General features: G+C 32.1%; 7 protein-coding genes and 2 non-coding genes across 9 annotated transcripts in view; 5 read left to right on the plus strand and 4 right to left on the minus strand.

Annotated features, from left to right (window-relative positions):
- The window catches only part of LOC101212756 (probable serine/threonine-protein kinase PBL23), a 3015-nt gene extending 1733 nt beyond the window's left edge, over positions 1–1282 (plus strand). The window contains exons 4-5 of the mRNA XM_004152873.3: positions 199–590; positions 787–1282. Of these exons, the coding sequence (XP_004152921.1) occupies positions 199–590; positions 787–1119 (725 nt within the window). The 3' untranslated portion in view covers positions 1120–1282. The remainder of the gene's footprint in view (positions 1–198; positions 591–786) is intronic.
- Positions 1283–7890: 6608 nt separating this feature from the next.
- Positions 7891–18733, plus strand: LOC101212518 (DNA polymerase I B, chloroplastic/mitochondrial). The gene is made up of 12 exons (XM_004152872.3): positions 7891–8318; positions 9079–10069; positions 10252–10443; positions 11110–11789; positions 12071–12512; positions 13384–13479; positions 13823–13915; positions 14073–14267; positions 16744–16836; positions 16909–17121; positions 17205–17294; positions 18153–18733. Exons 1-12 carry the CDS (start codon positions 8185–8187, stop codon positions 18312–18314), a joined length of 3381 nt encoding a protein of 1126 aa, XP_004152920.2. The 5' UTR covers positions 7891–8184; the 3' UTR covers positions 18315–18733.
- Positions 18734–25648: 6915 nt separating this feature from the next.
- On the plus strand, positions 25649–27756 carry LOC101212274 (protein LHCP TRANSLOCATION DEFECT). Its single transcript, XM_004152871.3, has 2 exons — positions 25649–25976; positions 27251–27756. The coding sequence occupies exons 1-2, from the start codon at positions 25728–25730 to the stop codon at positions 27506–27508; spliced, it is 507 nt and encodes a 168-aa protein (XP_004152919.1). The 5' UTR covers positions 25649–25727; the 3' UTR covers positions 27509–27756.
- Positions 27757–29170: 1414 nt separating this feature from the next.
- Positions 29171–33352, minus strand: LOC101216838 (glucose-6-phosphate/phosphate translocator 1, chloroplastic). Its single transcript, XM_004152889.3, has 5 exons — positions 32220–33352; positions 31333–31558; positions 30246–30468; positions 29614–29827; positions 29171–29520 (listed from the first exon to the last, which is right to left on the minus strand). Exons 1-5 carry the CDS (start codon positions 32733–32735, stop codon positions 29509–29511), a joined length of 1191 nt encoding a protein of 396 aa, XP_004152937.1. The 5' UTR covers positions 32736–33352; the 3' UTR covers positions 29171–29508.
- A 1645-nt stretch (positions 33353–34997) lies between these two features.
- On the minus strand, positions 34998–35193 carry LOC116402995. Its single transcript, XR_004215727.1, has one exon. It is a non-coding gene; the product is annotated as a U2 spliceosomal RNA (small nuclear RNA).
- Positions 35194–37886: 2693 nt separating this feature from the next.
- On the minus strand, positions 37887–38082 carry LOC116402996. The gene has a single exon (XR_004215728.1). It is a non-coding gene; the product is annotated as a U2 spliceosomal RNA (small nuclear RNA).
- Positions 38083–46617: 8535 nt separating this feature from the next.
- Positions 46618–47997, plus strand: LOC105435073. The gene is made up of 3 exons (XM_011654435.2): positions 46618–46957; positions 47454–47519; positions 47642–47997. Exons 1-3 carry the CDS (start codon positions 46649–46651, stop codon positions 47795–47797), a joined length of 531 nt encoding a protein of 176 aa, XP_011652737.2. The 5' UTR covers positions 46618–46648; the 3' UTR covers positions 47798–47997.
- Positions 47998–51583: 3586 nt separating this feature from the next.
- Positions 51584–53796, minus strand: LOC101212032 (early nodulin-like protein 3). The gene is made up of 2 exons (XM_004152870.2): positions 53431–53796; positions 51584–52318 (listed from the first exon to the last, which is right to left on the minus strand). The coding sequence occupies exons 1-2, from the start codon at positions 53654–53656 to the stop codon at positions 51906–51908; spliced, it is 639 nt and encodes a 212-aa protein (XP_004152918.1). The 5' UTR covers positions 53657–53796; the 3' UTR covers positions 51584–51905.
- Positions 53797–59791: 5995 nt separating this feature from the next.
- Positions 59792–65170, plus strand: LOC101211793 (GTPase-activating protein gyp7). The gene is made up of 11 exons (XM_004152869.3): positions 59792–60200; positions 61059–61154; positions 61461–61564; positions 61998–62275; positions 62529–62651; positions 62852–62940; positions 63283–63388; positions 63716–63813; positions 64102–64356; positions 64605–64688; positions 64803–65170. Exons 1-11 carry the CDS (start codon positions 60114–60116, stop codon positions 64815–64817), a joined length of 1335 nt encoding a protein of 444 aa, XP_004152917.1. The 5' UTR covers positions 59792–60113; the 3' UTR covers positions 64818–65170.
- Positions 65171–71482: the final 6312 nt, after the last annotated feature.

A 71482-nucleotide genomic window follows, 5' to 3' on the forward strand; every position in this document is an offset into this window, starting at 1 on the left:
ATTTAATGTTACATTATAGACATAACAGGTTTACATTTGTTTTTCTTATTTTATTTTTTTTTTTCATTTTTGATAACTGAATTCCAATTAAAAGCCTGAGCTTTCTTATTCAATCCTTGATCGAAGGTGCTTGCTCTTAAGCTTGCAATGACAGAACATTTTATACCAAGTTCTGAAGTTGGAGCCTCTTGTTTTCAGATATAGCATCAGATAAGCCACCTCTGGACTGGAAGACAAGGATGAAAATTGCCGAAGGAGCGGCAAAAGGACTTGAATACTTACACGAAACCGCTAACCCTCCCGTAATATATCGTGATTTCAAAGCTTCAAACATATTGCTAGATGAGGAATTCAACCCAAAGCTCTCTGATTTTGGTCTTGCAAAGTTAGGTCCTACTGGGGACAAATCTCATGTTTCCACTAGGGTGATGGGAACCTATGGTTACTGTGCTCCTGAATACGCGCTGACTGGACAACTGACGACGAAATCAGATGTCTACAGTTTTGGTGTTGTGTTCTTGGAGATTATAACTGGAAGAAGGGTTATAGACAATGCAAGACCAACAGCAGAACAAAATTTAATTACTTGGGTATGCATTTTATGTTGCATTAGACTTCTGTCACTTGCATATATATTTGATATTGGTATAAATGAAGATTTACATTTGGTATAGTGATGTGATGTAGATGTTGTTATCTTGTGTTCCAAACTATCTAAGCTTGAACACTGAATAATTTGTTGAGACCAAAACTTATTAATTGTCAACCATGTTTACCGTATTGTAGGCACAACCACTTTTCAAAGACAGAAGGAAATTTACCCTAATGGCAGATCCAAAGCTAGAAGGGGATTATCCAGTGAAGGCTCTATATCAAGCTTTGGCAGTGGCAGCCATGTGTTTACAAGAGGAAGCAAATACTCGACCATTGATCAGCGACGTGGTTACAGCTCTTGAATATTTAGCCGCAAACAAGGATGTTGATGCAGATGGAGATGTAGATGATGAATCAGATTCAGGTTCGGTATCAGGATCAGGATCAGGATCAGGTTCAGCTTCTCCTGATAGAAGTAGTAACAAAGGAGATAAAAATATTGATGTTGAGGGTGATGGAAGGTGATTTAAAATTGGACTAAACAATAAGAAAAAGAAAAGCCATTACGGGATCTCTGCCAATTGTGTGACTTGGGCAGTTTGTTCCCCCATTCCCTTCATTCTTTGTAATATTTTTCAATATGACAGAGCCATTTTAAGGATATATTGGATTGGAGTAATGTGCAAAACGTAATTATGATAAGGGCAGAAAACTAAAGAAAAAATAGATCAAAAAAGATAAAAAAATTTTTTGAGACATTTGCATTTAAAACAAAGAAACAAGATAATTAAAATTTGAAGTATATAACCTTCGGTTTATTATGGATCAATTTTAAAATAATTTTGAATTAAACATTTAATTGATTGATTTTTTAATTATGTTTATATTAGTTATGTCCTTTATAATACCACATATTTAATTCCTTTACTTTCTTATACGTTCATATGAATGGAAAGTTTTAACCTTCAATCATCACAATTTTGATAGTTAACCTTCAATCTTTGACATGCACTGTCCAATTACGAATATTACAAAAGCATCAACAAAATATAGCATCTGATACAAAATGGTCCAACAAAAGTTCGAGAATAGTTACGATCGGGATCGTCTTCCTCAAGATATGTATGCAATATTTTGTACTTCTTAGTCCATAAAAAAGATGATGAATTAGTGTAAGAGCATGAGAATAGGTAATGAAGACTTAACTACAAGTAAATAATCATCCATTTTCGTTCTAAGGATAGATTGTAGACTTGTAGTTCAACATGCAATAGTTTGCGAAAGTATGATTTGATCTTCATCTTTCCCTTAGGCTGGTCATGTAACGATCTCCCCAATTTTCATGGAAGTGTGTCGTCTTTGAGTGAAATATGTCGATGAGGTTCCTTGAAAAGTGTCAGTCTCTTTTGCTCAGTTTAGAGGATTCGACGTTGTGTGCCTTGCTCATTAAGCGTGGATGATATATTCGCAAAATGTGTAGCCTCAAGTGCACGTGGATTGGTTATGTCAAAATTTTGAGACTTATGTCTACCTCATCCTCCAACTCTTTTTGTTATCTCTAGGACTATGTTAGTCTATGTCTATAAAAATAATTGTTAGGTCATCCAATTAAAGAAATGATTTTTCTAGTAAACCTCAAACATTGAAGTGTTCCTACTAAGTAGGGATAATAATTAAGGGTGAGCATGATAGATCGAAAAATTGAGTCGACCGATCAAACTGAAGTTGGACAATTGGAGAATGAGAGGGGTTGGTCGTTGTTGTCGGTTTGAAAAAGTTCCAAATTGAAAATTTTCAAAAATTATTTTTAGTGTTAAACCAACCAACCAATATTTACTTATTGATAGTTGAGGTCGGTTTGAACATTTACTAAACTAACCATAATCGGTCTGATGGCGGTTTGGTTAAAAAATCAACTTTGACAGACCAATTATCACCCCTAGTAATAATTACTAAGTGTCATATCGACATATTTTCTACCTTTAATTTATGGTTAATTTCGGTAAAAAATGGGTATAACTTATGTCATTAGAACCCAAAAAGTTATGATTTAGTCGAAAGAAGTTATTAAAAGTTTAAAAGGTAGGGGTTTATACCCTAAATTTAGTGCTTAGACTTCTAAAAGAAATTGTGAAAACTAAAAAGAACTTGTGAAAACTAATAAAAGTGATTCTTGGTCCATTGTTGGTTGATGTTGAGTTGATGTGGTCGATTAGGTCATGTATATGGAAATTTGACCTCTAATCTTAATTGTTTAATTAAATATTTAAAAACAACACAAACTCACTTATTTTCAATAGTTACTTGCAATTTCCTTTTAGATAAGTAATTTGTTAAGAGGAGTTGAGTTTAGTATTAGCCTCATCCACGTCCAGTATGATACTTGGAATTCTAGCTAGTAACAACGTATTTATCACAATATCACTAATGAACATTTTGGCCATCAATGACCACTCCTAACAACCAACTTCGACGGTCATCTTAGTCAACCGACTCCAACTACCATCTCCATTAGCTAACTCTAATTCTAGTAAAAGATTTTATGAAAACCACTTCCAACCATCAGCTTTTGCGAGGATCATTTCTAGTGGCCAAATTTAACAATTGCCTTAGGTGACTAACTCCATCAATCATCTCTATATGCATCAATTTCTTTTCTCTTTTATTTCTAAGTATATATTAAATAGTCATAGGTCGAAGTTATTGACGGCAATATCACGTCAATACAAATAACTATCTCAATTTTACAAATATATTGTAAAAACATGAAAATTTGTTGAAATTTAGTAAATTTCTTAATAAAATTATAACCGAACATTATTGTCATACGCTAAGGGTTCGTTTGGATTGAATTAGCAACAAAATGTTTATCAATAATACGTTTACTTTTAAACACTTTTTTGAAAATAAGTTTAAAATTTAAACACTTAATGTTTGACTGTATTTTTCTATAAGTGTTTATATGTGAATTTGGTTTTTAAATATTTTTTCAAAATAGATTATTTTATAAATGATTTTTTAAAAAAATATATTATTTTAATTTGTCAAACACTACCATTTTTTTAAAATAGTTTTTTTTTTTACAAAATTAAACACTTTATAATCTCAACCAAATATACCATAACATTTTAAGCATACATCCGCTAAAAAGAAAGTGGAGTGGACATTATTGGAGTAAAAGATAAAACTCAAATGACTTTAAAAGACCAAAAAAAATCAAAATCAATTGAAACAACATGTTAAATATTTAATGTTAAAGGTCAATTAACTTTCATTATTATATTTATGACGAATGAATTTATTAAGGTTTGGGGGCAAATTATCTATTTTTGTATTTTAATATTAATTTTGAAATATCACTATATATTAAATTTAGTTTATTCTAACAAAATTTTGGTTTTGGCATAGTGGTTCTGTCGTCACTATAGAACCCATAGACTTTGAGTTTAATTTTTTTGAAGATAATTTGATTTTTCTTCCTACATTTGAATGAATTCTTAAAAGGAAGATAATTTTTAAAAAAGAAAAAAAAAATCATCTAACATGAAACTTTCAACTTATTTTCTAGCTCTTATTTGTTATTTTAACAAATATTTAGAAAAAATGCAACAAAGTTGATAAACCCTAAAATTTGATTTCCTAAAAAGAATAGTTTTTTAAAAAATAGCAAAAAAAAATCTATCTAAGGTGAAACTCTAACTTATTTACTAGCCATCATTTGTTATCTAACATATATTTTAAAAAAATATAACAAAATCGGTGATCAAAACTTCTCCTCTCTCACCAATATTCCATAAAAGAATATCATTCTTTTTTTTTTTTTGGTGCAAATTTACAATTCACATATTATTATAAAAAAATCATATGAAAATTGTTGGTCTTTCTTTATTGTTACAAATGTAGTGAATATTATTGGAGCATCAATAAAACTCAAAATAATTTTTTAATATTTTTCAGTGTGTTTATTATACCGTACTTGATGTTTCTCTTAATAAAATTTATGAATCTGCACCATTTAAGACATACATACATATATGGAAGTGAAGTAAAGAGGTTCAAAATATGGACAAGGGTAACTAAAAAGCTTAAGGCTGACTGTAGGTAATTAATATTACTTAATTGACCATGACATATATTTAATACTCGACCTAAAATCAAGGAAATAAAAGGAAATTTTAATTATTAGTTATAAAGTTAGGAAATATATTAATTGATAACTCAACCTAACTTTATACCCTAAAGGAAAATAATTATGAGTAAAACAAACAATTATTACTAAATTTAGTACTCAACTCTATAGGCCAAACATATCTTCATGCTTTCAAGGAACATTATGGCTACATTAATAGGAATCACAACATTGTTCAGTTTACTACTAGATGAAACTTAACATGTATAATGCTTGAAGTCACTATACAGTTTGAAAAAAATATTTGACAGATTAGAGGATGAAAAACCTGCCTATAAAAGTGATTTGTCACTACAATTTTGGAATGGGGCCCTTGCATATAGAATATAAATGTCATATTACACGCTTTAGCAACCACAAATAAAGCAATAATCAACAAAAAAAAAAAAAAAAAAAAGAAACAAAAGTAACTTGTTAGAGTTGATAACCTAGTTCGGTAATACATCACTAGCTTTTGGAGGCCAGTGTGCCTAGGAAAGATAATCCACTAATATAATCAAGTCCCGTTGTATTTATCAATATAAAATGAAGATTAGAGTGACATCCTTAAAGGCTAGATGTGATAGCTCTAACTTCTCTTGGACTTAGGTTTCTCCGAGTCTATGGACATTAGTGATGTAGAGTTTAAACCCCCTGAGTTTACGAGACTCCGCTCTCATTTGAAGTTATATTTTCTTCTTTTTGTGGACACATTTCACTTGAAAAAACACTTAAGACTCCTTTAAGTGTACGAGAACTCCCTTCTCAAATGATTGTATCTTAGAATCCTCTAAGATTGAGAAAATCCTTCTTGAATGAAATCGCCTATTATTGATAGATTGATATTTGCAAAATTTTAAAAATTAAGTATATAGCAAAATTAAAAAACATATATATAAATATAACAAAATCTATCTGTGATGAAGACAAACTCTTATGGTCTATAAATGATAGACCAATATTAACAACATGATGATAGACTTTGACAAATTTGACTATATTTGCAATTTTTTAAAAAATGTTGTCATGATGGAATACTTTTTATATTTTATGGATCAACTTTGAACTTTTAGGTTATACTTTAATAATACTATTATTAATTAAATAATAGCAGTATTTGTCAAAATAGCAAAAATATAAAATAAAAATTATGACATTAGAGTCCATGTCACTAATATTTTCTAAATTGTAAAAATAGTAAATTTAAAAACAGATAACCTTCAGATAGCTGTTTGATATATTTAATTACTTGTCATATTTGCATTAGGTAAAATATATGTGCTGTGAAATGACTTTTTTTTCTAAATTTGTTTGTCATGCGACGATGCAATTTTTCTATATGATAATTATATTATTATTATAAATATTAGGAAAATATAATAGAGGTCCATTACCCATCAAGCCAAGCCATGTATCTTCATTTTTTAAACACTTTAGTGTCCAACATGTGTCATCTCATTAAACATTCAATACTCATTCCACGGGACAAGCAAACATGGTCTCTTAGTCATGTAATGCTACATCCCTACTAGCCAAGCTGCCTATAAACAGTGACATTTGGTGGAGTTGTAAGATGCACTTGAATTTGATGATTTTCAAATGAGAGGGAGATAGGGAAGAAATTTGAGGTTTCTTCAATATTTTCTTATTTTCTAAAAATTTCTTATTTATTTATTTATTTATATATTGTATTATCTTAATATTATATTTCCTCAGTCTTCATATCGTGGTTGTGTCCCGTTTTCTCAACAATTATGAGTTATAATATTTTTCAACAGCATCTAGGATTCCTCGAACAATGTGATATCTCACACCGAGTAAATCCTTAACCCTTCCCCCTCTTACTAAGACTACATAATGTTCTTGTAAATTATGGCCAATACCATGTATATAAATATGTTGCTAACTATTTAACAAACTTAATTAAGAATTCACAAATGTTATGAAAAATTAATAGTGTGTGCACACACATATATATATTAAATTTAACCCACAAAAGAATCAATTTACACAAAGAAATTTAAATTTTACAAAAAAAGAAAGGTATTTTATATTAAATTGAACGCAAAAATTGAGGTAATGAAAAGTATATATATTACGTAAGAGAAGTTGATTGTACCAGTAAGTTTATGTCGATTGAAATGTGAATTACATATGTTATTTGAAGCGTTACAAATAAAAGACTAAGTTATCGCAAATGCAATAAATTCAAAATTCGAGTCTTCACAATATTAATATAGTGTCACGTAAAAATGTGCATTTGGTTCTTTATTTATATTTTTGTATGGAACATTTTTAAAAATAGCAAAATATTAAAACTATTGATGAAATATAATGAAATCTATCCAACTCCTTAATAGCTTATTGAATTTTTTTGCTGCATTTTGTAAATAATTTTAATATTTTACTATAACAAAGTTTCCATCTATTTATCCTTTAGAATAATTTCAAAATTGAGTTTATTTGAAAATTTTATTTTATTTTTGCAAAAAAAGAAAAAAAACAAACTACATACATTTTATTTAATTCCTTACCCTCAAACTATTTATATTTATAGCAAAATTTTAATTCAAATCTAAAATAGATAAATAAAATTTTAACAAACCTAAATATTAGCCTATGATGGAAAATGTAGACATGCCGAGCAGAATAAAAACCAAATTTTTACTCTAATTACAACTAAATAAGTTTAGTGATTAACATGCATAAAAAACTTCAAAATAACAAAGATAGATTTAAAAGAAAATGCCCACATTTGATGCTTTTTTTTATTGTAATCTTTTCACGAAATTGAAGTCGGGACTACGACTAGCGTTGACTCAATATTCTCTAGACTTAGAATCGGGTTGTGGAACTAAAAAATGAGAGATAGACATATATCCTTTCAACGAACCTATCCTTTAAATTTTTATTTATTTTTGAATAGGATGTAAATACTTTTTATATCTATGTAAATTCTCCTAGGTATCTTTTCTTTTTCTTTTCCCATTTTCCAAATTCGAAAGTATATAGGGAGAATTGAATTTTATTTCCTTGAAAGAAAGAAAAATAAAAAAACTAAGAAGAATCCATAAATTGGGTAAAATCTCATCCGATTTAAACCAAGACGGACGAAAAATCTTGAATTTCATTTTAATTTCTCTGGTGGCCGGCAAAATGAAACCACAAATATACGTTATTTTTGGGCTTTGCTCATAACTCTTCACCTCCAGGGTTTAACCTTCGTTTCAGTCTCTTCAAGCACCCCAACTATCTACCCTCTGCCATGGCCGTGCTCTCTACTGCTCCATTTTCAGACCCACTTGCCTCAATCAACATATAAAACAAACAAAGCCCTCTAAACTTTGGATTATCCCAGCACCCTTTCGAAACCTTTCAAAACGGCTCCTTCTTGCACCAAGTTGGGCAGAGTTGCAGAGAAGATGACTTTGGGAATCTCCACTTCCCAAGCCTCTTCGTTTAGAACTCATTGGCCTTCTTGTTTCTTTCTATGGCGGTCTACCTCTGTTCCTAACTCTTCTATTTCCATTTGTGCCTCTTCCAAGGCTCTCTGCAGGTCACTCTTCTTTTGGTTTTTTTTTTTTTTCTTAATGGGAGGTTTTTGTGTTATCATTTTGTTGTTATTGGGGGCGTGGAGAATATTTAGTCTTCTGTATGGGGTATTGGCTGGATTTTTGTTGTCTGTCGGTTTTTGGGGTTGTTCATTCCAGACATTTGTTGAACGGTTTCATGTTTCAAATTGCGAAGTGATTTTTCCCCTCATATGCGAGATGGAGCTTGTGATATGTGGAAGAATATGTTTGGTGGTGTGATTTCTAAGAATTCTTTAGTTATTATGATATGGTTTCTGAAAATATGAGCTCGTTGTTAACATCCTATTCTGTTCATTTGTTGTTATTGTTGATAGAAGTCACTGTTTGAATATGGATTTGAAACTAAATGGGATTGGTTCTGTAGTACGGGTTTTAAGGTATTTGAATTCACTCATGAAGATTATGGGTTGTCTTTCTAGCTGTATTTTATCTGGAAGAACTTTAGCTCTTTCTCCTATAATGTTATCTAGCCCACAAAATTATGTAATTATTTGGTTTCCTCTATGAGGAGATTTTCTCTTCAATATGAGTGTGAGTCTGTGATTGATGCTTAGGTAATAGAGCTCACATTTAGCAGAAATGACACTGGTAACTTTCTTGGGTCATCCACGTCCTTGTTTTAATTGTTTCTGCCTGTCATTGCACAGAAAATTGATCAATTATAGAGAGACTATGGTTGTGAAAAACTCTGATCTTAATGTTTTTGAATATATCCTTTTGCAGGACGGAATTTGCTTCCCTGAAGAGTGTGGGTGGCGCTTTGCCAAATATGAATGTTATTCACGCTTCCTTTCAGTTTAGACAATGCTCTTTCTCGACCACCACTTCATTTTATGAAACTAAACAATATGGCAAGGAGAGGCCATTACATGGTGCCGGTGATTGGGTAAATGAAACTTATCAGCTGATACAAAAGAAGACAACCTTTAAGTCTATGCGAACTGGGATCCTGACAGACAATGATGAAGTAAAGCTAAGAAAAAAGGAAAATCTCACCGACTATGGGACTTCACATTGTAGTAACAATCTCCGGCCTCCATATTCTAAGGTTTCATCAAATTTGAGAAGCAAACGCTCTAATGCCAGTAATGTTTCTGATTATGTAAACTCTTCAACTAATATTTTATCAGATGAATTCAGAAAACAAGAACCTATAAATTCTGAACGAACGAAGAATGTTGTAACTATAAATAGGATGGAAAATAAGGCACCTTTACTTAAGACAACTGAGTTTTCAAGTGGTCAATGTAACGGAGACAGTAATTCTTCTGCGGGGAGATTGTCCATGACAAAGCCTGAAAATAATGATTTGTATAATCAGGGTGTTCTTATGCAAAGTAAGAAAAAGTGTACCTCTTCTCAAATTGGAAAGGGATCAATTGTGCCTCTTGTACCAGATGTTTCACTTAATGGCAGAAACCAAAGTACCTCTTTGGGAAAGGTGAATAGTGTACCGAAAACTTTGAAATTTACAGAAGCTGCTAATGGGATGGAGGGGAGTGTAGCTGTGGAAAAAATGTCAAAACGGATCATCAATGGAAGTGGCACCAAGGTGATGGAAGCACCTGCAACTGCTTGCAAGCCAGATATAAAGGAGAGGCTTATTGGTGTATATGATAGTGTTCTTGTTGTTGATAGTGTATCTGCAGCAAAGGAAGTTGTTTCAATGCTTACTACTAAGTACAGGAATCTTGTGCATGCCTGCGATACTGAGGTGCTTAAATCTTACTCTATTTTCATTCTCTGCTTTATGTACCTTTATGGCCGTGGTTAGGCTTACCGGCCACTAATTCCAACTTAACTGTATAATATACACCCAAGTTCTGCCATGCCATGATGAGCACATGCCTGTGCAATTTTCTTCAATCTTTGTTCTGTTTTTCTATTTTCTTCAAGGTGGCCAAGATTGATGTGAAGCAAGAAACACCCATTGACCATGGTGAAGTAATATGCTTCAGTATTTATTCAGGACCAGGAGCAGATTTTGGGAATGGAAAATCTTGCATTTGGGTTGATGTTCTTGATGGTGGCGGGAAGGAAATTTTGCTTCAGTTTGCACCATTCTTTGAAGATCCTTTGATCAGAAAGGTATTTCCTTTTGTTCCTCGTGACCCTCTTTGGAGATCATTGTAGGCCTTTTTTTCCTTCTCTCTCTCTCTCTCTATATATATATATATATAATGGAGATTCCACTTTTTGGGACAAATTCACAGAGAACAAGAGTGCTTTTGCCTCTCTAAAATATGCAATATTTGTAGCAAATATAAATCATGATTTTATTTTATTATTATTTTTTTAAAAGAAAATACTTCAAAGTTCATTTTCTAAAAGGTGATTTTAAAATGTTTGTGTAGTAATTTAATATTTGTTGAATTAATTTTAGTTGCAGTAAAAATGATTTTAAAGAAGGTATGCCAAAACGTAGCCTAAATACATTATCCATGGACTCATAGTCAGCTAAATAGTCGTGAGACACAAGTAGATAGCCGAAGCTTAGTCTCCTAGATTTTGGCCTTTAAAAATATTGTTGATAGATTGTAAAACTGCTAATGCTCGGTATTCTCATGCATATATTGAACGCGTTATAGTTGTATTTCTTGATAAGATTGGTTAAATATTCTGGGTTCTAGGACAAACTTTGGTCCATTTGTTCACATGTATTGGTTAAATTATGAGAATACAACATGTGCATGTGTGTGGTATGTTATAACTCAGAAGATAGTTTGGTTTTGATCAAACCTGCCTTTCTTTTAGGTCTGGCACAACTACAGTTTTGACAATCACATTATTGAAAACTATGGTATTAAGCTTTCTGGCTTCCATGCTGACACTATGCACATGGCACGGTTATGGGATTCATCAAGACGAGTGAGTGGGGGATATTCACTTGAAGCTCTTTCTAGTGATAGAAAGGTCATGTCTGATGCTGAATTGGGAGAGGAAAAAGAGTTGATTGGTAAAGTATCCATGAAAACAATCTTTGGCCGGAAGAAGAAGAAAATGGATGGATCTGAAGGCAAACTTGTAGTCATTCCCCCTGTTGAAGAACTTCAACGAGAAGAACGGAAACCGTGGGTATCTTATTCTGCTTTAGATTCAATATGCACATTGAAGCTTTATGAGAGCTTGAAAAATAAACTGTCTCACATGCCTTGGGAGAGAAATGGAGAAGCGATTCCAGGTCAAACAATGATAAACTTTTATGAAGAATATTGGAAACCATTTGGTGAACTTCTTGTCAAAATGGAAACGGAGGGAATGCTGGTTGATAGGTCATATCTTGCTGAGATAGAAAAATTGGCCATAGTGGAACAAGAGGTTGCTGCTAACAAATTTCGTAACTGGGCTTCAAAGTACTGCTCTGATGCCAAGTACATGAATGTAGGAAGTGATGCACAAGTGCGGCAATTGCTCTTTGGTGGTGCCTGTAACAGGTAATTAGTCTATTTTAATAATTTTTTGGTCCTTTTTTTTCTTAATTGTAGATTCCATTTACTAGTCTACTCAGATATCACATATGAAATTATAAACACGAACGAAGCTCTGAGTCCACTGTTTGTGGACTTTGGCACTTGCAAGTTGTTAAGCTCTTTACTGCGTAATTTTATGCATTTTCCTCTTTTGATAACAGGCGCATTTCTGATGCTTTGGCTTCAAACTTGTTGATTCTTTTAAGTTTTAAAAAGTTATGCCTCCTTATTTTTTCATTTTACAGTAAGAACCCTGTGGAGTTTCTTCCAACTGAAAGGACATTTAAAGTTCCAAACAGTGAAAAAGTCATTCAAGAGGGGAAAAAAACTGCCAGCAAGTTTCGGAATATCACTTTGCATTGCATTAAGGATAAGGCTTTTTCGACAGAAATTTACACAGCATCTGGTTGGCCTTCAGTGGGGGTGGATGCTCTGAAGATCTTAGCAGGCAAGGTCTCTGCAGAATTTGATGACATCGCTAACGACTTGTGCTTTGACAATGAGGTTGACAAGGATTTTGAAATGATGCCTCATGAAGAAAGCAAAGGGCATCTGTCTGATAATGATACTGCTTTGAAAGAATTTAAATCATTGGAGGAGAGCAAGGAAGCTTGTCATGCTATTGCTGCTTTATGTGAAGTCTGCTCTATCGACACTTTGATTTCAAATTTTATCCTTCCCTTACAGGTGAAATTCTTTAACCAAGGCCCTTTTTATACCTGTTAATAATATCCTTTCAGAAGTCACTATAATTAATGGAACTTTACCTGATTTTGATCCTGTTGCTGTTGCTGCTGGTAGAGGCTTGAACCCAAGACCTCCTGAACCAATTTGTTGCTTTGATACCATATAAATATTAATTTAAGAAGAAGAAAGAATAACACTGGGTAAACGTGGAAAACCCTAGTTTAGGGACAAAAGACCATGATATGAGTCCTTGGTATATTTTTCTTACGATCAAAAGAATACAAGGGCCTTGACACAAAAGGAAATAAACAAGGGTATGAAGATTGTTGATTTTATGGAATAAATCTATATTTCATTCATTATTTAGTAGAGATACAAGCCTATATATAACCATAGAGAAATACACTTAAGGAAATAATATCAAATAATATCTCTAGAATTATATCTCCTAATAATAATCTAATTATATTAATAAAGATTACACAATTACCCCTGGTTCAATTATTTTCAACAAAACCCTCAGGTTATTTTACAGGATTGAAAGCCCTTTCATTTGTGGTCCTCTTTTTGTGGACTGTTTTATTTATGACTATTATTTCATACTTTTTTCTCAATGGTTGTTTCTTACGTATGAAAAAAAGTGCATGTAGGTTTAAGAAGGAGCTAATTCAGAGTATTGCATATTGCTGCTTCACTTGATTTAAGCACAATTATCTGCAGGCATGTTGATTTTGATCGATGAACGTGCAGCTTTGAATTTCAAAGCATGAAGCTTCTTTCTTCTCTGATTGACTCTTATGATTTTCATTTGTTGGACTTTAAATTCTTGACATGATTTTGACTTGTAGTGGATTGGTTGTTTCAATTACAGGGAAGCAATATATCTGGTAAGAATGGACGTGTGCATTGTTCTCTAAATATCAACACAGAAACTGGCCGCCTCTCAGCTCGGAGACCAAATTTGCAGGTTCATAGTTAACTTTTCTAATCATACTTGCACTTGGCACCGAAGAGCTTTGTGATGAATATCTGGAAAAGTTGGTTTGCTTCTTCACTTATATGGTATCATCTCATGGCTACTAGATGCTTAGAGCTTACTGGCTACCATTATCGCAGAGATCTAAATCCTACAACAGGGATGATGTAAATTATTAGGATTATTGCTAACTCTTCTTTGCATCGATTCTCATTTAGCCTTCTGTGTATGAGTGCGTTTGTCATTCAGGTCCTAGTGAACCTTATGTTCATATATTCCTTTTAAACTATGACTTTAATGGGGACTTCAGTTGGTTATATTTTTTGTGCACTAGAATCAACCGGCTCTGGAAAAGGACCGGTATAAGATTCGTCAGGCATTTATAGCTGCTCCTGGAAATTCCCTCATTGTTGCTGATTATGGCCAGGTAATTTTGTTAATGGTTAGAATGGATTTGTATGTGTAGTGTGTAATCTATATTTGCCCCATCTTCCGTTGCTTTCTTTTTGTGATCTATTGGCTTCAACTATATAATTGCATTTGAAAGAGAACATTATTGATGGAAATGTAAATCAATTTTGCAGTTGGAACTTAGGATTCTTGCTCATCTTGCCAATTGTAAGAGCATGCTGGAAGCCTTTAAAGCTGGGGGAGATTTCCATTCAAGGACAGCAATGAATATGTACCCTCATATTAAAAAAGCCGTTGAAGAAGGAAGCGTGCTTCTTGAGTGGGATCCTCAACCTGGGCAAGAAAAACCTCCAGTTCCATTGTTGAAGGTAAACTGGTGTTTTAGCTAATTCCGTTGAATCTCCCACTTCCAAATTCTTCACTAGAGGGGGTTTGCTCTTTTGTTTCTCTCTGTATCATTCGATGTTTCTTCTTTTCTTCTCTTAAAAATCATGTTTCTTCTTCAGCACCAAGAACCAGAAACCTTAATTCACGAATTTCTCGATACTAGAACCACATATATAGCGTTTTAAGAGCAAGCTAAACTACCCAACTATCAAACAAATGACAACCAGAACTAAAGAAGACCTACACCAGCCAGGTAAACATTATGAGTTAAAATACCCCTTGAAGATTACAAGAAAACCCCTTGGATATGACAACAGGGGACATCACCCACATATATTACCTAGGCATGCGTTCCTCTAACTTACCATAGCCTAAGAATTGACGTTTTTGGTCTTCTTTGAACAGATATTCACAATTAGGGATCTTACACATGCAACTAGCAAAATCATTACATTTAACAAGTTATCCCTTTAAAGAGGAGGAAAAGACTCTTTAGTTAAATTCTGTTCGGGCATTCTTTTAATTTAAACTTTGTGGTTGGAGTGGAAGGATCACTTATTGTTATATGACACATCAAAGTTATTGGGTCTACGTTTTTTAGGTTTATCTTGGATGCATTAACTCCTTTTTATAATTACAATTACTCACTTGAAATCACTCACTTTCTTGTAATTACTTGTTGATTGGATTTTTTTTATACATTTTGGTTTCTGTTTCCTAATAATAACAATAAAAATCTGAATGAACATGATTGGATTTGAAGAGCCACACTTAAGGAGGATAGAGAATAAGAACTTTAGAGAAAGTTGAAGAGGCACTTTTAATGAAGAAAGAGCCCGTGCTTTGTTTTACAGCTAGAAAGTCACCTCAACCAGATAGCAGCCCACTTTTTTTATCCTCTTCCCTCCTGAACAAGAAGTTTAAATTTGAAATTAATTCAACCGATATTTTCCTAAAGAAAGACAATGTGGTTCCCATTTCAACAGTTGCTCCTCCTTTCAACCCTTTATCTTCAGTCTCCATTTCCTCTTCTTCTCTTTATTCCTCAAGTTAGGCTCCAGAGAAAATTTGAAAAGAAAGAAATATGCTAAGATCTTCCCACATTACCTCAAGCCCTTTTCGAAGTACTTTATTCAAAAGAAAAAATCAAAGGAGATTATGGAAAAACGTTCCTTAAAAGTCCTAATTTTAGAAGATCAAGTACTCAATTTTGAACTGTGCCGAGGATTCACCAACTTCAAAACCAAATTTAGTATACCCTCGATCAATCTTGGAACCATGAATATGCAGCTGCTGTAAAGCCTGAAAAGGCAGCTGCGCTTGAGTAGATGACAGTCCGTAAACCGAGGGCAGTGGTGGTGTCGCGTGAAGGTGCGGATTGTTGGAAGGGTATGGCTGCTGGACTTGGGATGACGGAGGGAAGAAAACAGGTTGGTTTGTGGAGGTATTGGGCGGTGGCGCGTGGACAGATGTGCCTGGCAGCGACGGTGCATAGGCAACAGATTGCGGCGCGTAAAGGCTATTCTCGACGCTGGGCTCGTGGACTGCTCCGAGGGTGGCCCCAAAGTGACTGCTTACATCCTCTGAATCTGATGGAGTAGTTTCTCCATGGCGGCGGCAACTTCTGTCTCTGTCTGGGCTTTGCCTATACTGATGTCTAGGATAAACAAATGAAAACACTAAATTACGTGGAAACCCAAGTAGCGATAGAAAAACCACGATTTTACTGTTATTATTTTCTGATCATTGCAAAAGAGGAAATAAATAGAAGTATACAGTGAGTTAAACAAGGAAATTTAGGGCAAATCTTCTCATGGGCCAAGCCCACTAACTGTATCATTATTATTATTTTAGGATATATGTAAATTTTGCCCAAAATACTAAATGTACTGCACGAAATCAATGCATAAAACGTCTAGTTAAAACTTAAACGCTTATGTCCCCACTCGTCTGAAACTGTAAACAAAAAAATAAAAAAAGGAGAAGAAAAATTCGAATGTCGGACAATTTTCCAGAATGTGTTCATATGCATCCGTGTCCGACTCGAACACTCCGGAAATGGAGTGTCCAAGCTTCGTAAATTGCAATGACAGATTGATGTATTTGTATTTTAAGATGTAGCAGTGTCTTATCCTTTTCTTTATTACAGGAAGTGTTCCAGTCCATGTCTCCAGTTGTCTGAAACTAAAAATAAACAAACAAATAAATAAATATAAGAAACAAAATTTCAGATGTTGGACACGTGTCCGAATGCATCTGTGTCTGACATAAAACACTTCTCCTAAAATGAAGTGTCCTTGTTTCATAGATATGACTGATTGATGTATTTGCATTTTAAGATGTAGCAGTGTCTTATCCTTTTCTCTATTCTTGGTTCAGCAAGAACAAGGAACATTTAAATGATCTCTTACTGATTTTTTGATTTCTTTTATGTGAACATTCTCTGTTTTTCTGCAGGATGCCTTTGCTTCTGAAAGAAGGAAGGCTAAAATGCTTAATTTTTCCATTGCGTATGGCAAGACTCCTGTTGGCCTTTCCAGAGATTGGAAGGTATTTTCGAAAACCTACTTCCTGTCCCAGTATCGTTAAGTTGCTAATGGCCATGGTTACCTCACCATACAGGTTTCCTTGGAGGAAGCAAAGAAGACAGTTAAGTTGTGGTATAATGAAAGAAAAGAAGTTCGTGAGTGGCAAGATCTTCGAATGGCAGAGGCTGCAGAGAGTTCATGTGTTCGTACATTGCTTGGACGAGCTCGTCAGTTTCCTTCAATGAAGTATGCTACTCGTTTCCAGAAAGGACATATAGAAAGAGCTGCTATCAATACTCCCGTGCAGGTATGTTCATAAACTTCCTTTCTCAGCTTTTTGTTATCACACTCTCCAATATTAAATTTGGGTCACGAACGTCTCTGTTACAGGGTAGTGCTGCTGACGTTGCCATGTGTGCCATGTTGGAAATATCTAAAAATTCACGTTTGAGGGAACTTGGATGGAGGCTGCTTTTACAGGTTATTCGGTCACCATCTTTAATCTTCCACTTTGGTAGTTACGTTTCTTGATGCTAAAGGCTTGTTTCTGAGATTGTTTTCAAAATAATTTTCTGCTTTTGTTTCCAAAGCTGTTTTAAAGAATTAAAAAAAGATTAGGATTTGACATTCAACTCAATAATATTTACAAGCTGACACACTTTTAGGGCTATCATTAAGTGTAGCAACCGCTGTAAAATATCGCAAGTATACAAAATCTATCAATGATAGGCTTCTGTTAGTGATAATACTTGGGGCCTAATTGCTATATAATATTTATAACTGCTTCTTTTAATAAAATAACCAACTTCGGAAATAAAAGCAAGAGAAGACAACTTTTAAAAACATGTTTCTGCTGAATTTAATTTTGTTATCTGAAACTGCTTAAGGAATAGGTCCTAAATAAGTGCGTAGGTTCTGATTGAAACAATAAGGGCTATTGTAAATAGGTAAAAGACTTCAAAGAAATTACCTCTATCTAAGATTTAATATCTCAAAAGTTTTATTGATAATGCATATATTAAGCTAAAAATAGTTCTCATGAAAATAGTCTAAATTGTGTCCAAGTTGGAGGCCACTCAAAAATATTTAAAAGGACTAAGCAGCAGAGCTAACCTTTTGGTATGAGGAAAAACTGAAAACTGGCAAGTCAACCAACCAACAAAACAACTAAACCAAGATTAATATATTTTAAGTTTGAATATATATTTTTTAATGGATTGGCTGACATATGTTAGTTAAACTGTTTCAATTAGTTGTTTTCCAATTTTAACTTGCATCCGTTCCTACTACAACACCCAATTTTTCTGTTTTGCATGAATTAACACTTCTGAAAGTCAGGTTCATGATGAAGTAATATTGGAAGGACCAACCGAGTCTGCTGAGGTTGCTAAGGCCATTGTTGTCGAGTGCATGTCAAAACCCTTCAATGGAAAGAACATTCTTAAAGTGGACCTTGTGGTGGATGCCAAGTGTGAACAAAACTGGTATTCTGCCAAATAGATCTTTAACAAAGAATTTCTGACTAAACTGACAAATCCCCCATCAGTTCAACTCTTGGATGCCTTCTGAAGGTTGTTTATGCTAAGCAGCTGATGTGAAAATTTCACCACCCTCTCTTCCTTGATAGTGATAATGCTGTTGATAATTGTTCATTGAAATGGGGTGGCACGTGAGGAATGAATGAAGATTCCTATTTTCCTATCTGTGAGTGGCATTCTGTAATTTGTAATTGTCTAAAAGTAGGCTTGTGCTTCAGTTTATAACAAGGAATTTTTTTAGCTCTTTGGATGTAATTTTGTGGACAGATGTCTATGTAACTCATCTCCAAGTGTAATGTTATGTAGTGAAATCCTTGTTTGACGATAAAATGAAATATTATTCGATGTCTTGGTTAAAGACATGTCTTTAGAGATTGCTAAGGTGAGAAGAAAATATTTCATTTTTTTTGGGCTATTGTACGTAGAAATTTTTTTCAAATTATTTAAGTGAACCAAATTGATATTTTTGGATCTCTAATCACCTGCATCTTGATATGCCACTCGAAAGAGTAAAAAATATGAATGAAAACTTTGTACAAAGGTGAATTTCTTTATTTCTTGTATATATAATTACATGGACCAAACTTGATATATATAGATGCTTGGTGGTAACTGTCTTCTAATAAACTAATTAATAAATTGTGCAACATAAAAGTAGCTAACTAACAGCTCTATTGTTAATACTCTCCCTCAAGTTGAACGATGAATGTCTATGATTTGAGTCTGGTAAGGATAGATGAAGACAGTGATTTAGTAAACATATCAGCTAGTTGTAGGCTAGATTTGATAGGTAAATTTTTTAGAAACCCTTCAACTATCTTCTCTCGGACAAAATGACAATTGTCCTTTCATGATATATGTGTTTTAGATCTATGTGTTTTGTCCTTTCATGGAATGTTGAATTAGAAGCAATAGCAATTGATGCCTGATTGTCGCAAAATACAGTGGTTGACATTAAGGTCAGTGATGAGCTGTATGATCCATACTAATTCACTGGTGACTAATGTTAAGACCCTATACTCAGCTTCTGCAGAGGACCTTGAGACAATTGCTTGTTTCTTGGATTTCCAAGAGAGTATAGAATCTCCTAGGAATATACAGAACCCTGTGACTAATCTTCTAGTATCAAGGCACGATCCTCAATCAATATCAGCAAAGACTTTTAGGTAAAATGAATCGATGAGTTTTACTAAAACACCTTGTCCTGGGGAGCCCTTGAGGTACTTCAATAGATGATAAGCAGCATCTGGGTGATGTCAAGTAGGCTTTTGTAAAAATTGGCTCAAGCGATGAATAATAAAACAAATATATGGTCTAGATATTTGTAAGTATATGAGTCTGTCAATTAATCTTCTATAACAAGTGGTGTCTTTCTTAGTTAGTTGTTCTCCTTCATATTTAGATACCTTCAAATTAGGATCCATAGGTGCTACAACTGATTTAGAATTAAGAAAACCAGTGTCTTTTAGGATTTGAAGGCAATATTTTCTTTGGGAGAGCATGAGTCCTCATTGAGACCTTGATAACTCTAGACCCAAGAAATATTTTGCTTGCCCTAAGTCCTTTGATTTGAAATGTGCCTTTAGAGTATCTTTGACTGAGTTGATAACTGAAGGAGACGGTCCTGTTAGTAATATGTCATCAATATATACTAATAGGGCTACAAAAGTACTTCCATTCCCTCTAGTGAATCCGTAATCAGACTTGGACTGAAATCCATGTGAGGATATTGTTGCTGCAAATTTTAGGAACTATTGCCTTGATGCTTGCTTAAGATCGTATATGGACTTATTAAGTTTGCAAGTCAATTTCTCTCATTTTCTTGGTGCTTGGGAGGTTTGGTAGCCCAATGGTAAGGTCATGTGCACTTCTTCAAATAAGCCTCCATTGAGGAAGACATTATTTATATCAATTTGGCTAATGGTCCAATTGTAGGATGTAGCAAGAGCTAAGCTAATTTTTGCCACCAATGAAAAGGTATTTGAAAAAGCTATCCCTTCTTGTTGATTACAGCCTTTTGCTACAAGTCTTGTCTTGTATCTATCAATGGTGTCATCGAGTTTGCACTTTACTTTGTATACCCATTTACTACCATCAACAGATACAATGGTCCACATGTTCGTTCTTTCCATGACTTATATTTCTTCATCACTTTTCTCCAAGTCTGATGTTTTACAGCTTGAGGATAATTGGTGGGTTCATACATGGAGGTAACATTGAACAAATAGTTCTTATGGTGTTGGGAGTAGGCATTATATGGGAGGTATTTATTAAGGGGAAATGGAGTCGTGCTTTGGGAGGCGAGGTTACAATGGAAGTCTTTTAGGTAAGAAGGTGGATGGTGTGGTCGAGAGAATTTTCTGGTTATTATGGGGATAGGTGTTTGGTCAGTGTTATTAGTTTCTTCAGAGTTGCTAATACATGGATCTTGATCATCATCACCGTGGTTATCTTTGTATCTTCTAACATGAGTTTTGCAGCAACAGTTGAATTAATGATGATTTCTTTTTCTAGGCAATCAAATAGGGGGCATGATATGACGAATTGCTCAAGAAGTCATGTGAGATAAGAATATCTTTTTTTTTCTTTTTTTTTTTTATAGAATGAAAGGGGAACAATTCTTCAAAGAATAGGACATCCCTAGAAATAAAAAACTTTCTCTTGACTATGTCATATAATTTGTATCCTTTTACGCTTGATGGAAACCCCTAAATACACAAGGTTGTGCTCTAGGATCAAATTTAGACCTGTTTACTGAGGGAGTAAAGGCATAGGCAAGATACCCGAAGGTTCTAATGATACTATAATTTGCTTCTTTCTTGAACAGAGTAGCAAAATGAGTGCTATTTGAGAGTAGGATCATAGGTGTTCTGTTGATTAAGTATGCAACACTTAGAACAAATTCTCCCCATAAGGTAAGTGAAGCCTTTGATTGGAACATTAATGCTCTTTCCACGTTGAGAAGATGTTAATGCTTTCTTTCCACCACTGAGTTTTGCTGAGGAGTGTAGGCACATGAAAACTGGAGAGCTGTTCCAATTTTAGCAAAGAAATCCATGAAATTCAACTTCGGAGCCGTGTCAGATCGAAAGATCTTAATACTTACTTTTGAGAATTGAGTTTCAATTAGCTTGAAAAATCTAGGTATGACTTGCAGAATATCATTCTTATTTCTCAAATGATATATCCATGTGTATCTAGATTTATCATCTACAATAGTAGCAAAATATGAATGACCAACATGTGTTTGAGTTTTAAAAGGAACCCATATATCACAATGCACAATATCAAATGCATTTTCAACAATATTATTCAATGTTGGAAACGAGAGACGTCTTTGCTTAGCTAAGGGATAAATGTGACAAACTTCTTTATAGTTTGGAGAATCAGAGATTTTTATCATTTTAACTAACTATTTTATTCTGTTGATAGAGGGGTGTCCCATCCGTTTGTGCTACGTAGAGGTTGAGGCTTTACACATTAGTTCAGTGTGTTGAATGCAATTAACTCTTTCATTCTTCATTATGAGTAAGTAGAGCCCATTAGTTAATTCAACATTCTCAATCATTTTCAAAAGCAATTTGTCCTGAATAGGACAGTTAGAGTCATAAAATGATACAACAAACCTTTCATTCTTGAGGAGAGTACTTACTGACAGTAGGTTGTATTTGAAGTCAGAGATGTAAAGTACATCTTTCAAGATTAGTTCATTCGTTATGAAAATATCTCCTACATGCTCACCCTTTAGACGAGTCTTAGTGGACATGCTAACTGACATATTCTGAGTGCTATGGAGATTTTTAAACATAAACTTGTCATGAAAAATATATGAGGAAACACCAGAATCAATAATCTGTCTTAAGGAATCAGTGAGTGAGGTAGAGAGACAAGTACCTACTATATGGGTAGTCTCAATTTCGAAATTATCACTATTATGGGGTGTGTTGAGATGAGTTTGAAGCATGCTCATTGAAGTTGTGAATACTGATCACTGTTGAGACTAGCAAATAATAAAGATTGATTACTTTTAGAAGCCTCTGTCACTTTCTCATTTCCATCTTGGACTGTGTTGTTCTACCTTTGTTGATGAACAGAGTTATTGTTTGCAAGTCTATGGCCGGGGGATAACCATATAACTTGTAGCGTTTATCAGCAGTGTGTCCTCTGTAGCCATAATTGGGACACATAGGTCGTGTGTCTTTCTTCTTAGATTTATCAGAGGACAATCTTCTTTCAGAGTTAGCCATCAATGTGATGCTTTCAATAGAAAGTGAAGATCCAATGAATCTTTGTCTTTCTTCTTGGATGATGAGGAAAAATAGGAGGCAGAGGATCAATCAATAGAATTTGGACTCTAATTTGTGAATAAGATTCATTTAACCCTATGAGAAAGGTCATTACGAATTCAACATTCAAGAAATCAATCATTTTCTTTGATCCTTCACAAGTGCATTCATCCGTAGGGCGCTATTTCACAAGCTCTTGCCATATGGTGGTGATTTTCACATAGAATATCTCAATTGAGAGACTCCCTTGTGTAGTAGTTACCAAGCCCCTTTTGCAACTGGTATATGTAAGGTCCATTGGACTGTTTATATCTTTCCTTCAATTCATCCCACACTTCCTTTACATTTCCATTATAAACCAAGCTTGCCGCTATTTCTTTCGAAATGGAGTTGATAATTCAAGAAGCTATCACATAATTGTTGCATTTCCAAGCAGATAGTAGATTACCTTTTGAAGGCTTCTTGATTGCGCCGGTGATGAACCCAACTTTGTTCTTTTCAGATAAAGCAAACATCATTGCTATACTCCATGATGAGTAACTATTCGATCCTGCCAATGGTGTAGAAACAAGGTTGGTGGTCGGGGTGATGGAATAGTGCAACATGAAGGGATTTAGTTGGACGTCAAGATCAGAAGAGGTAATCAGGACTGAGTGTTGGAGCTGTTGAACGTCGAGCTCTTAGGTGTTGTCATTACTGTAGATTGCACAAGGGTAAAGGGACGTTCGGGTTTTGTTCTGCAACTCTTTTTTGCAGAAATTGCTCTGATACCATAACAGAGAGAGCAAACTTGAGAGAAAACTTCTCTGTACAAAGGTGAATTTCTTTATTTCTTGTATATGTATTTACATGGACCAAACTTGATATATATAGATGTTTGGTGGTAACTGTCTTCTAACAAACTAACTAATAAACTGTGTAACAGAAAAGTAACTATCTAGCAACTCTATTGTTAATAGTAGATAACGGAAGTACTTATCTAACTGACAAACTCCCTCTTTAGTGGTTTCGACCGTATAGCTTTTTCTTCAACGTTTCAACTTAGGTCGAAGGTTGAGGCTTAGACAATCCCTAAGCCCAAAACATTCAAGCGACAATACTTTTCTAATGTGGCGATTGACCTTAAAATGAATGAGGACACAATATAAATAGTGCTAGCTATAGAAATATATTTTTGGAGAGAATAAACATTATTTGCAGAAGAATAAAAGTCGAAGATATGCTGGAGAATTAATGCTTCACGAAATTTGCAAATCAATCTTTCATATATCAAAAGAATATTTTGTTGACACAGTGACCCTAATGTTTGTCATTGACATGTTGTTTAGCATGTTGCTCAAATTTTGCCTTAAATAAAATCAGCCAACCAATGCATTAACTATCTCCTCCTTTGGCTATTTTTTAAGGCAAAACAAACAAACTATTCAGAAACCAGATTAACACAAACCATACAACAAATCAATGGCTTTAACGTGGAAGCAAACCAAACCAAGCACACGCAACCACAAATCAGCTGATGACAAATCAACAACCACAAACCAAAGACCAATAGACACAACCACCTTCATCTTCATTCTTCCCATTTTGTTTAACTTACAAAAATAATCAAAATCAATAGCAATTAAGATCTCATCATACCAAACGATGGCAATCAGAAGCCAGAATCCTCCCATGTAGCACCAAGAAAGAATAATATTTAAAACAATCTTTTGAGATAGATCATCAATTACCTCTTTCTTAGCCGCACGTCTTTTTCTAACAAAATATTTAGCATCAACGAGACCTATAATAGGAATATTCCATAAATCCCTCATAACCTACATTTTTCATGCTCAAATCCAAAAATGCTTTTAATGTAACAAACTCAACATCATCATTTCCACAATTGATACATTGGCACAAACATTCAACACACAAATTTTTTCACACACATCACATCTTGATCATCATATCTCACAACATTTTTACCAACAAGAACACTATCAATAATCAACTTCACAAACACCAAAAAAGCAACACTATAGGAGACATGTCAGAATAAGCAATGTCATCCTTTAACCAAAAAAAAAAAAAGCTAATAAATAAGAAAAAAATGAATTTGGATTTATGTCTAGTGGATTACACGCATCAAGAAATTGTTTTTGTTCAACCTATAATCATATATGAACTAGTTGACAAATATATATTAAGTAACAACTTTTCCACGAGAAACCGTAGTTGTTCAAATTAGGATAAGATTAAACTTTTTTAGGGTATTTGGGTTAAGTAGTAAAATAGTAAGGAGTAACGAGTTATACATTCTTGGAAGTCATGAAACCTTGGACTCCATAGGATAAAAAGTTGATAAGATAAAATTGGATGTTCGTATCAGTGGAACCCACCAACATTTTAGACCAAACAAAAAGTGAAATTCACAACTTCTACTTCCAACATTTCCTACTCGAAGATCCAAACACACTCGTCATTTCTAAATGGATTAAAGGCTTATTTGAGTATTTGGCACTCGTGTCATCCATTGTTTATGGAGTTGGATACTCTTGAAGTCGTTTCATTGTTAATCAACGTGTCTATTGACCTTATGAAGATGTAGAACATGGTTGACGAAATCAAAAGGCTAACACAAACAAGAGTAGGGAGGCATCTCAATCTCCTTTTGTCCAGGGTTGAACAATCTTAACTCCCCCTATTACCTATGAAGGTGTGAGCTTTGTTAATCTGAATTATTCATGTCTCTCATTTAATAGCTTCATTCCTCATCTCTTCATCCATACTTCATTATACGTTCCTTTATCTTAAAAAAGCCTAAAAGGAAAAAACAAACTAATCAAAACTATAACCTTTAGAATTTTATAACCATGTTCTAGATCTTTAAAGTTAGAGGTTGATTCTGAAGGTTTATTTTTTTCTTCTCCACCCGTTCGATTCCATCTTTCATGACTGTCAAAATTCATCCAACGTCCAAGATCTCTTCTGCAAAGAGTTACCCACAATCCTCACATACTCATTGGCCCACCGGATACCGAGTGGATGGATAGAACCTCCAAGATTGCGAGAGCAAAAGCTCACCCAAAACTTGCACAAACTCACCCATGGCTTCCCTCTCTTGTACTTCCTCCATTAATCTCACCCCAAGATCCTTCAATTCTCGCCCCCCTTTCAAATTGGGTTCCCATTTTCTTGGCCTTCAGTCCAACCTTCGATGGCTCTCACCCGTCTCCATTGGACCCTCCAATGGGTCTAGAGCAACTTGCTGGTTCAATTTAAGGCAAAATGCCGAGGGTGCAGGCATTTATGGCAGCCAGTCCCGAGATGATTTCAACAGAGATGATGTTGAGCAGGTTCTTTTACTAAGTACTCTCTTCTTTCTCTGTGTTTTGTTTTGTGGGTTTCTTGTTTTTGTCTTTGGGAACTTTGATTGTTGAAGAGTGGTGTCTTTTCTTTCATTGCTGGTTTGGGCTGATTCTTATGAGTTTGGAAGTTGAAATTGTTCTTACCCTCTGGCTGTTTTCTTTTCTTTTAAGTATTGTCAATTTTTAATCGCTCCTTGGTTAAGATAGATGAAGAAATTTAAATTAGTAATTTTTTTGTACCCATGATTCTCTTCCAGTGGTGTTAATGTTAAACTAACCTTTTCTTTACGTCATAAAGCACTTAATCGCTTGGAACTCAGTAGACGCCCTAACCCAATGCCATGGAAATCGAAATTTATATCGTATCCCTATTGTGATTTTAAACATCGCGATAGGTGAGACATTCCTAACGTGATACTGACTTGTAGATGGTTAAGTGCTCTCACATTTCACATTAACGCCTCATCCGCAATGGTTAGTCAAAATAAGAAGGGAGTTTGTGTTATGAGATTGTGAGAAAGGGACCTCCTTAAACATAATAACTAACCTCATAACTTGTGCATTTGTTACAAACTCTGCTTTCACATAAAGAAGCTAAAACAAGGTATCACATTGCCATTATGGAAAGTGCACAGAACTTCCTGCTTCCCTCAAACAAACTTGCAAATATTACTGATTTGGCTTAGCCTTTGGGTAAGGGAAAGTATTCCTTCATCCTTCTACTCTGAAAATGTGCTAAATGACGTTGTCCATAGTTTAAAAACTTGAACAAATCGCATTTTTCTTACAGTCTCTCATCCCTTTTTAAGCACTTGGATAGATTCCTAGTTCCTAATATGTAACAAGAAGAGTGATATTCTGAATGAACAATGAAAACCCACAGCATAGTGACTTGAGAGTTAAGATTACTCCCAATCCCACTGTATCAAACTTTTCAAATAGAGGAATCATGACGAGATGAATAATAATATCCCAACATGATGCTATCCCATTAGATATTGAAGTCTACTTTTGGTGTTCTTAATCCAATAATTCATTATGAAATTCTTATATAATTTCTTAATAAGTATCTTAGAATTAATGTTACAACTTATCACTTATTCTATATGATAGAATCTTAACATAAGTATTCATATTAAAAGCAAGATTATGTCGATACTTCTTGAATCATACCAAAAACTCGGAACCATGACATTAACATCATTCGCGGAAACAAGTTGTGAAGGAAAAAGGACTGACAAATGAACGTTATGGTTGTGCAGTATTTTAACTATATGGGAATGCTGGCTGTAGAAGGAACATATGACAAAATGGAAGCTCTTTTGAGCCAAGACATTCACCCAGTGGACATTTTGTTGATGCTGGCTGCCTCTGAAGGAGACAAACCAAAACTTGAGGAGCTATTGAGAGCTGGAGCTAGTTATGATGTGAAAGATGTTGATGGTCGAACTGCCGTTGATAGAGCAGTTAACGAAGAAATTAAGGATTTTATTCTCAATTTTTCTGCTAAAAAGGCATGATTTTGGTTGGAAGTTGCTCTGTTTTGATAGGTTTTAGAAAGAGGCTTAAGATTTGTATTTTCACTGCCTTCTGATGTTGATCATATCGTGTTAAAAATTTATGCTTGTTTTTATCAATTAGGGAATGGCTTTGAGATGTAAAATCTTGTTTATAGTTGTTTACTGTTTTGATGTTTACGTTATCTTTAAAATTGTGTATTTAATCTTCTGAAAGTGATGGAAATTGAATTATTAAGGCTGTTTTGCAACTTTTTGTTTCTTGGTTTTTAAAAGTTAGGCTTTCATTTTTTCTCCATTTTTGCCAACTATTTGTATCTTTCTTATATACTAGAATTCAATTCTTAGTCAAAATTAAAAGATATATTTTTAGTGTTCAATTTTTTGCTTGATTTTTTGAAAACATTAGAAAAAAGAAATAGAAAACATATCAAGAAATTCAAAAGATGAAGGGATCTTTCTTATATTGTTTTTAGTTTTTGAAATTTTTATTTGTTTCTTCTCAATTATTCAACACCCACATATTCTATATTTTTAAATTGGAGCAAATATCAATTTAAACCTCAATTTTGGAATTTATCAATTTATAAGTTTAATTTAAAAGAATTAACTGTGAAACTTGTCATTTTATCAATTAAAATTTATCTGAAGATTGTCCATTCAAACTATAATTAACAATTTTATTAAATTAACTTTCGTAGAAGTCTATACATGTACAAGAATATATGCATGGATTATTTTCATATATATATAGTTTCTTGATTAATTCACTGTAAAAATTTATCATTAATTGAAAAGAATTAATTGTTTTGCATGATATTTTTCAAACTAAATCTAGTGGAAGGCGTAAACTATCACACTTATTAAAATTTAGAGTTTAAAGTGATACTATTATTATTTTGGAGTTTGAATGATACAACACCAAAATTTAGAGTTTAAATCTATTATAATTATTAGTCAAGAGTTTAAATATACGTTACTATCAAAATTCAGAATAAATTTGATATTTATCTTTTTAATTTTAAAAAAAAACTTGGTTTAGTTTTTGAAATTATACAAAATTATAGGTAGAAATAATATTGTATATTGTTAGTATGATAGAAATGAAGTTGGTGTCTTTTGAGTTGCCTGCTTGGTTTTCAAGTTCTACCTATGGGAAGGTTTGTATTTCAATTAAAAATTGCATTAGATCCAAAAAAAAATTAGAACAAAATAGTAACATTTTTTTTCAGTTTAAATTTGACAAATATGACTGTAATCTGTTTTTTAAATTTATTATTTTTGTAATTTTGAAAATGTAAGTGACATCAACTCAATTATCATAATTTTTTTTTGCTATTTTTACAAACTTCCCTATTTCAATATTAGTTGGATGTTAAAAAATGTTCATTTTCATTAGTTAATTAAGGTTTTTCACAAAGATGTGATATTGGTTATGAGCGACATATTCTTCTACGTGAATGCGAATGAAAAATCTATGATCTAGGCATGCATATTATAAATGTAGTCATAGTGATATGGATCTCTTGATAATGACATTTCTAGAGAATCCTGGAAGGATTTAAAATACCTTAAAACATTAAATCAAATTCTCGAAAATTATATTCAACAAAGTTACAAATATCACTATATGGATTGAGACAATGATGCCTACGCCGATATCCATTGAAAAAGAGATATCAAATAATCCAATATGCCTGTGTCCTTAGCTATAATAGAAGTTTTGGTAGATCTCGTAAGAACGCAAACATTGGTGAAATTCCAACTCATTTTATTCATGTATGACCATGTTCATGTCACAGCAAATCAAATCACTTATTCATCTCTCAACAATTACACATAGGAGCCACCTATTGGTCTATCAGATCAAAACCTGATATTTGTACTTGTAAACTAGAATCTATCTCGCTGCCATATAGAAAATCTCGATGCTTTGATCCGAACTCTTTCCAGTATAATTATTAATTACACGGTGAATCTAAGTTGCTCGAGTCTTCTTCTTCTTATTGTTTTGCCTGCATTCACAAGATTGAGTTATCAATTAATGAAACAGAGATGGAAGCAACTTAGGCCAAGCAGACAACTGAATGGTGAATGAGGTCAGTTACCTGTGAATATAAGAAGGTTCCAAGAACTGCGATTGCAGCTCCAAGAGCGTTGACGGGCTGGACAGGCGTGCGAAAGATGATTATTGCAGAAACTATGACCGATATACGTTTCATCGTGTTGCCAATGCTGAACGTCAACGGAGAAATTTCGTCCAGCGACATGTAAGATACTTGGTTGTAGAGATGATAGAAGACACTCTGTGCTGCTACCCACCTACCATGAAGAGAAAAACAATATACTTTCAAAACAAAAATGATATCGAAACCGAGTTGACAAGAAGATTACAAACCAACAATTTGAATCAAGATAACATTCAGACTATAGAATGCTATTGCACATAGTTTAAACCAGGTTATAAGACACCCTATTGAAGACCTTTTTGAGAAGAAAAAGAAAATGCAAGTCTCATCTATAATCTGAAAGACAAATTTACGAACCCTGTGATTTATACATTTTTAAGCTGAAAAGGAAAATGCAGGCCCTACTATCTCTGTCAACCTACCAACCCCATGATTCGTGAAGTTTGTTGATGTGTTCTTAGACAGTTGAGTTTATATAACTTTCAGAGGATAATTTTGGCAAATAGGAGCAAACTATAAACATCAAAGATACACAAGTCGAATCTGCTTACCACACAAAATTAGGTCCAATTTCAGAGAGAGCTGTTTTCCATCCTGCAGCCCACATCTGTGGTCCTTCGACAGCAATTGCGAACGGGGTAAGTAGCAACAGGGATAATATAGACAAACATGCATAGTAGTTCATTCCACTAACAGAATTCCCCTTCATGCCTTTCTTGGAAAATATGTTTCTGAAGACAAATGCCAAGTTTGATATCATGGCTCCCATGAAACCTGAAGAAAGTGAAGACATCCAAGAGCTTTCAGAAGAATATTATAGACTAAGCATTTTCATTATAACAATTCAAATCATTCCATTACAAATAGAAATATAGTTCCCCAGCTTATCCTTTCCTCAACTCCCATGTTAGGGAAGGCATGTGTAGGACAAATGAACCAACTTTCTCAATCGTATCAATAGATTCTCCGTCTAATGCTTTATTATAGATCTATTTGAATTAACTTTTTAAGTGTTTATAAATATATTTATTTGTACTAAAAACACTTTTTTAATACTTAGAAAGCCAATCCAATGGCTCATTTGGGGTGCACACCCATCGAATAGAAGAAATGATTCCCAGCAAGTCATTTTCGTTCACATCAAACAAGGAGCAAACTTTGAATTGATTGCTTAGCATACGTTTGATAACCATGTTTTCAAACTTAGTTACTCATTATTTCTTTGTTTTCTTACCTACTTTTTAATAAAAAATTTCAAATACAGGCAAATTCAGAAAAGCTAAGAAAAAACTGCATTTCAAATATGATTTATGGTTGTAATTAAAATAAAAGAAATCTTATAACTTTTATATTGGTCCTAAACTTTATACTTATTTCATTCAGAACCTACTTTCGTAAATATTCGAATCCATCCAAATCTTCATATCATTTAGTTCTTGATAGTATATTGAAATTTCCCATCCAACAAAAATGGCAGGTACGCACTTACAAATCAATCTCAATACATGTGATTCAGAGCACAAGTTCACTAATGCAAGATTACTGGTAGTAACCATAATAGGAAATCTAGTGACAAGAATCTAACAAAACAGATCAGGAAAAGTACCATACCAAGAATTTGAACGTTAATTTAATTACCTATCATATTGAAGTTGAGCTCAGTCACGGCAGCAAGAGCACAACCACCGATGATCGGGAGAAGAGAGAGGTAGACAGGAATAGGGAAAGTCTCACCCAACAGGAACCTTGAAACCAATACGCTAAATGCAGGCTCACCACTTTTGATAATATGGGTGAATGAGACAGCAACCTTTGACATGCTCACTGTTGCAGCTACATGACCAATTGTGTGGGCCACAGCAACCTAGTCAAAATCATCACCACATTTAAAGACAGAAAATTCCAAAACAACAATCAACTACAAACAATTTTGATGAGTTCTCCACGTTTAAGCTTATGTATACATAAATTGTCAGTTATCTCTAGAAAGGAACCAAGTTATGATAAACAGCAGTTAGCAAGTTGACTTGAATTTGTTTTTCTTCAAAAAGAAAGAAAAAAGGACTTGAATTAGTTCTCTTGCCCTTATCCTAACCAATCTCAGAAAGCAACCATAGGCGCTAATTCTTCCACAACTAGATCAACAAGATTGATTGCCGATGAAAATTGGACAAGAAATCCAGAAAAACTTCCAAAGCTTCTCAGCAATCGACAACAGCATAAACAGGGGTATTTCCTTTTTCCAAATACTTGATTTCTCATTGGGTCTTGTTGGGAAAAACCTCCCACCAATAATAGATAAATTTAAAGAAAGCATTTAACTAAATTTCACTTCTAATGTTTTGCCAAAACTCAACCGTCCTAAATTTTCTTGTTAGTCAAACAGAACCAGAAATTTCCTAACCTTTCTCAAAACCTAACCACGGGAGTATTTCTTCAAACACTAGAACAACAACGGATGAAAGAAACATGACTATTCATGATAATTTAAGGCAGTAGCCAATCAGAACCCAGAAAAAACTTACAGGGAACAAAGATTTCCAAAACTCGAAATCAGTCTTGGGAGCCTCAGCGACCCTCGTCATCCAAGAGACTAACATGATGAGAGAACCAACAGCAAGAGAAAGTGTGGAGGTTAGCCATGGATATGGATACGCATTCAAAACCTTCTTATTGTAAATGTTGAACACAACGTTCAAACTCCACCAAAGAGCAAAATACAGTCCGATCTTCACCTTCTTCGCCGCCTCAGACGGCTGGTCGGCCACAGTCAGTTCAATGTTCGACTCAATCGGCTGCGATCGGTCAGCCTCGTACGCTTTGCACGCATTGAAATCACTCTTCCGAGTTCCCAACGTCCCAAAATTGGAAACCGATGAGATATGAAGAGCATTTTTCACGCACACAACCGAGCTGTGGGGTTTTTGCGCCGGCAATGAAGGTGAACACGAAAACCGCCTAATTGGCACCGGAGAACTCCGCCGGAGAATCACGTCGGACCCATTAATGGATTTCGCAGATTGAGTTAAAGAAGAGATCATGATCGAAAAACAACAAAAACCCAGATATTAGACAACAAAAACAAGCACAATCAGAGAAGTGCAAGTCGTGAAAGAGACTAATTCCTTCACGGCTCTTATAAAATAAGAACACTAATCGCTCAAGACTCTTAAATGCGAATCCCGAAACGACCCAGAAAGCCAAATTTGTATGAAACTATAATAATCAAAGAAAAATGATCTTGAAACTCGGTAGGTGGGAGAAAAAAAACATGAACAGTTGCGAAAATGGTGTAATTTAGTAGAAAATAAGCAAAGGGGAAGTCTAAAAAGGAAGCCACCGATACTAAGGTGGTTGATGATCGTTGCTTTTCAATGAATCTGTACAGTTTTTGGGGTTGGTGAAAAATTTTTAATATAAGAAGATGGAAGACTGAATTCAAATGAAATTTTCAAAGGGTTTTTTTTTCTCTAAAAACTAAGGTGGGTGGCGGCTTTAATCGATTTGAAAATGTGAAGTTTTTTTCTCCGTGGAATTGGTGATTCGGTGAGGATCCGGAAAAAGAGAAACAAAAAAAACAAATCACATCAACTATCATGATTCTGTTTCTTCTTCCGTTTTCAAATATGGATATGTATTAGTAATTTTGAAATCGGAACTGTTTATTGAAAAAGAAAGGAAATCCAAACTCAAGCAAAATCTTGTTTCTATTAAACACAAATATTAAATTTTAGTTAGAGTGGTAACTATTTCCATCAAATATTTTAAACATATACATGGATTTAAATTGACGAAATGATTAAATATACCCAAGACTCTCGAACTTAGGAAAAAGGGTTTCTTTTTCTCAAGTTCAACGTCACATGTCAGATGGGAAATTTGTCCCATATAAAACTATACCTTTGTTAATTACTGTATTAGTCCTCAAACTTAATTTAATTTTCATGATTTTAGAAGTTAGGAATTGATGTCTAAAACTGGATCCATATTCATTCAAAGTAGTTATTTTATTTCTTTTCACCTCAACAACTCCGACTAACACTCGGAACCATTAATATTTAGAGGTGATTTTTTTTTTTTTTTTGCTAAAATCACTTTTACTATTCTTAGAATTACTTTTATATAAAATAACACATTCGTGAATAAAATAAAATTGATTTTTGAAAAATTAAAAATTACTTTAGATTGATTTTTGAAGTATCACTAGTCGAGTGAAGAGTATCACTAGTTGAGTGGTTCGAATGTTGAATCACTTCCAACACTTTTAAAGACGACTATCTTCTTCAATGACAAACTTTTAATGATAGTTTGTTATGATGATCGCCGGTCAACCTGTGATTGTTTTTTTTGTAACGGCTACCGGCCAACCTTAGATCAATGTCACCACGGATCAATTTTTGACGATCACATTTCAGCTATTTGTTAAAAATAAATTAATAAAACTAATATTTTAACAAATTAATAAAACTAATATTTATTAGAACTCCGTGACTGTTGGTCCATCGTTGACAACTTCTAATTATCATTTTTAAGTAAAGAAAAACACTGTAAAAATCACAGGTGTAATTATACAAACAATGGAAATTTGACCGAAATTTGAGGTCAAATGGCATAAAATATAACTCCAATTTTCATCATACATCTATCCAATCTTTGAAGAAGTTAGTAGTGGTTGATCAATTTTTTATAATTTAAAATTTGAAGTGTAAATGATACTTCTTATTTTACCTTAAAGAATAGTGTTTTTACAATTTGCACTTACCTTAAAGGATAGTCCCAAAAATGAAAGTGACTCCTAATCTTTTACCTAACACCGCCCTAAGAACTACCAACACTAACCAAATTATAGTGCATTATGTTTTCCAAACTAATTCCTCATGTTTATGAAGGAATCGTTTAGTCTTTTTTTTTTTTTTTTTTAGCTTTTGGGTGATCACATAATTAACGTAAATTTTAATATTCAAAACTATAATATTTTTCGTCAACACACACTGTAAAACGACTCACGAAACACAAGAGAGATTATTGTTTGTCCATTTACTTACTACAATTACGGTGCCTAATATAACAAATACCAAATACTCGCATCATCGTTATAACCTAATTAAAATACACAATTTAACCCAACATGTACACAATTAAAAGATACAAATAATTTCACTTTATACTTCCTAGGCAAGTTATTGATAAGCATGTCAGACGTAAGCGAAGCCAAAAGCTGTACTCAACTTAGCCACAAGAGTTTTAAAAGCCACAACTGGAATCATCATTCAACATGGACACAAGAATTAGAACTGGGCTTGGAGGGGTGCGCCAGGCCCAAGCAATAGTGCAACGCAAGGGCGACGCTCGAAGACCCCAATAGCAAGCTATTGTGTTGGGCCTTCCCCCTAGAAAAATAAATTTAATATCATGTGAGCCGATGGCCCACGTATCAGATATTAAACTGATAAGAACAGATACTACACTTGATCTTAGCCAAAAGGCCGAGAAAGGTATGAGATGCATGATTTCGCTCCACCACTTTTATTGTCATTCACTTTCCTTATCTTCCGATGACAACCGATGTGGGACATTTACTATTCTTCTGTTTATTTGTGTATTATTGTTATAAGCTTTATTGATGAATACTCCCATTCCCTCATATTTTCTCATATAAACTTTCTTTAGTCTCCATGGTTAGCTATTAACTTTTATTTTTATTTTTATTTTTATTTTTATTTTTATTTTGTTCTAACAAACAAGAACTATAGATACATTGTGACTTTTTTTCCTTCTCTAGTTACAAACTAAAACTATATTTTTCCTTGTTGCCTTCATGTAACTAATATCTAATTGATTGGAAGTTATCATGTAATTATATTTTCTACTTTTCTTGAAATTTGGCAGATAAAAGTCGGAACAATTTTAAATAAGAAATCAATATTTAAATTTTTTGCGACATGCATTCTGTCATATGTTGCGGAAAGTGAACGTATTAAATTTAATTTTAGACTTTCTGCGACGTTTCGTTAATGTACGTCGAGGAGCGACTCTTTCCGCAACATGATGTTTCGTGCGTCTGCAAAAATTGATCAACACCGATGTTGCTCTTAGAATCGCAATTGTTCCAATTTCTTGTAGTGGCTCCTCTGAGTTTAAGAATATCTATTGCATGATCACTTGAACTTTTTCTGAGTGTGAGACTCCCTCTCGATTTAAACTTCTATCTCACTCTTTAAATGAATATCACTTTACTTGAAATACTCAATCTCCTGTGTTGAAATACTCAAGCTCCCGTAAGTATGTGAATCTCTTCACAAGATGTAGTAGAAAAATTCAAGATGCCCCAGAAAAATCTCTCTAGGTTGGTTGTCAAACAAACTTTACAATCAAAAGATTGACATACAAGAAAGACCTCTCCTCTAACAACATGTCATGTGGCACCCAACAACTTCACACACAACAACACAAATTCTTCCAATGTGTAAACTCTAAAACGATAGCCATATTGATCTCTTAAAATATACACAACTAAAAAAATTGGAAAATAAATTAGGCGAAAACCAGTAAGAAGTAGGTGAAGGAGGAAAGAAATGTACAAAAATAAATAGGAAGAATTTTGCCAAAAAGAAAAACAAAACATTCTACAAACAATTCAAAAGCGTTCTAAAGAACAATGAAAGTAAAGATGTGAAATCTGCCACAACATTATTCTTAGAAACATATTATTGCCATACACCAAATCTCTTCCAATTATAAATATCAAAATATATGTTAAGAAGTTATAAAATTGTTAAAGATATATTTTTAAATTTTATGTCAATTTTTTTGGAATTTGGAATATGTAGGCTCAAGATAAGAGTCTTAATTAAAAGATTTAAAATATATGAAAATTTTAAAGTAAGAAATAAGAATTATATAGTTTTTAAGTGATTTCATATTTTTGTTTTTACCATGTCTATGTAGAAATTATAATGACGTTTTAAATATACTTTTAAAATTTGAAGTAATAAAAAGCAAAAGATTAAGTTGTTGGTGATTTCGAAATATGGACACCAACAACAGCCCTTTTCGAGCAAATCATAGAGTGCATATGTGCTCTGGGCTCTTGCACTTGGAAGAAATGCAGCAACCTGGCACTTTAACAACTTTATAAATATAAAGTTTTTACAAATTTAGGTATTTTACCAATTCCACACTTATTGTTCTTCAGTATTTCTCTTTCATCTTCTGTTATTGGTCGTCCTTGGACGTATCAAAATTAATCTTCACTAATTCGTATGTTCATTCTTGGCTAAGATAACTATTTCTAGCTTCCGTTTAAGGTAGCTTGCAAACTATATGTTATAACTAATCTCATATTAAATCAATTGGATATTTTTATTGGAATGTCTTAAATTCGTCATGCGGCACTCCAACATTCGGAGTCTTAGTTTTCGTAAACTCTCTAACTAATCTAAGGGTATATATAGCTATATTTACATTTTTTATCCTTAAATTTAGAGAAATGCATTATATAAACTCTCTAACCTAGTGACATCATATTAAACATTTTTTCTAATAATATAATATTTGTTTTTCTAATAATATAATATTTGTTCACTCTTTTGGTGATGTGGATACACACCTAACCACACATTTAGGTGTATGGATCTTTGAATTCTTTTTTGTTGATATTTGGATCTTTGAATTCTTTTTTTGTTGATATTTGCTTAATTGTTTTTGATAAAATATTTATTTAGTCATGGCTTTTCCTATTAAATATTCAGCCTAACGTTTCTTTTGATCTTAATGTGATTGCCACAATAATTGAACAAACCAGTTGCCTTTTTCCAATTGGATGAACAAAGTATGTTGAATAGAGAAAATGGTGTAACAACCGAAGCTAGGATTTCTTCATAGATTGTCTAAACAGTAAACTTTACTTGCTTGGTTATTGTTCTGCATTTATTTGATTGCAAAAATTTGACATCAAAACAACCTCCCATTGGTTACCCTTGGATTGAGAAATTCACCTACTCCCTTTATCAGTCTTCCATAAACTATTTAGATGGGATCTAGGCGACTAAATGAGTCAAATTAGATCGCCTCTCATTTCTCAAATCCTCCATCTATCTCCCCCCTCAGTTCTCCTTGCAATCTCTAATTATAGAATTTCAGAAGGGATAATACATAGGCAAGGAAACTTCAACTTTTAGAAACTCAAATTGGAGGGGTGCGCCAGGCCCAAGCAATAGTGCAACGCAAGGGCGACGCTCGAAGACCCCAATAGCAAGCTATTGTGTTGGGCCTTCCCCCTAGAAAAATAAATTTAATATCATGTGAGCCGATGGCCCACGTATCAGATATTAAACTGATAAGAACAGATACTACACTTGATCTTAGCCAAAAGGCCGAGAAAGGTATGATTAGCTCAGTATCACTCCACCGCTTTTATATCCATTGTGTTCTATAACCTTTTTGACCCAACCGATGTGGGACAATGACCTGTATCCCTCCCCCTAAATATTAAAATTAAAAATCTATCATTCTTTATTTTTCTTCTATTAATTTATTTGCTACGTTATTATTATTATTATCCTTTTTTGTTTGTTTGATGTATTCAGAATTGTGAGATTGGAGTTGGACTATACCCATCATAATTTCTCATAACATTTCTTTTTTAAGTTTAATCTCCATCATTCGCTACTTTATTTTAGTTTTTTATTATTTATGTTTCTTGGTTCGAAAACTATTAACTTCCGGGACGTTTGTGGCGCAGGTTTCAAATCATGTTTAGTGAAGACACTTATTGATCAATGGTGCAGACGAACAACGGTCATCGATTTTAAGACGATTGGTTAGTCATCGACCATCATAGCAATCAGTCGTCAAGGGTTATGGCTATTGATCATTGAGCATCAGTATAATCGTCTGTTAATAGGCATGAGATCGACAATTAACAATAACGATTGGTTGTCGTTGATCAAGATGTTCATCCCACGACAGTAACATCCAAAGTTGTAGGTCACAAGTAATCAAAATTGATCACCGATGATTAAGACAATTGATAATCAACGATCAAGATGATCCAGAGCCAATAGTTAAAACATCGATGATCAAGATGGCCAAACACCCCCTTATCGATTTTGGCATAGGAAAGAAAAGTATTATAAATTATAAAATTAGTAAAAACATTTATAAATATAGCAAAAACATTTACTCTATGATGATAAATATTATTTGTGTCTATTAATGGTAGTATCTATCATCGATTCTAAAATTTTATATATTTTGTACTTTGATTTATTGTGTTGCATTCGAAAACAATCCTTTTTCGTGACTTACTTTCTAATAAATTGTATATCAACTTAAAACGTTGAATGCTTGCAAGTATACTAATTAACACCTTGATTCAAACTTGGTTCAAAAAATATTATGCAAAACATATGATTGTTTCAAGGAAACTTCTAAATTGTTATAAGAAATAAATCTAGACTTTTAACTAACATCACATTTGAAAATTCTCTATCCATTCAATTGTTACATGTAGGACTTCCTAAAAATTTAATATAAGAACAACTTCAAAGGGAATCTAAATTGGAAGTCTAAATTATTAAAAAAAGCACTACAAAGGCTCTTGATCATTAGAATTATATGTCTCACGTAATGTTTATACAACCAAACCTAATGAAAAGTATAAATGGTAACACTTATAAAAGTACATTTGTACCATTTGAATTCCATATTAGTTATTCAGTTTTCTATTTTTGTTTTCTCTGTAAACACACATATATATAAAGATGTATCTCAAAAGAATTAGCTTACCTTTTACACCCACTTTTTTTACATTTTAGATACAGAAAAAGAAAAGAAAAGGAGAAACAAAAACTTTGTACTCATTTCAAATAATCAAGAAAATGGATCCTTTCCGTGGATGTAGGCATTCTTTGGCCGAATCATGTACGTAAATCTTGCATTCTTCTTCTTCTTCAACTATTGCTTGTGTAAATCTTGCATTCTTCTTCTTCTTCAACTATTGCTTGTGTGTTCTACTCCATTCAAAATTAAACCACCACAGACAAAAGCTTAGGGTTTGCAGAGAACAAGAGGAAGAAGAGAGGTATTCTTTTTTCTTTCGTAAAGTGTAGAAACAAGAAAAGAAGAGGAGTTCTTTTTACCTTCTTCCATGTGTACGACCACCTTCAAAAGAAGACGTAACTTCTCCTCCTCCTAGTTTTCTTAGCAAGCTGTCCTCCACTTGTTTTGGTCCTGCAAAAACCGGAAAAAGCCCAACAACATTGATACAATTTTTAAAGTTTAAAAATATAAGTTAATATTAGAAAATTGTACGATCATTTTAGAAATAATAACTAAGAATATAGTAACATTTTTAAAATGCAATTATAACAAAACTATTGTCGATAGACTTGTATTGCTGAGAGACTCGTATGATCTATCGGTAATAGATCAATATTTACAACATGGTCTATTAATGATAGATTTCTATCATCGATAGAATTTGACAAATTTTGCTATATTTGTAAATTTTTTAAAATGTTACAATATATTTTATTATTTTAAATTATCCCATTAATATTTTTATCTTACCCAGACTGCTCTAACTATTTAAAATATAACAAAAATGAATAGAAAAGTATAATTGTAGAGACTATAACATTAAAATAATTTATTGAAAACACCTCTACAAAAAAAATGATAAAATTTTGTTCCAACTGAAATAACAAGAAAGAAGAAAAAAAATTGTGATTAGAAGTAATTATATATAATGAACCGACCAGGTGCGGAATAAAGGCGCATTTGTAATGTTGTGTGCGCGCACGAGTGTGAGAGAGATAAAGTTTGGGCGGTTGAAAGACGTTCGTGTGGGCAACTTCCACATCTAATGTTAGCAAGCTAGCAAACATGTGCCAATTATTATTATTTTCATTTTTTTTGTAATTTAATTGTTAAATTATAATATAACTTTAGTTATTCAACACTAACATTTTAAATCAAGAACTTCATATTACCAATATATATACGCAATGAGTTATGGATAAGAGTGCTTTCAATTGATTTTCATAATTTAAAGTGTCAAATAAATTCTTAAATTCTTTAATAACTATTTGGATTTCAAAAATTAATCTTAGAAGATAGGATTAATGTTTAAAAACAAAAAATAAAACCATTGGTTTTGAAGTGAAGTTCTCACAATTAAGTTAATAATTAAGGTTTAACTAATTTGAAACCCTAGTTCCATATTCATAATCTTTTTGAAACTTCTCAATTAAATTAATTTAGAAGGGGACTAATAGAAATCAATCGTGTTAGCTTGGTCGCCACTAACTAATTAATGTGCTTTTGTTAAGGATATGCCTTCAACTCTCTCTTCTTCAAAATGAAACCCATTACTCTTCTTTAAATATAGCATTTATATCTTTAGTATTTTTTATGTGTTATTTCCTTTTTCTTTTCTTTAACTTCTATTATTATATTCATCTAAACTTTGTTCCATCTTAATAAAAACCTCTTACAGTACAAAAAACTCTCTTAGATTTAGGGTTTGTTTTATGTGCATTTGAATCTTTGTAGAACATGTCTTAAAAATTTAATAATTGTTTATGCATTTGAATCTTTGAAGAGAATGTTGCAACTTTTTTATTTATTAAAAAATAGTCAATTTTAGTTTTTTTTTTAAACTAATTTTATATATATAGTCAAATTGAGAAGTGGACTTTAAAAATCATATTTTAATAATACCTTCTTAAAGAGGGTATTGTAACGCTTCAAGTTTAGGAGCAAGATACATGAATGAACTACTACCACATTTGAATTAGAGAAATTTCGAAGACATAAAAATAAGATGAAAAAAGACTTAAAAGATTTGAAGTTACCAATAAGGTGTACATTTTTAATTTCTTTTCGATAACTCAGTTAAAGGAACTCCATAGTTAAGCATACTTATATGGACCAAATATATATTGGGTGATCTTTGGATTGATTTGTGAAGACAACTTTCACTCTTAGAAGCTCAATACAAATAAGAAGGGACCATCGATTGCTTAATCTAAAATTCAATTTCTAGTTTGAATCCTAATACCTAACATGACATTACAAATTTAAACGTTCAAACAAACTAACTGAGAGGTTGATTCTAATGGTTGCTACTTTAAAAGCAAGAGAGCAAAATTAAAGTAAATTTGGGTTGGTAAAATAAATGTAAAAGTAAAACTTGAGTACTCATTTGCAATTGAAATGCAACTCTCTCTTCATGCTCTTTTTTCACACAACTGATTATGACGTCTTAGTAAATAAAATTGACCTCTCAATCAACGTGGGTACACATCCATAATACATCATGCATGCATGAGTGATAATTTTAATTTTTAAAGACCACAAGTTTAGAGATTAATCCAATTTGCACCCTCACATGTTTTTCAACTTGTTCTTTGATATAATGCCATAAACTAAAGGAATATAAAAGAAATGATAAGAAATTAAAATTGAAAATGAGAAGTTCTAATAATAATAATAATAATAATATTTGAGATATAATAACTTTGATGAAATTTAATACGTTATGTATTGGTGTGATATATAATTATCTAAAAAGGAAATCGCGGGTTTAAAGGGAAGAAAATCCAATTTGTTATATGTTTATTTAAATAAATTACAACGTTTAATAATACCAATAGTACTACTGCTAATAACAAGAAGTGATGTCAAGTTATCCATACTTAGACATGATCTTTGTAGGTGAGATTTTTGATTCCCCATCCTTCAATTTGATGTATACTATCCATTATTAATTTCAAATGTTGCAACAATGTCATGCATAAAAAAGTTAAAAAGATTGTCCTAACAATTATAGTAATATTGAGTTGAATTAATGGTTATTATAAATGTAAATTAACATAAATAACGAAATAAAAAATAAGATGTGAATCGATAAAAATAACAAAAATAAATAATTGGGAAGTAATTATTACAAGGGTGGGTAATTGAGAATTTTTTTAAAACCCACCCATAGTCTAATGCTAAACGTTTCCTAAATAATTTTCTCCCATTTTTTAAACCAAGGATATTAAATTTAACTTTTTGAGTATATATCATGATTTTTTATTTGTATACTGATACTAATGACATTGTCAACTACTTTTAAAAGTTATTTAAAGATATAATTGCAATATTTAAGAGGGTGTTTGGGGCCAGAGTTGTATAAAATTATATAATAACTTTCTCTTTGCTATTTTTGATAGTTTGATAATTTAGGAGTATAGATTGTAATAAAGAAGTATTTTTTTCTGTTAACAAAAAGAAATATATAGAAATTTCTGAAAGAGAAAACTAAAAATGTAAAAGGGAAAATTATTTTAAATTAGGTGACAATAAATAAAGAAATGAATTTAAAGAAGAAACAAGTTTTAAAATGAAAGAAAATCGAACTAAAATCTTCAAACAAAGGAAAAAAAGAAAAGAAAAGAAGAAGTCAAAAAAGAGAGAATTACTATAAAAGTCAATACATTCATGAATTGAGGACTGCCACGTATTGGACACAACTTCTCTAATCGTGTGGATGTGCTACGAATGTTCTTTCATTAACTATTTCATTAAGCCATTTATTTTATTAATTAAAAAAATTAGCCTCATAATCATTACTTCATAGTCATAAAAGAATTGATTTTGATGTGGAATTAATTCTCTATTTGAAAAGAGAAGTATCATTTTCTAATATTGAAAATATTTTTTGATTTACTTGTATGATAATTTAATTATCATTTGACATTAAAAGCTCAAAGAAATTTGAATGATATGGGACATGGCATAGAATTATTTTTAGTGTATAATTAAGCACTTTTTTGCAACTCACCATTTTTCTAAGCATCAATAATCAAACCACATATTATTTCTGGTAATGGGGTTGGTCAAGGGTTAAGTTGCAAAATTCCATTCTTTGAATGACTTTGAATTAAATACAAAAATATAAATAAAGAAACAAGTAAGTAAATGCGTTTTGAGAAACATATATTATATATGTATTAAAAAACTATATGGTATAGGGAAAGAGATATAAAAAAGAAAGGTCAATGTAGTCAAGAAATTATAATGTTAGTCGTCCCCCAACGTCCAACCAAATAGATTATTAAAAATACTTATTTTTTGTTATTACTTTCACGTTCTTTCCACAATTTAGAAAAGTAAAAAAAGAAGAAAAAGAAAGTCTCCACTTTGAAATTAACAAGTTCATTTTTAAATTTCATATACTAAGGGTGCGACCAATGTTTCATTAGTACCATACAAATGTTAAGATTTTAGTTTAATTTATAGAAATATAGATAAATATATGAAAATAATATCGTTGTAAATCATACTTTATGTTGATGTTGCAATTGATCTAATAGAACGTGGAAATGTCGATCAAACTTTAATATAAAAGGTATGATCACGACGTACATATATGTATAGTGGTAGAATAGACACTAAATAAAATAACATTATGTATAGTTAAGTGAACAATATTATGCCTAATATAGAGATTGATAGACGTTATCTCTATTGCCCTTATCATACTAACTCGTGGTTCAATTGGTTGGATAAGAATAATATACTCTTGAAAATAAAAAAAAACTACGTCACGTCTTTGAAAAGATATCATCATCCATGCTGCATAAATATAAACTATTTTGTAGTTATGATGCTTCTTCTACAACTTTAAATTAAACGTCTTATGATCAAGCATGTATCGTTACTCAAATTCAGATCAAACAACTAATCGAACTATCCACAAGAATTAGTCTTAGTAGCAAAAGCGGATTGATCAAACTAGAAAAATAAGTTATAGTGACACTACTAATCAAGACATTGTGTTGTTGAAAATAACAATATGGATTATTTCTTAACACAATTCTATTGACACAATTTTTGCGTCAATAATTAACGATAATTTCTTGGTGTCGTTTAAAAAAATTTCAAATGAAAAAAACCCCAATTTTTTTTTTTTAAATTTTCCTCCATCGTGCAATTAAAACTAAATAAAAACCCCCAAATTTTATCTCAAGCAAAAATATTGCCGTCGAATGAAGCCTTAACGCAATTTCTTTTCTCTCTCTACCAAAAACATAAAAAAAATTTGTGAAACGAAGTGTACTGCGTGGTTGCGAAGAACCCTTGCCTTCCAATTTTGGCCACCTACCGCGGTCAATTCCACACTCCAGCCATTGCCTTCGTTGTCGCCACAATAAACCTTCGTCGTCGAACCCACCAATCTAGCCATTGTCATCGAATAAATTTATTTAGAAATATGAGTTTTAGTGACACTTGAAATCAAGAAAAAAAGGTGGGAGGGAATAAAATGTGTCGTTAAAAATAAAAATGTGAAATTTTTGGTGACACAATTTTCTTAACACAAATTGAGTTTTCTTGACACAATTTTTACGTCATTAATTAACGACATAAATTATGTGTCACTAAAAATTACCCTAATAAAAAGTCAACGTTTTCCTTCACTCGTACACTTTCTGATTTTAAAAAAAGTTGACGCTTTCATTCCTTTTGCGAACCACGACCGAAAAAAATCCTTACTTCATCCCACGTTGTCGCTGTCTTTCTCTCTCATAAACGCTCTTCACGACTTTCCCTCTCTCTCAAAAGCTCTTCGCCCACTGTTTGGAGGAGCTCACCAAAGTTGCAGGTAGTCGAAGAATCTGTGGACAATGAGATCGATTAAGTCCATTTATTAGTTAGTTTGATTAGATTAGATCATACATACATGTTTACAATTAATTTATCTTTTGGATTATTGTAAAACCTTTAACAACAATGTAATTACATTTTTTATTATCAATAAAAAAATCTTTATAAACATATAAGTGAGGTAAGTTGAATCATGAATCTAATTTATTTATATCCATCATTTATATGTAAAAAAAAAAGTGTTGTAATTTGAAAAATAACGATGCCAAACAAGTGTCGACATATAAACCTTTCTTAAACCGAAACAGTGTCTTAACCATTATAGGTTGGCTTAGCGATAGAAAGTTAAAAAATTAACATTTAAACATGACGTAGATATATCGTCATAACATTATGGATGAAGATAAATATAATATCATATATCATTCAACAAATATTGTTAGAGATTAAGAAAATAAATAACTACAAATTTAAATATAAATTAATTGTGTCATATTTTTTAAACATTTCACAAAATTCAAAGATTCTGATTTTTGTAACCATTTGATGTATGATTTTTGAAAATAAGTTTAATTAGACGCGTTCTTCACTCGTAACAAATCAAGTCAAACGTTGAAAATTAAAAAAAATTATAATTTTAAAAAAATTGGTTTTGTTTAATTTCTAAAAATAATTGGCCAAAAATTCAAGAATGTTTTCTCGAGAAATGTGTGAAAAATTATACTATATCATTTAGGGGAAAATAAGCATAAATTTGGACAAACAAAAAATTTAAAGACAAAATCAAACTTAAAATTACGACCTCTAATTCTTCTAATGTCACATCACAAATATAAAATAGAATTTTGAACCTACAATTAAGAAGAAAAAAAAACGTGCTTGTGAGTAGTTCAACAACGATATAAATGAAAAATCAAACGATCGACGTAGTTTTGAAATAGTAATTGATATTGTATGTGGTAAGTTTGAAATCTATGACATATTCTAATCAAATAACAACAAGACATCCCTTTTTCCTGTATCTATTGGAAAGCGTCATAATGGAAGTATAATAAAGAAATAAACTTCTCAGCCAACTTCTCCACCACCACCACCATGTTCCATGCCCCCACACAATTTTATTTTATTACTATTATTTTTAAAATCCAATATATTTGAAGAAAATCGCATTTAAATATAATCATAATCTTCCAATGTTCATATTATATATATACCATCAGAATGTCCCCCACTAGTCTCCAGGTTCTCACCAATATAATTCTCTCTTTCATTTTTGTGTTTTCTTCTGTTCATATTAATGGAAAACTCAGCCACCTCCAGAATCTGCAGCCACCGCGAGGAGGATACGTGCGAACCGATGTTTCACGAGGACCGTAGTTGGAGTACTTCTTCCTCCATGGACGATCTTCTCATGTTCGATGTTCGTACTACAACTCATTCTTCTTCTTATGAGTCTTTTCAAACCAGTCTTTGTTGTTCCTCCGCCGTGGACGGTGGAGCTCAGCCTTCTGCTTCCTCCTTCCGACTGAAACGGAGGAAGATGGCGGCCGATGATGATCTCGAAGATACTGCCACTTCTCCTCCTCATCCTTCCATTGTTTCCAAGGTACTTTCTTTTAGCAAATTAATATCACATTTGTGAATAATTTCAGAAGTAATTTAAATTTCTTTTTCACGAACATATTTTCTTTCGTTGTTATCACAAATAATTGAAAATTTTTTAGGTAAAATTTGAAAATCAGTAGCATTTTTCAAAACTAATTATTGTTTGCTTTTAGCTTCGAGAGAATTCAAATGTTTTCTTCAAAAAAGATATGGAAACAACAGTATGAAAGGGTGAGATAACAAAAATAGTTTTTTTAATAACTATTTCATATTTTTTTTTTAAAAAAAACTAAATTTATTTTAAGTAAAAAAAAAGTTCACTTCTTAGCCAAATTTCAAAACAAAGTAAGCTTTTTTAGTTTTCAAATTTGAAGTACTTTTTCAAGCTTGTCTGATCACATCAACCCCTGTAATGATTTCCTTTCCATTAGGAAAACAAGAAAGTAGTTTTTATATACATATATTAACTTGGTTAATTAATTTGGCCTTCTAATCAGATGGATGAGCGTAGTTCTAAGCAACAGAAGAAGCAAAGGGCAATGATGAATCAAACAAAGCACAAGGTTTCTAATTTTTACCTTAAAAAATATGTTGAGTTCGTTTTGATATTATAATAACATCATTATTTGAGATGCAATATATATAATCTAACTGTGATTTTTGGGGCTATGCTTTATTTTTGTAGGGAAACGGAAGTGAAGACTATGGGGAGGTTGAAGATAGAATAACTGAAGTGGGTTTTGTGGGGAGGGATAACAATAAGAATCATTGTAGCACAGGACTTAAGAACATTGGGCTTTGTTTAGTTCCTGTATCCATGGCTCTCAATTATTTTGCTTAGGGTTCTCCCTTCTTCAATTTCTTGTATACACAGTGTTTTATATATACACATATACATATATCCAACTAGGTTGACACATTTGTAACATGCATTTTCATCATTTTTCACACCATGTTTTATATAATATCCATGTCAACTTTTTTGTTAGGGTTTTCCCTTGATAAATACATATATATATACATATAGTACACATTGTTTCATATTGATCTCTTTTATCTCCCTTATCTAGATAATTAAAAATGCCTAAACATTGATTTGTTAAGAAAATGAATGAATTTTATTTTTCACCTATTTGGCATGTAATATGGGACCAAAAACTTCTCCTTAGATATACTCAAATAATCCTCCTCGAAATTATTTTTGACAACGTACGACTTTGCTTGCATTTTAAACAATTCTCTCCTCTGGAATAAAAGAAACACTAAAAGCCTCCCTTCAAATAAAGGAATGTTATTTTATGTTTACTCTGGAGTAATTACTTAACTTGGAGCCCATTCCTTGTCCTAATTTATAAGCTCAACCACGCATATCACAATAATGGCCGCTACATCAAGACATATTACATGACTAAATACAAGGGATATGACTACCAACTACTCAAATATTTTCATAAATGTATGTGTGGTTCACTTTTAGACATAGTTCTTCGTGACTTTGATTTTTAGTTTCATTCAAAATCTTTCACACCATTGGAGATATTTGTCATCAATTTTGTATACCGTGAATATACTGCTGAACATGTTGTTCATTAGAGAATCACTGAGACTTCAAGTCTTAAACAATAATGAGGTCCCTTTACTCTCATTGGCTTGAGAGAAATTTGTTTATGTTAAGACGTACTATAAACATGTTATTTATTAGAGAATTAATCACTGAGACTTAGTTGTGATAATTAATCATTAGAGGTCCATTTACTCTCATTGTGATAATTTCATACGAAAGTAGTTGTTTGATTGTCTCAATGAATCTGATCGTCGATCCTTAACTCATCAACTATATATCCAACCTCTTGTAAAATTACTTTCTATGGTTTTAAATTTTGATTATCAATTTAGAATACTCAATATTCTAATATACCCCCACAACAAAATATAATTTTTCATAACATAACCTTCACGTGTGGTGGTTGGATTCCACTTCGACTCTACGGTGTTTTAGGATTGCAATACATTTATTTTTGCTTCCTAACAATCAGTCCTTATAATGGTGTCACAAAATGTCGTTATATTAAACATTCTTCTTTTACCACTTATGGACAACAAAATTGAAAATCATAAATACTATATTGAAATTAATTAGGAAATAAATCCAACAATCCAATCCCAAACTTTAGGAGAATTATCAATCAAGTAGGAAAACTAATTAACAATATTATTCATTTTATTAAAATTCATTGAGCATAGATTCCACAAACATATTCTTGAACATTTTAGGTAGATAAAATCATTGTCTGCGACTTCATCGTCGCAAAGATTCTCCATTTTGATTAAATGGTTTTGGCCCTTTCTTTTTTGAAACCATTTTTGACTTATAACAATTCTTTCATTGACGTCCAATTTTGTTGCAAACACTTGCAATTGAACTTTCTTGTGTATTCTATGTATTGATTTGAACTTAGTCTCTCACCTAAAAATTTTATTTTCTTGTTGCTTTCTAGTCTATTATATTCTCCACAACATTTGCCTTGGCTTTATAACACTATCTAGAGATTTTTTACTGCAATTTTAACATTCTCTTCCATTCCAAAACGAACCACATCGTCTTCAAGCTTTATCTTTGCTTGAGATAGTTTTCGAATTCTCTTCACGAGGGTGTCAATCTTTCAATTATTGCTGTTAAGTACTGGTACTTGAAATCATCGCTCAAAGACATATTTTTAGTATGTATATATCAGGAAGAATTACATAGATTTCTTGTACTTAATTGATCATCATTTTTGAACTAACAACAATGAAATTTCATGAAACTAATAGCACAAAAATGTGCTAGCCACACTTACTTCGAAGTTATTTCAATATTTTATATGTTTATTTGATTATTTTATAAGTTTCAAGGACCAAAGAGGTAGAATCGAATGTTATGACAAATAAAACTAAAACAGACCAATTCGAAGTACTAAGGAAGAGATTAGGCCTAAAGGACCCCAGCATTACGAATTGACTGCTAAAAAGGGTGCAAAATATGTTTTTTGTTTTTGAATTGTGACTGTGCTGTGATGCTATTCTATAGTGTCACAGGGCCGTGGAGTAGATATAAATCGGTAGCTTCAATTTTTAGGTAAGATCTTTTGATTAGGGTGAGTGTTTTGGGGAAAATGACCACCCGTTTTCTTAGATTTTTTCTGTCCTCTATCCACCTACAATATTAGTTTTTAGTTTGCTTTCATCTTATTTCTGTAATCAACGAAAAAATGATGCGAGTCTCTATCTTTTCCACCATTATAATAGGGTAAGATCTTGTTCTAATTTCTAGTTTTGTTGATTATTATGAATTACATTTTCTTGTTATTGTTGACAATCAATAATGCTTGATTATGTAATTCCTTGTTTTAGACTAATGTATAATAGGTGACATATAATTGTATGTTAATCTCAGATAGATTTGTGGTAGACAATAAAGAGTATTATTCTGTTCGCCTACATAAAACCATGTTACATTTGAAATTAGGTTTTTTCTATTAGAAATTTATTCTAGTGCAATTTCTAAAGCGTAATGAATGTGGTTGGTTAACTTGATTTGTATGCTTTTCATCTACTTAAAACTGACTAGTTTGATATTTAGGACCATTGGTTAGCTTTTTTCTAATAAATTGGGCTAGACATAGAAAGTTAAGATTTATATATATATTGATAATTCAATGATAAAAAATTACCGTGGACGATTCCATTCCTCTAGCCTAGAATGTTTTATTTGAACGCGCTTCTATCTTTATTTTTCTTGCACTTTTATTCATTTGAATCTCAAACCACATCAAACCTTTCCATTTATCACTTTAACTAAATAATTAACTTTGTGAAACTAATCTTCTTGTGCCTTTTCTTGCGGATAGACTCGGTCTTGCCACATACCACTTAGTTGTATAGGTAACATTGATCGATATATATAATATAAATTTCATTTGATTGACCATCAGGAACCAATAACTTCTCTTGGTAGGCTTTTTCTCCAATGAATTCCAAAGATACTTTTTGTTGAATCAACATGATTATACACATTGTAAATTAGTGTGTTGCCCAGTATGTTGAGAATATAATTCTTACACAAGTATTTCAACATGCTTCCATGCATTATATGTTATTTGTGTCTTCCTCATCTTCTCCATCGGATAAATTTGAAAACGAGAAATAAATGAATGTAAAAGTCAAAAGGGTTATTGAGAATCTCATATATATATATATATATAGGAGAATTTGAGCATAGTGAATTCATATTTTCTTCTGATAAAACAAATTTACTCATTTTATTGCTTGAGTTTGAAAAGTAAATGTTTATTTCAAGATATAGCACCTTGCATGTTCACAAGATTAAAGAACTTTACTATGCAACAACATACTAAACTTCTAACAAATTTTGAAAAAGTTATTATACAGAAGCAAAATGCTACAATCAAATCGAACAAAATGCATATTTGTAGACTATTAATTTTTGGGCATCGGAACAGTCACATTGTTTCTTCAATTTGGTTATTTATGATAAAAGATGCATCCATCCATATGCTTCAACACAAAAAATAAGGATGATAAGGATAAACTTGGAAAAGTAGGAGAATAAAATAACAACAAAAGAAAAATATAAAGCATATATGTTTCCTTTCCCTTTTTCAATTTTGATGAAATCCATTTATTTGAGTACATAAACACATACAAACAAGGGCTTTTCTTTTAAGCCTACTACCCATGATTATTAATTAACCTTTTTTTTTCCTTGTCATCTATACCAACAAAACAAATAGTAAGGCACAACACACAAATTATTATTCACTCCCAAAAGAACACCAAACTTCACCACACATACAACATCACAACCCCTTGTTAAAAAATAATCCGAACCAGTTATAAAATAAATAAAAAAAACCCCCCTAAGGACCATCAAATTATAATATACACAATTACAAAAGAAGAGCTGTTGAAGTAGCAAGCATTCCAGCTAAACCAACAAAGGTGACGATAGACGAGGATGCTGCACCATTATTATTGTTATTAGCAGGGGGCTCCTCGGCGATCGGGGACGGAGTTGGGTTCATCTGGACAGAAGCTTCGGGTGGTTGGGAATCGGTAGCCGGAGCCGGGGGAGGAGAAGAGTATTGCTTGGATCTATCAGCCAAAACAACCACCACCAATTTCTCATTCTTGAGGCAATTGTCTTTGATGCCACTGATGAAATAATGAGGGCCAGATCTTTCAAATTTGATGACAGTGTGGCCATCTGAAAAGTGCTTTATGGGTGATTCTGTGTGGCAATTTTTGTAGTCATCTTCGTTCACTAATAGCACTGAATCTTGCCCACCTTGGTAGTTGAACACTGCACCATATAGAACATATATAATTATCCTTCTAAACAAAAAGGAGCAAATTTTTTATCTTTTTAGGGTAGGTTTAAAAGTGATTTTGAAATTGTTAAAAAAAAAACGATTCTCCATTTGTATTTGAAGAACTAAACAGCATATATTTATCACTTTTTAGATTTCATTTCATTCTTATTTATTTTTTTATTTTTACAAGTTGTTTTACATGTTTTTAAATAAATTCCTTTATTTATAATCTTTTTTCATGAACATTTTCTAAAAATCATAATTAAATTCGATAACTAAAAAAATATGCTTCTTTTGTCAAAAAGTGTACAAAATAACTAAATTATTTGAGATAATTAAATAAAGAAAATGGGGAAAAGAATCTTAATTTTAAAAACAACACAAAACAAATAAGTTCCTCGTTGAACGTCTTTTTTTTTTTTTTGAAATTGTGTTTGTTTTTTTAATAACTACTTTATTATGGTTTTCATTTTTCTTGTTTAGATCAATTCTTAGCTAAACTTTAAAGAAATAAAAAGAAATTGAAAATTAATTTTTAAATTAGATTTTATAATATGTATAGTAAAGAATGAAATTCTTTACAAAATATAGCAAACAAATTTAAATGAAATACAATTCTTTTTTTTTATATATAGATTTTGTAAATAGTTTTAATATTTTACTATTTTTTGAAAAAAATTCTTTTAAATTTGACTTATTATCAATCAGCAAAAGTGACACTGTTTATAAATTTAGTTTTAATTTTTTTTAAAAAATAGTACATTTTTCAGAAGACAATTATTTGCTTATACTTACAAAGTAATTCTCAAATTACACGGGCTCTCTTCTAAAAATAGTGTTCATTCTTTCTTACTCAATTACATGGATTCTTTTAGTTCCACAAAAGTAAGAACAACAAGCAATCCAAACCTCTAACTTCGTAATTTGTAGAGCTATGCTGGTTGACGTACTATTGCTAAAAAATCATCGTCAATTAGTTCAGACTATGAAAATTTAGCAAAAAAAACAGCAATCAAATTTGAAAATCATCACACTTGAAAGAAAACAGAAGGCATTGGTTGGATGGTAGACAAATATAACACACATTAATTAATCAAATTACCTATGGAGTCACCAATTTGAAATCTTCTTGATTCAGCCCATTGATTAAGACTTTGAGCATTAGGATATGAAGGAACTCCCCAAACACCTTTTGATCCTCCCACTTGAAACTCAACTCCACAAACATTTTGCACAAACATCATCACTCCAAACAACTTCACTACAAAATTAACACATGCTTTCTTTTGAGAAAAAATTCCAAAACTATTGCTCCTCTTACTCATCATATTATACAACAAGAGATCAAGAACAACACAAGAAGCTTCTAATAATTATAATGGGCAAGTTTTCCTAAGACAAAAAGAAGAAGAAAGCCTCTATATGAAAACTCTTAGTTGTTTTTGCAAAGCTAAGGGAAGCCTAAACCCAGCTTTTGTAGGCAAAGTTTTTAGGGTTTTTTTCCAGAAGATGTGGCAGAGAAGCTTTTGGCAACTTTTTTCTTTATTCTCTTTTACTTTCTCGGAAAATATAGCTGGCTTAAGGCTTTGGCTTCCTCTACAAATTAAGCATATATTTTTGCCTTTTGATAGCTATGTTGTTTGTTTGATGAGGAATATGTAAACTTGGATTGTGGGATTATGCTTTCCCTACAATTTATTTCTAAGAATATTCATGTCTTCTCCTTTGGGTTAAGGCTATGTGAGAGTTTATATCTTGATTTGTTTTTCTAAATCTATCCTATTCGATGTCATTTGCATCACATTCAATGTTACTTAGAATAATAATTATGATTGAAAGTATGAAAGAAATATGATTCAAGAATGCTCTCAAGAAAAGTTTGGTAAAATTTTTTTCTATCCGAGTTTGTACCGAGACAAAAAATTTCTCTCTTGACTATTTTAAACTTGTTTGGAATGACTTTTTAAATAATACTTAAAATTCTAAGAACTTTCTTTCTGAAATTTTTTGTCATACTTATAAATTATGGAATTTTTTTGTAATACTTATAAATTGTTCCAAACATGTCCAGAACAAAGATAATAAATGTTAGAAAATGGAATTCAAAACCTAATTAATATAAAACTAATGATTATATTTTGAGGAATCCACCTTAAAATAATTTTTTATAGATAAAATAAGTGAAGTACTTCTCTCATTCTCAATAAAATGATTGAAACTTCAAATTATATTATTGTCTATTAGTATATATATATATAGTATTACAACATATAAAACCCAAAAAGAGCATCCTGGTCCCAAATAGTCTACCCTAAAATGACATATATGTATACATCTTTCTAGTTAAATAGTAATCTTTATATATATATATATATATGATAGTATATTATTCTTTTTACACATGCATTATCCTTTTTAAATGTTTAAGTATTCACCTTCACATAGATTCAATTACTAAAAGAAAAAGAAAGGACTACTATAGATTTTGAATTTTAGAGAAATATAAAGTATAAAAAGATGGTTGCTAAGGAAGAAAAGAAAGAACCAATTATTGTATAAAATTGAGAGAAAGGGGGAGAGAGATGTGCACTTTTAGATTAGTTTATCTTTATACCATACAATAATTTTAGGGTCAAAATTGAGTTATTGCAGCTTCTATACTTTACGAATGAGGAAATATATACATATACTTTATATGAAAAAGACAATGGTTTAGAAAGATAAAGTTTTCTAGCTAATTCTAACTATTCAAACAATACATAAATTATTACTTCAAAGTTAGATTATGTCATGCAGTATAGATTTGTACTCCAGCTCGAATAAGTTGGTTTACCTTTTGATATTAATAATAAATACCAACTTCAACATATTTCAATGGGTTAATTATATATAACATGCATATGTCTAAATGTTTTGCTACAACTAAAAAGAGAGAACAGTAAGACTAGTTGAATTTATTTACTTAAAAAAACTCTATAAATATATTATAAGGGTAGGAGATCGACTCAACATAATTTTGAAAAATCCTCCAAAGTTATACTTATAGGGTTTTTTTCAATAAAAAGGAAATGGAAGACTTGTTCTAAAGTCTTTCATACATGTGAAAATTGATGTTATGTTTTAACAAAATATTAGAAGTGCAGTTGTCTCAGGTTAAAAAAGTTTAAGAAAATCGTGTGTTTCAAGTACTATAAAAAAAGTCAATAACTTTGGTTTCAATTAATCATCTTAAGTTCTAAACACTTAATTAAACTTAGATATTTTAGTTCTAGTTTAATTCTTTTTTACCTCCAGTTTCAGAGTGACGTTAAAGAGTACGTGTGAGTAGCATAGTTTTGAATAGTAGAGTTAAAGGAATGTGAGTAGCAGTAGAAAAGCTTTCAAAGACTGCTTTCTAAGAGATTATAACAATTTTTTTCACATAGTGTGGAATATTTTAGGTTCGTGGTTTGGTTTGGAGTTTTTCTAGGATCATTCTTGTGCTTCTAGTTTTATTGATTATTTCTTTTAGCTTGATTGTTTTTCTTCTTATTCATGCAGTAGTAGTGATAGATTTTTCTAACAAATGGTATATCAGAGCTTTATGTTCGTAATTTCTAGAATTTTTTGGTATGTCTGGCGGTTTCAATATGTCAAGTCTTATAAGACCAATAAAGTTGTGATGTGAAGAATCTAATTAAATGATAAACTTCAGCTCGTGGCAAATGCAAGTTAAGTTAAGAATGTACTTAGACAATTTGGATTACACAAGGCCTTGAAGAGAAGGCCAAGAAGTGATACTTCTTTTAATAAGTATGTTAAAATAATGATGGTGGACCTATAGTTGTCGTTCTAGCTAGTAGATGCTCTAATAAATCCTAGCATGAATGATTAAGATTAAGAGGAGATGGATTCGAGATAGGCAACTACACCATCTGGATATGTGACTTAAGAAAAAACCTAAAATGCATACTCCATTAAAACTTAGAGTGTGTTTGGATTTACGTTCAAAGTGTTTAAATAAGTGTTAATAAGTGTTGAAAAAATATTTATAAATACTTAAAAAGTTAATCTAAATGGAGCTTTAGTTTTAAAAACACGTTGCTTGTTTATTTATATGAACAAATTGACACGTCTAATGAGATAATTTGTATGTATCTCTCACTTTGGAAAAAGCATCCAAATAAGTTTCTTCAAAGAATATTGCTTTAAAGAAACTCTTGTATATGGGGCCAACCACACTTAGTTTCTTTAAGGAAATCCAACCATGAAGAAATTCAAACACCTTGTACAAACAAGATAATATCGATAGTGTTGAAATATTGTCTTAAATTCGTTATCGGACACTACAAATAACTAAGTACAAGAGTCTCGCTTTGTACTCTAAAAAAATTATCTCTAATAATATCGTTCTTCTTTTGCCTTCTAGACGTAGATAACACACTATTAGTGAATCACGTATATCTGGGTGTCAATCTCTCTTGATGTTTCTTTGATTTTCCATTGATTCTACATATATGACCTATAATGAGTTGTTTTTAAGGACTTGTTTTATTCTAATTTTGAAGATTCAATAATGAACTATATTTATGAATCGCGTTTTGATACAAATATAGCAAAACCAAAGTGTTTGAATGGAAAAATAAGTTAATCGTGCAAGAATTTAGACATCATTTGGTAACCATTTTGTTTTTGGTTTTTGAAGATTAAATTTATTTCCTCCTTGTTTCTTATAATAACTTGCATTTTTCTTAAGTACATTGATTGAATTCTTAACCAAATTCAAGAATTCAAAAAACAAAAAAGAAAAAAAGTTTTAAAAATGATTTAAAAAAAAAATAGAACAAAGTGCGAAAATATTTACACCATATAGAAAAGTTTTGAAAAAGAAAAAATCTCATAAACCCACAACGTGAAATAACATAAATACTCTCACGATTAATAGGTCATACACATGCAAAAAATGATTTTATATCCAATCCAAACGATCTTGTACCTTTGTACCAAGTCTAAACAATTTTGTACTCTTGTACTCAGTCTGAAGGATCTTGTACCAAATCTAAACGATCTTTTACCGAGTCTAAACAATCTAATTGTACCAAATCTAAACCATCTTTTACCAAGTCTAAACGTTCTTGTACCAAATTTAAATGATTTATTAGTGATAGTGGTCTATCTTGGATAGACAACTTATCATTTAAATATTGTACTAAGTGGAAATGTGAAGAAGCAGAAATAATAATATGAAAATAAAAATAAATCATAAAGAAAAAGAAGAAAAAGAATTGAAAAATCGTCCCGCAATAATCAAAGTCAATAAGAGGGCAATTATGGAATTTATGAAAAAACTTTTTAATCAAAGTCAATAAAGAATTTCTTAAATTTTTATATGGGTCGTAAATATCTAACATTTTTGTTATATTTATGTAAATTTACCATTTTTAAAAGTTTTTTCTTTTAGTTTACAAAATTTGACTTGGTTTTTTAAACTATTGGTAAATAGTATATAATAAATGAAGTAATTGCCAATATGAGCTTAGCTCAACTGACACCAGATTGGTCGAAAAAACAACCTCACTCGAAACCACTCCAACCCGTGTCACACCTTAATTGGCATGGGAAACTTGCACAATTTGCAAGCCTCCATGTGTTATCCAACTACTTCCTCTTTTAGTTTATAGCCTTTATATGTGAAAGCAATTGTACTTGGTGCCAAGTCGACTACACCTTAATATTGAAGTTAGTATAGAGAGTGTATAGAGAGTAAAGTTAGAGTTTTCTTTTTTAAAGTTTATTTACTTCAATTAAGCTAAGTACCAAATTTTTAACCACAACCATCTTTTCAATCAAAGTCGATATTAGTGCTGTTGCGACCCTCAAGGTTAGAGAGTACTAGAATTGAGCTTGACTAGCTTGTTTTCTTGTTAGTAACTTCTCTAGCTAGGTGCATAATTTTTTTTGTTGGCTCCCAAAATTTTCAAACATGTATGTTGGCTAATGAACTTTGGATCTTACCCAACACAATTCTCACACAATCAAAATTCATGTTTTCATTGTTGACCTTTTTTTTTATTGTCTAATGGAGACATATTTTTATGGGAACAAAATTGTTTTAAATATATTAAATTCCTTACAAAATACACAATTATGGTTTCATATATGATGTAACTTACACTTTCAAATTTTTATCTTTTCTATTATTCTCTTGTTGACTTAAACATCAAAGTTATTGTTTTTTCTGTTTTAGAGGTTCTCTCCTCCAAATTACAAATTTAGTGTCGATGTTATGTGAAATCATGTTTGTCTTCCCTTAGCCAAAATTTAGCGTCAACAACAATCGTTTATTTATAATTTAGAAACAAATTTGATGCCTAATAAATTTATCAACCTACTAATTAAGAAATTCAAATCATAGTAATATTTACCCACAATAAACTCTAAATCCCTATAAATAACTCTTGTAATAGCCTATTTCGAAAGCCAATAAATTATCCATTTCTTTATTTTTAAAAATGATGAACATGTGATAGGTTATAGGTTCGATCCAAAGTGTCCATACCTAAGAATTAATTTTCTACCGATTTTCTCAACATCCAAATGTTGTAAGGTCAGGTGGACTATTTCATGAGATTAGTTGAGGTGCGCATAAGCTGGCTCGGACACTCACGAATATCAAACAAGAAAAAAGAATTATGAACTTAGGGTGCATTATTGCATTTTCAAATTTATAACCTAAGTAAGGATGGTAAATTATTAGCTAAACCATATATTTCTCCTTCAATTAGGGTTTTTGCTTTTAAACCTAACGAAAGTCAAAGTCAACAATTTTGGTCAGAGTTAAAGTTGGACTGAGTCAATAACGAGTAACAACCATGTCGGTTGTGGGGCTAAACATTGACGTGGACACCACGCTCCCAAATCTTTCAATTAAAATATTTGAATTCCAAAAACACCTCTATGGGCGCGTGACCACACTATGCATTAAATGTATTTTTACTTACCCTCTTGTCTTTATTTCTTTTTCCCGCAAATAAAGGCTGAGTAAATTACAAGAAAACAAGAAAGATAAAAAAAGAGAGGATAATTTACCAAAAATACATCAATGATAAAAAGAAAAAAAAAAACAAACTAAAATACGCAAAAAAAAAAAAGAAAAAGAAAAAGAAAGAAAAAACAGTTAATTTGGGTAAAAAGCAAATAAGTAAATGGATTAAGGTGGTTTAGTTAACGTAATAAACGGCCATTGTTAATGGGGATTGTGGTGTGAGCCAAAAACAGGAACTTTGACATAGTAAAAGAGAGAGACTACGACAGACTAATAACCGCACCATTCAAAACCATTCCCACAACTTAAAAAACTCATTTCTTTTTTAATATCCAATAAAAATAAGACTTTCTACATTTATTAGCATTTTCTTTTTTAATAATTATTTTCAATTTTCTCCTCCTCTTTTAGCTGTTGTTTTGTTGTTCTTCTGTATATTTATTTTTGGGTTTTTTAGCTGGTTATTTGGAGCTGGATCTCTTACCCAGCCTCACACCCCCGGACCCCTCATTTCAAAATTCTCTTCTGGGTGTTTGATAAATTAATTAAAATTTCCCATTTTTCTTATTCTTCTTCTTCTTCTTCTTCTTCCCTTTTTTGATTTTGTGTTTTCTTCCTTTCTTAGTCTTCTGGGGTCTAATCAACTTTTGGGGTAAGCGGATTTCTTGATTCGGGGCTCGTTTCATTGTACTTGGTTACGGATTTTTGTGTTTCTTCTTTCTTTGATCATCTCTTGGAAGTGATTTTGGTGTTTGGAGGGAATGTGGAACACTGGAGCTCCTGCTGATTCTTTCTATGAGGTTCGCCCTGAGTGCACCGATGTTCCCAAAACCCGTTTCAAGATCAGGGTTAGTTTCCTTTTCCTTTTTTTTTTTCTTTTTTTTCTTTTTTTTTATCCCTAATACCCCTTTTGTTTAACTTCTTTGAATCTGCACCCCAATTGTAAGATCATTGTTTTGATGGGTTGTTGCTTAACTGCATCATTCAAATTTGCTTTTGATCTGGATTTCTTTTGCCATGGTCGGAAGCTTTGATCGGCTGGAACAGGGTAGTTTTGTTTAGATTAGTGTCATCCTTATTGGTTCTTTCAAGCTATGGTCAACCTGGTGACCTTTTTGGTTCTTACTTTTGCATGCTAAGCTTTTCTTTTCTTCAAATGTTTTTTCTAAACTTTAACTGGCGATGGCAGATTATTAGGACTTGTGTTTTTGGTTTGCCATTTGACCATTGGTGTGTGGCAGGCAAGAAAAACTGGTTGGTTGAGCAACAATGCTTGCATATATTTAGGTTTCCAAACAAATCATTTAGAAGATACAGTGATTTTTAGGTTCATTTTTTGTTTTGTTGTAAAGGTTTAGGGTTCTCCTTAGGACAGGAAGATGAGAATGGTGTTGCCTGCTTCTTTTTCACATATTATTCTACTTGCTTGAAAATCATTTAGAAGATGTGATTTTGAGGGTCATTTTAAAGGTTTTAGTTTTCCTTAGTACATAAAGATGGATATGGAGTTGCCTGCTGATCAATTTGTTTCTCATATATGATTCTAGTTGCTTGAAAAAGAAGGGAAGCTATGGTGGTGCATTAACACTTTGTGTAAAATCTTTGTGTGCCATTGTCATTTCACTTTTAGTTATTTTATTTATCTAAGATTGTCAATTTGAAACACACCTATTGCTTTTAGAGGTTATAATTCAACTTTTATGCAGGCTGGGAAAACCTTAAGTGTTAGAAAATGGCAGGCAGCATTTAATCCTGAAGGGCAACTTGACATATCAAAGACTTTAAATCGCATACATCGTGGGGTAAGTTCAATTTCATTGTTAAAATATTTTTTGGGAGTTCAATTCTGCTTGTACTGTTTAACGGTGTGAAATGTGGATAAGCACTCATTAGCAGTTGGTCAACTTTATCTGCCAGTTGATAACTGATTTGCTTTTGAATTTTGATCATTGTCATCATTTTATAATGTAATAGTTATTTCTTTTTTTGAAAAAGTTATGAATATTCAAGAAAGTATGCTATGGAGGTAGCAATAAAATGTCTGGACACTAATGTTCAAAGATCTAATGATAAAGTTTTTCTTTGCCCAAAATTTCCATCTAATACAGGGGATCCATCCTTCAATCAGAGGAGAAGTTTGGGAATTTCTTCTTGGTTGCTATGATCCTATGAGTACCTTCGAGGAAAGAGAAGCAATTCGCCAGCGTCGAAGGTAGTCCTATTTAATTCTCTCACATTACTTAATGGATTTGCTTCTAATGTGATGCACAATGAGAGAAGCCAGCCTGTAATAATCTACATCGTTTGCTCAATGCACCATATAATGTTTCTACAGATTCTAAACTCATTTAAGTTTCATTTTCTCCTCAATTGTTGGTGGAAAATAATATAGCTTCGAACTGTCTTTGTAGTTTCCAGGAAACAGCACTCCCAAAAATGAACTTGATGGTAATGAGCATAATGCAAGGATCGGGCCTCACCATAACCCTAATAAAAAACAGATTATTTATTTACAAATGAGAAGATTTCCCAGTTGTTTTCTTGTCACTTCATTTAGATATGATACATTTTACTCAAGTTTCTTGTAAATCGTTGCACCACTTCTCTAAATTAGATGAATGAGATGTGGGCTTTTCAACTTGCAGGATTGAGTATGCCACTTGGAAGGAAGATTGTCGACAAATGTTTCCTGTCGTTGGAAGTGGTAGATACATCACAGCTCCTGTAATCACAGAGGATGGTCAGCCCATTCATGATCCACTTGTACTCTTGGAAACAAATCCGGACAAAGGTCCAGCTGTACCTCAAGATACTAGCACCGCTGATGGCAATCCGGATGGTTCACGGTCAACTCCTAATAATAATTTGGAAACTGTGAAGGATCCGAAAATAATTCAGTGGATGCTTACTTTACATCAGATAGGTTGGTAAAGACTTTAATCACGCACATGAACAGATTGGTTAAATTTCTACACTTTAATTGCTTTACTACTTGACTTCACTACTTCGCATCATCTACTTGAAGTAGTGGTCTTGATATTTTTGACCTCTGGGATAAGTGCAACGATATTATTTTTGTAATATAATTGTTCAATTTCATATATTATGACAGTTGTACCTTAAATCAATTTGTACTTTTTCTATAAAACTCACTGATATAAAAATGTTTATAATAGGTCTTGATGTGGTTCGGACTGACAGAACATTGGTATTCTATGAAAAGCAAGAAAACTTATCAAAACTTTGGGATATTCTTGCTGTTTATGCCTGGATAGATAAAGACGTCGGTTACTGTCAAGGTGGGTAATTTTGATAAAGTATTTTCTCTTTTGAAAAATGAGATTAGTTTTCTAGAATATTGATTATGGTTACCTTCTGATGTCTATATGACTGAGAAATTATCTTGTAGTTTTACTCCTTGAGGATTCTGCCGTTAAATTGTCTATTGAATTGGAGAAAGTAAATGTTCTAAACCTTACTTGATAATATTTTTGTGTAGGAATGAGTGATCTTTGTTCCCCCATGATAATGCTTCTTGAAGATGAAGGCGATGCATTTTGGTGCTTTGAGCGTTTAATGCGCAGACTGGTACCGACCTATTTTCCTCTTGAGGAGCTCTATTTTCGTGTTACTTTGTATTTGATGTATTTATTTCATTTGCACGTAAGTCAATTATATTGAGTAACTGGCTCATGGTTTTGCAGATGTTATTCTTCAAATTAGCTGGAGTTTTACTAAACGATTTTCTCTCCTCATCAACTGATTAAGTTCTTTGTTTGTTTCTTTACATAACCAAATACATTTTTACCTTATGTAAAATGGTCAAGCCCGTGCTGCTAGTCTTAGGATCTTAATCATTTTTATTTCTTCTCTATCGTTGTATTTGCTTTTTTAGATTCTCATGGTGCATTTCTATTTGAAATTTTGAAGCGAGGGAACTTCAGATGCACTGATAGCTCTGTAGGTGTGGAAACTCAACTCAATAATTTGGCTGCTATCACACAAGTCATTGATCCAAAACTTCATCAGCACTTGGGTATTGTTCATAGCCTTGTCTTCTTTGTTTATGAGATATTACACTAGAACTATTGTCATCTGATGATTGTCTAAAATAGACATTGTAACTGTTTTATTTTTGTTCCAATTACAGCTGATGGTTTTAATTAGTTTGGTCTTTAGACTTTAAACTGTATTTAATCCGCAGACTATAGAGATTCCCATGCTTTTGTTCCGTTAAACTTAATTTGTATGTCTGATTGATTGGAGTTAGATTTATCTTCTGTTGTATTTGCTTATTATGATTTTTCATTCTTATCTATTCTAAAAGAAAGTAACAATGAAGGTGTTCATTTTATGTACACAGAGACACTTGGCGGTGGAGATTATCTTTTTGCTTTCAGGATGCTTATGGTTTTGTTCCGTCGAGAGTTTTCCTTTTGTGATTCCTTGTATCTCTGGGAGGTACTTTTCTATCCCTGCACTTTACTGGCTCAAAGTCATTATCCGTGAAAGAACTTTCTTTTAAAAGGGTTAAACATTGGAAAATCAAGTAACATCCTAGGATTCTTTTCATGTATATGAAAGTTAATAGACTCTCATACAGATTTTGTTAGTAGGTTGCCGTTAATCAGGTAGTGTGTGCGTGGTTTCATTTAAAAGTGGATCCGTTTTCTGCTTTATGCTATATATGTGGTGAAAGATGACATTGGAAATTGTATTAATTTTGGTACACTTTTGCTGTTACAACAGATGATGTGGGCCCTGGAATATGATCCTGATCTATGTGTATTGTATGAAGAACCTGATATTGGAAATGAGAAAGGAGAGGGATCGAAAGGAAAAGCAAAATCGATACGCCAATGTGGGAAATATGAGAGGGAGAACTTGAAAGCAAAGAACTCAGAAGCTCCTCTTCCCATCTCTGTTTTCCTTGTTGCTAGTGTCTTGAAAGATAAGAGCACAAAGCTACTTACAGAAGCTCGGGGTCTAGACGATGTTGTGAAGGTTTGTTTCTCGATCTCATACCTTGATCTGTTAAGAACCCTAAACCAGTTAAGGTAGAAAGATGATACATTAAATTGAACTCAAGCATGACTAATGGCAGAATACTAAGCGACTCAGGAGGTTGGGTCGTGGGTTGCACATAAAGTCCCGAAACTCTTATTTGTATTCGTTTTAACCATTTCGGTCTAAGCAAAATCAAGGTTTCGACTAACCGAATTAGTCTCTTGTTTCTTATTCTTATCCAATAGATATTAAATGACATGACTGGAAATCTGGATGCCAAAAAAGCTTGCACTGGGGCAATGAAGCTTCACAAGAAATATCTAAAAAAGGTAATTTCATTTGTATCCTTGAAGTGTTTCTTTTGCAAAAGTCTATTACACAAGTTTGAGAAGTGAGATAAAAAGAGTGTATGAACTAAACTAACTGATTTATGAACTTTGCAGGCCAAGAAGGCATAGCAATAGAGAAACCTGAAATTGTATTTTTTCTGATCATTGAGTCGATCGGGCAAGAGATTGTCATATATTTTCTGCACAAACCGGTGGCCAGAATTTGTGGAACTATCCAAGTTTTCTGACCAGCTATACATTCCCACATTATCAAATTTGTTGTATGTAAAAATAATTTGTTCATTTTCTTCTCTTTTTTTTCATCCTTTTTTGATACTAAAAAAAAGAAAAAAACAGTGAAAAGAATATATTTTGTGATAACCATCTGATTCTTTGTAACCACTTTATGCATACAGAAAGTAAATATCATTTGTATAAACATTCCATTGCGTAATCCATGAATTTATTATTTTATTTTAAAATTTGCATTTCTGTGAAGTCCAAAAAGACATGCTTTAAAGCCAAATCCCAGCATAATTACAATAATCAATACCAACTCTTTGATAAGTTAATTTAAAATTAACAATTCATACTTCCTATTCTTTTAGTAAACGAAGAATCAAGTTTATTTTGATGTATAATAGATTTGCAAGCTTTTCATTTTTACCCTTTCAACTTTTATCTATAGATGTGTTTGAACTTTTTAATTTTGTATCTAATAAATCTTGTTTATTTGAGATTTTTTTTCATACACTTATCTAATGAACAATAAATTAAAATTTTAAAGTTTCATTAGCCATAAAACTCACTTTTTTTTTATACAAAAGTCGAATAGGTTAGTAACCTATTAGGATATGAGATTAAAATTTTTAATAACATACTTGATACCAAATTTAAAGTTTGGAGACGTATTTAGACACATAATATTAAGAATTTCTAGAGTTATTTAGACTATTAAAAGTTTCGGGATGTATTAGACATTTCTTAAAGTTTAAAGAGAAAATAAAGGATTAAATTTGTAGTTTACCCTAAATTGTACAATTTGAATAAGAAAAACATTCACTTACACCAAATTGTTCCTAAAACTTGGATGACTTTAACATGTTACCACTTTAACTCTCAAATTAGTGATTTATAAAAACATATGTGCAACATGAAATTGATAAAGTTTGAAAAAAGTTAACTATATATATATATATATATATTTGTACTTTTTTAAATTTATGAACTTTGGCTATGTTGTTTATTGATTGTTCAAATGTATTAATATCTTTTTTGCGAAAAACTTTATTTTATTAAAATGAATGAGTATACAAAGATTTTTACAAACTACTCTTTTAGGTTCCGTTTAAAGTTCATTCGATAGAATTGAAAATTTTGTACCTAAATGGACATGATCAAACAAATTTAAGGTCAATATTGTTTTCTTCCTTCAAAACGTGTAGCATTTGAAAATTTAAAACTTTTGTACTTGTGATTGCTATTCAAATTTAATTTGTGCAAAATATCTCACATTTCACTGAAAGGAGAAAATAAATGAAAAAGGCTTTTTTTTTAGTAAATTGGTTAATTGAATTTTAAGTTGGGTTGGATTGGTTGAAGTAATTTTTAGATCCAACCCAATCATTAAATTTCTTTGATTCAAATAACCTTTTATTAATGATCAACCAAACCCAATCCAACCATAAAATACTTGGGTTGGAAGTAAGAAATGGAAGGAATGATTTATTGCTTTGCGGCAATTGTGTTAAAATTACAAGACGAAAACAAAAAAAAATTATGGATGCGTTCTACTAGGGTGTAAATGAGTTGGGTTGAGGGACATTTTCAATCCAACCCTTAAAATATGTATTGAGTTGTCTAATAACATGTATAAATACTTGTTATTATAACATCTTTTATTAGAATAATGAGGTCCAAATGCATAAGAAGAAGATCAGAACGCATAAGTTATATTGTAAATTCATAAGCATTAAGAAATACATCTTACATAAGCATTGTCTTTTTTACACGATTTCCATGTCTTAACGCATGATGATTAGAAAGGAAAAAACTAGTGAATCGTAGGAGACATCTTATGCAAAGGCTATGTGATGGAAACTCGTTTGACGATTAACAGAGAAACCACATCATGTGAGGAAGATTCACTAGACGACAAAGATGATAGTTAAACTTGATGTAACGAGACAAGGCTTCTATAAGGACTGATATGATCAGAATAATAGAAATTTCTCGTTGAAAGAATGCCTATAAGAGAATTTCATCTCTACCAAGAAAAGAAGGCTTGTATGGGCAGGGACGGCCTAGATGTCTGAATAGTTTGACCAACCCTTAGAGAGAATGGTGGAAAGGACTAGTCTTTCCACCATTTGTAAATGTTTTCTTTTTCTTCTTCTCCGATCATATTGTAAGTGAGAGCTTAGAGTCTGAGTGGTGAAGATTCTATTTTCTATTGCCCTTAACTTGGAAAATTTTCCCTTCTCTTTTCTCTCAACTTTTTATATTTCTTTGTAATATATGATGTTCATATTGTACAATGCCTTTAAGGCCCACACTTGTTAATATATTATATGTTTATACCTTTTCAATCCATCTTTCTTAACTTTCCATTTGTTAATGTGTTTTTAATAGTTTAGGGTTGTGATAAGTTCTTGATAAGAAGACCAACATATAATTCTTATCGCTTTAGTTGAGCTATGTTCATCATTTGGCCAGCATCAATTTCTAACAACTCAAGAGGGCAAGTAGAAATGAAGTTCTTAATTGTGAAGTTCTATAAGTATTATAAGTGAGTTCTTCTAGATATACCTCACCTAATCAAGCTTAGTCATTTGCATCCCGAGAGGTGAGCAAGTATGACATCTAAAGACTTTGAGAGAAGTTCATCTTAATCATAAACTGGTTAAGCCAGTTATATCGCATTGAGGCTCTCACATTGCTTAATCACCTAATAATGCATAGACCTTCCTTCATCTCCTTTCTTCACTAGTTCACATTTTCATTTCATATCCATTTATTCCCATTTACAGATTATCTAGGTGTACATATATAGTGAGTTTTGATCTTTTTATACGTTATGTAATTAATTCTTTTACACCGCCTAAATTATGAGTCAATTTTAGAACTAAGCTTTGATAACAACTTCCTGTGTTCGACTTTGAATCACCCAGATAAACCTATTGTTTCGCTTATACTTGGGCAAACAGTAGTGATAAAGAGGTACAAAGTGAGCATTTCGCCTATAGTGATCATGACCAATGACTTATCGCACATAATTAATTGTGTATTTTTTTGCGTCCTTAAGTCCTAAGTTAATTTGGCGTCACAACAACCCTCATACAACCAAGTTTTTGGCGTTGTTGGTTAACAAACCCACACACACAACCATTGTCGGGTTGTATTGTTTTTTTTTTCATCTAATGTTTGTACATTTTAAAATTGTTGTACATGTCATATCGATAAATACTCACACCCAAAAATTCAAACATCCATAAATTCAAAGTTTCAAACATCCATAAAAGTTCAACATTCCAAACATTATCCATAAATATTAAATAAATAATAAAATATCTATAATATAAATACAAATATTTATTTATATATATATATATTATTAATTCAGGTTGGGTTGGGTTGACCCGAATTTTCCAACCCCCAATCCGAGACTCGACCCAATCCAAAAAAACCAAAATTTTCAACTCAACCCAATCTACATTTTAAACTAACCCAACCCAACCCATATAATATAGGTTGGGTAGTTCGGATTGTTGATTGTTCTTACCCCCTATTTTCTACATGAATTAATTAAGAAAGAAGAATAATGACCTTTGTACAATTCATGCTAAAACAATTCTTTTGATCCTTTCGATGCCCAGCATGAATGTGAGAACCATGAGCAAGACACGATCGACAATGTTGGAGTTTTTGGTTGTTTGGTGAAAGGAAGAAGCCATAAAATGCAAAGTAGTCTTTTTTATATTTTCCTTGTAGTAAGAAGAAGAGGGATTTCTATTGAATCTATTGGGGTGTTTGGCCCATGAGTTTGGAATTAGAGGGATTTGACCTTTGAAACCAAATGCATGTTTGTCCACTTGAAATAGAATTCCTGGAATTAAGATTCCAAACCCATGGGTTTATAATATATATATATTTTTATTGAATGTCATATGTTTTAGAAAAAATCACTTCAACATTATCAATGATCATTGGCAACAATTGTTAGGCAACTTCACGATCAACGTAACCACAATGAATGATCATGACCAATCGACGGTCACAACAATCAATCGTTTTAACCGTCAGCTGTGGATCATCTTGATCGTCGGCTTCGAATTCTCTTGATCGTTGATTATCAATCCTCTCGATTGTCGGTGACTAATCATCTTGATTAATTGTGACCTACAACTTCGGACGTTACTATCGTGGAGTGAATATCTTGATCGACGACAACCAATCGTTATCGTTAATTATCGATCTCATGCCTATTAACAAGCGATTTTAGTAATGGTCAATGATCAATAGTCATAACCCTTGACGATTGATTGCCATGATGGTTGACTACCAATTAATTGTCTTAAAATTAGTGACCTTTGATCGTCTTCACCATTGATCAACAACTGTCTTCATCAAGACTTCCTACACTCTTTCCTTTGAGGCTTGAATAGTATAGGATTGAATAGTAAATACTATTCAAGCCCATGGATTACATTTTTTTTCCTTAATTCAATCTAGAAAATTCATTGACCAATTCCAAACAGCATCTCTAGTGACTGTTATTCGTCGACCGTTATCCGTCGACCACTAGAATGAGTGTTGACGAACTTCCTACCACCACTTTTGCAACAGCTACGAACCTTAAAAAATTAATAAAAATGAGTTTTTGAAAAACTTTTTTGTTAGTCATTCCATATACGCATTTGATGTAATCACAATAATATTTTTTAAAATACGCATTTTTCATTCTTCTATTTTCTTTTCTTCTGGAGGTCCTTTTATAACTATTATTATTATATCATCTTTTAAATTATCTCTTTTCTATTCTTTATTTAAAATTAATCTTTCCTTTATTTTAAGAGATTTTATTTATTTTGTTATATTTTTTCAAGGTGAAAATTGATGACCTCTCTATTGTGATCTTGAGTATAAATCAAATATTAATATATTAGTAAATATAGTGAAAAATGTAATTATATATCCCATATATACCATGGTTTATTTTTAGTTTAATAACATTTTTCATTTTTTTCGTTAGTCAATTTAAGTAGAAGACCGGAGACTTATTTGGATTGACTTAAGAAAAAGTATTTTTCAGAAAGAAAAAAACTCATTTTTATTTATACCTCTTTTGATAAAAGCGGTTTAAGATACATTGCATGTGTGTCATAGAAAGACAACCATAATTATATCTAAAGGTAACTCTACTTTGACTTCCGCTTTTGCATGACCCTTTTGGTTATGTTTATTTTGAAACCTATTAGACTATTTTTAATGGTTATGTTTATTTTGAAACCTATTAGACTATTTTTAATGTTGCTTAACTAAAACTTTCGTAAACTCCATCTGATTACATGATTTTTTTTATATTTTGTGAATGGTTTGTAATATTTTTACTTAGACCATTTATGTTAATGCAAGTGAAATCAAAATTATTGTTATATAATATTAAAATTTATCGTTTTTACATTAGTGTCATTAAATCAACAGAGTCAATAAATTGAATTAGAGGTACAAATATATATATAAAAAATCAACTAAAAATTTGATACAAAAAAATTTAGCGCGTACAATTAATAAAAAAAATTAAATAAATTAACTAAACCCATAAATTCAAAATCAGCACTCGAAACACATGCATTAGAAAATCCAGATTTTCAAATCCTGCACCCCAAACACAGACATTTATAATACCCAGACATCAAAACCGCATCAAATAAACCCACATGGAACAAGCGATTGTGCAGTACTTGTTTGACCCAATCAACAAGTCAGCCGATCAAAATCTGAAAACTGCGGACAAACTCATGGTATAATGTAGCTTCCCTTCACGTTCTTGAGAAAATGTTTTATAAAAAGTGAGAGATAAAGAAGTTCATTGAAAACATCATTAAAGCAAGCATTGAAGACTGTTAATTGCAACGAAAAACTTTCATTGCAAAGAGTTCGACAAGGCTTGGGCGGAGATTTAACTACTATGTCTCCCCTATAGTACATTTTAAACATTTCAGCTCTGGTAAGCTTGTAAATGAAAATGCTAAAACGTCACATCCAAGCTTTATGACCTAAAATGGAAAACAACAAGCTAAATTAAATATAAAACATAAAGATAAGGTAAAATGGGAGTATTTAGGCATGCATACACAGGCAAACAACAGCTTGGACAAGCATGCCCATACATTCTTCCCCACTTAAACAGTTGACGTCCCTGTCGATTGGCGAAGCTGGAATTCTTCGATCTTCTGCTTCCATGCTTCAAGGTCTTCAACATGTTCCTAACCTGTTTCTTCCACTAGAAGGTTTTTCCACTTCGCTAGGAATTTGAATATTCTCCTCGTGGGTCTTTTACCCTTCCTTACACTCTCCACAAGGATTTCTTCCACTTCTCTATTTTCTTTCTTCTTCAGGCCAATAGATGGTCGTACACTATCGTTGCGCTGCTGGTCATCTGGGTTTTAATAGTAGGGATTCAATTTCCTTACATGAACTATTGGATGAATTTCATCCATGTAGGCAACGCCACCCTATAGGACACATTTCCAATTATTTTCAGAACTTCAACAGGCGCCTTATATTTTTTG

The sequence above is a fragment of the Cucumis sativus genome, chromosome 3 (assembly GCF_000004075.3).
Source record: "Cucumis sativus cultivar 9930 chromosome 3, Cucumber_9930_V3, whole genome shotgun sequence".
In the NCBI taxonomy this organism is placed as follows: Eukaryota; Viridiplantae; Streptophyta; class Magnoliopsida; order Cucurbitales; family Cucurbitaceae; genus Cucumis; species Cucumis sativus.

Excerpts from the sequence above, each read along its gene's own strand:
- LOC101212518 (XM_004152872.3), top strand. The coding sequence starts at position 8,185 with ATGACTTTGGGAATCTCCACTTCCCAAGCCTCTTCGTTTAGAACTCAT. Across the intron at positions 10,444-11,109 it reads AAGATCCTTTGATCAGAAAG|GTCTGGCACAACTACAGTTT; the intron begins GTATTTCCTTTT and ends CCTTTCTTTTAG. Across the intron at positions 12,513-13,383 it reads ATTTTATCCTTCCCTTACAG|GGAAGCAATATATCTGGTAA; the intron begins GTGAAATTCTTT and ends TTTCAATTACAG.
- LOC101212274 (XM_004152871.3), top strand. The coding sequence starts at position 25,728 with ATGGCTTCCCTCTCTTGTACTTCCTCCATTAATCTCACCCCAAGATCC. Across the intron at positions 25,977-27,250 it reads ACAGAGATGATGTTGAGCAG|TATTTTAACTATATGGGAAT; the intron begins GTTCTTTTACTA and ends ATGGTTGTGCAG.
- LOC101216838 (XM_004152889.3), bottom strand. The coding sequence starts at position 32,735 with ATGATCTCTTCTTTAACTCAATCTGCGAAATCCATTAATGGGTCCGAC. Across the intron at positions 31,559-32,219 it reads TTTGGAAATCTTTGTTCCCT|GTTGCTGTGGCCCACACAAT; the intron begins GTAAGTTTTTTC and ends GATTTTGACTAG. Across the intron at positions 29,828-30,245 it reads ATTGGACCTAATTTTGTGTG|GTGGGTAGCAGCACAGAGTG; the intron begins GTAAGCAGATTC and ends TCTTCATGGTAG.
- LOC105435073 (XM_011654435.2), top strand. The coding sequence starts at position 46,649 with ATGGAAAACTCAGCCACCTCCAGAATCTGCAGCCACCGCGAGGAGGAT. Across the intron at positions 46,958-47,453 it reads ATCCTTCCATTGTTTCCAAG|ATGGATGAGCGTAGTTCTAA; the intron begins GTACTTTCTTTT and ends CCTTCTAATCAG. Across the intron at positions 47,520-47,641 it reads TGAATCAAACAAAGCACAAG|GGAAACGGAAGTGAAGACTA; the intron begins GTTTCTAATTTT and ends TTATTTTTGTAG.
- LOC101212032 (XM_004152870.2), bottom strand. The coding sequence starts at position 53,656 with ATGATGAGTAAGAGGAGCAATAGTTTTGGAATTTTTTCTCAAAAGAAA. Across the intron at positions 52,319-53,430 it reads TCAAATTGGTGACTCCATAG|TGTTCAACTACCAAGGTGGG; the intron begins GTAATTTGATTA and ends TATATGGTGCAG.
- LOC101211793 (XM_004152869.3), top strand. The coding sequence starts at position 60,114 with ATGTGGAACACTGGAGCTCCTGCTGATTCTTTCTATGAGGTTCGCCCT. Across the intron at positions 61,565-61,997 it reads GCAATTCGCCAGCGTCGAAG|GATTGAGTATGCCACTTGGA; the intron begins GTAGTCCTATTT and ends TTCAACTTGCAG. Across the intron at positions 62,276-62,528 it reads GCTTACTTTACATCAGATAG|GTCTTGATGTGGTTCGGACT; the intron begins GTTGGTAAAGAC and ends TGTTTATAATAG.